Consider the following 70,049-nt stretch of genomic DNA (forward strand, 5'->3'; position numbering starts at 1 on the left):
ACTGTCCTAAATATGTACAATGGGGTTTCCCACGGGAAAATTGCCTCCTTTTTACTGTGTTATGCACCACTGATCTTGATCATTACATTCTTGTCTTCCTTGTATTAGCTTGATGTAGGATTTGTTAGTAAGATCATTGATCCGGACATCATCGAGTTCAATGTTGAATGAATAGTAGAGGTAAGAGGTTGCAAAAATTTAGAAATGTTTTAAATCTACAGTAAGAAAATTTCGATGCTTTTTACAACTAGGGGGTTGACCGTTTGCAATCTATGTGAATTTTGAGTTCACAAAGTTCAAAAAGTCAATCCATGCTACATCATCGAACCTACATATCCCTCAAAGTTTAGATAGCACAAGTGATCTAGGCCGAAGAGCGTAGGTGAAAAACCGAGGCGAGAGTGGATGTGGAAAAATCTCAAGACTTTTCGTTGTTAGTCGTAGAAGAGCTATTATTCGGCATTCTCAATAGACGTCCTTCAGAATGAGCTTGCTCTGCCACTTTTTTCAACATCAAAGCTCTTCTGGCATCCGACCCGATCGCACCGCCCTCAGGAATTGATTGATTCACAGGTTTTTGCTCCTGTTCGCGCATTCGAATTTCTCGTTTCCTGATTCTTTCTTCCTCCATTGCTGCTCGATCAAGATCACGTTGATGATTATAATATAATGATCCACCTAAAGCAGCTAGTACAGTAAGACCTTGAAAGACTACACGATATCTTAACCACAGGTTAAATTCGCTCGCGTTTCCGGATCTTAGGGCACGACCAGCCCCGAGTAATGCAATTGTGGTTGCTCCCGCACCTGCGAATTGTCGTTATTGGTAAGAATCAGAGCTGCTACTGTTACGAAATCGAGACACAGGTCGAAAGCTGAAGTATTGACTAACCCAATGGAACAAGAGGTTGATCCTGTAGACAGACCGATTACCCGCATGTTGTATTGGTTTGATTGGACAATTGTGATCGGAAGGTAGACACGATCAAATCCACGAAAAACACATTAAGCATTCTAACGAGTGAGTCTTGGAGGATAAAGTTGGATCACTAGCCTTAAATTTTTGGGAGAATCTGGTCCAAGTACTCAACGATTCTTCTTGCTCAGGTATGTAAGCTGATAGTGGTGAATCTGACGACATCCTTTAATATTTTCCACTCTTTCGTCTCTTGAGAATGTTGAATAAGTTCAATGTTTTCGAAAAAAGTGATTGAGGAAGCGATTGAGGAAGTAGTCATTCAGAAATAAGCATTGTCTTTGAATTTATCCAGGTCCCACGTCGACCCGACCCAGTCGGATTCATGACCGGATCGGGTCGACGTGGGACTTGGATGAGCTTGATCCTGTTTGATCACTCAGCATTCAGTGATACATGCCCTACAAAGTGAAAAGCAATTGCTGAATTTTTGGAAAGGAAATCACAATATAAGTAGAAACTTTTGGAGGAGTTGAATGAAGCCAAAGTCTGATAAGAAATAGACTTGGCTACGCCTTTCTCCATTTTCTCCCTTCCGTTTTCCAGATAAGAGTGGCCTCCTCTCATAGTTGCAGACTTTGATAATTCAACCATTGGTATGTGCATTGATGCATATATGACTAACTTGCAGTCAGGGTATCAAGATTTATGAGCTATTTAAATCTTATTCCAATCTTACAAGAAGTATACCCAAGAGGTATGATAGCATGCATAAAACCGGATCAAGCATCACAGGACATACAATGTTATATGCATCAATGCACATATCAATGCTTGAATTATCAAGTAGCTGATTAGTTGAAATATACTTGTATCTCTGTTTCATCTATCCTATCATTTTTCACTTTGATTATGCAATTGATAAAATCCTGGATTTTCATTCCAAAGAGGGTCCAAAATCCATGATAGTCTATGTGAAAGGTAAGCAGGTATCCTTATGGCGGGCACATTGATTGCTGTCTACAAATCCACCCATGAATGAAGGGTTGTGTAAGATTAGACGCTTGGATCTTCTTTCTCAAACAAATATTAATTTGAATTCCAACAAATCAGTATCCTACAATAACATAACACCTAATCAAATTCCACTAAATGCACATAAACCAACACCAAGCTGCTGAACTAGATTTAATACATACAACACCAAAAAAAAACAAGAACAAAAAATGATGCAATCCTTTGTTCTAGAGAAAAAAAACATGCATGCAAGTCAATCATTCAAAGAAATAAACCTTCAGAAACATTAGTAGATTCTTTCTTGTTTCCTAATCCCCATCTTTTAACCAAAAACCTTGTTAAAAACTTGAAAAGCTCGGAATATGCTCCCCTAAAATTTGTAAAAAAAAGTCAGTTCATGAAGTTAGTCTTCAACTTTGATGTACTTTGTTTTTTGTCTATAAGGTAAAGATTACTAACCTAGTGTAAACTGAATGATCTGAGTCTGTGAACATCCTAAACTCATAATTGCCTACTCCAGAATTGATGAGCCGATCAATAAGTGATGCTGAATTCATAAAATGAACTATCAAAATAGAAGATAATTTTGAGTTTTCATCCTTTAAATTCATCAAGTATGAGAGTCAATATAAATACATACCATTATCATCTGCACTTCCATGCGCAAGTGCAAGGCTGACATTATGAAACCCATTCATCTTTGTCACAGCTGAAGTTTCATACCCTTGTTTATTGAGCTCAGGAGTTGACATGTAACGTTCAGTATAGATACTATCGTAAAATTTCCAATCTGTTACAGGAGCGACAGCGAGACCGAGAGAGAAATCTGACGAATGCTGTTCCAGTGTCTAGAGACAAGAGCGATCCCAATCTTCAGTCTCTGAGTAGTAGATGAAGAGATATACAGATTTGAGCTACTCACTTTACATGTCAAGTATCCGCCATCTATCGATTATAGGAACACACGAGACGTCAGCCACTTAAGCCTACCGAACGAAATCAAGCATGATAATTCAACACAATACTCACAGCTCCATCCCCAGACTCCAATCCTAGCTTCATCAACATAGTTTAAAGAACCATATGACCTGCCCAGAAGTGTATCTGTTAGTACCTCCTAGCTCTCATAAAGAAAAGAAAGATCCACACCTCGCCGCCGCAGCAACATCATGAGCCTCAAAAGACCCTAATTGATTCCTGACAGGTACTCGATATGATCTACCTTTCATACCGGTACCCCTTCCATCCACCAAGACCACAATGTAATTCAATTTGGAGATTAAGAAATAATGCCAATCGATCGCATATTTGACATCCACGACCTGTTTCGGTTTGAAGTTTTACATAAACAGTTGATCTTCTCTAAGTGATAAACCAAATTTGATGAGATAGCCTACCTGAGAATTTGGTCCTCCATATCTATCAGGAAAAAGAAAACTCAGCAGCTGCCTAGAGGTCTAGACAATATCATCACTCACACTTTGATCAATACGGGGTACTTTGTCGAGCCGCTTTTATCCATCCCAGCAGGTCTCAGCTCCTTCACATTCATCACTGAACAATTAAAACAAAGATCGAGATGATGTTCAGATGCGCTTTATTTGTCTTTCTAATCAAACTAAAAACCAAACCGTACAGTCGCCAACTGAATTCTTGATCGTCTTGTAATCTATCTCAGGCATGTCCATTGATTTCAATCGATGCTTTAGGTACTTATTAGCCTCGAATTTCTCATCTTCTACGTTTCCTAAACCAAATCCCCATGGACAAAACAAATCAAGAGTTTGAGATCTTCATGTCAGATAAAAGTGAAAGAAAGAAAAGGCTTACCAGAAAACAATGAATCGATATCAGAGAGTTTCTGCCATGGAACTTCAGGTCCATCGTAATTTAATAAAGAATATCCACCAAACGGACTGAAATTCACACCATAGTATCCAACACCTGTTGTCAATTGTTTGGGTCCCTTTGGCTTTCTCTCTTTTTGGATTTGCGTCAATTCTGTGCTAGTGGGTAATCTGACTGAATACAAATGCCTTTCAATACTTGGCTTGGCTGCGATGAAGTATCTACGACGTTACTCGATCAATAATAGAAACAAAAGATTGGTAAGGTCTAGGAAAGTGAACGTACATCAGGCGACGAGAGAGATCAATGGCTTGGATTGATCCATCGATCTCCCATTGGCCAGAAGTCAAAAATATGGGTTCAGATGCATTTGGGGGTGAGAAATAAGCCACATGTCGATATCCATCTTGATCGACTCGTATGTCCAAGTAGCCTGGTGATAGATCAGTTGGGTGTTTTTGTTGATTGGTTGGATCTCGATGAGAATTGATGTCGATTGAAACAATGGAGCGATCCTTATAGGAAGAAGTTGAGTTCAGCAAAAGACACTTGAGTTAACTATATTTAAGCTTAGTTATAGCTCACCGGTTCAGCCCATCCACCATCACGTTTAACAAAATCAATGTCTATTGCCACTTTTCCAATCAATACGCCTTCAGGCCAACTCCCGCCTCTACCAGGAACTGCGTAAGGTTGTTCCACAAATTGGAAATAGCCGGTTTTCTCTCTGCTACCAATCCGATCTGTTTCTCTAACGACTAGCTCGGTATCACTAACCCAAGCAACTTGACTAACGATCCTATCCCGATCAGGAAAAGGATGATCCATTTTCAGCCAACTAGTAGATCCATCCACTCTTCCAATGCTATCAAATTTCCTCAAATCAAAAACTTTTAAACCTGGCAAAGGATTAGGGAAACCAGGTTTAGGATACTTCATAGGTTTTCTTGTTGGATAAGGTTCGGTGTTTCCGGAAAAGGATGTAGGATTATAAACTGTTAAGCCGTAATTAGGTACCAAAGCTTCATCTAGGACTAAGTAAGTCAATTTGGTAGAATCAGGTGACCACCATATGGCTGATGACCCTTCAAAGACTTCTTCTTCATACACCCAATCACAAAGCCCATTGAAAAGTGTTGGAGTACCAGTGTGAGTTAATCGTAAAGGTGCCGATGAAGGTGATGATAGCAAGTAAATATCATTTTGGTGTACGTAGGCTATTGAATGACCAGATGGTGACCATGTTGCGAGGGAGACATTGGTGTGTGCGCCTAATCTGTTTTGAAACCGGATCAAAAATTGAGGTTCAGTTGCGAAATGCGATGAAGAGATATAAGCAGTGATGTACGTGGTAGGCGAATGCTCTCTTTATGGCGAATATGACAGTCATAGATTAGCTTACGCATTAGGGTGTAAGATCTGGATAGTTTTGGTATGAGTATCGAAGATCCAGTAATTCGCAAATGTTGAATATCTCCATTGCTATTGTGACAATGTATTGAAATAAGACCAATAGAGATCATCAGTTTTGGATTGGACATCAAGGATAAGATTGAAATATAAAGGACTGACCTTGATGATATCAGACTTGAGCATCACATATCTCAAGTCAGAGGAGACCGTGAAAGATTTATAATTGATTGACTTTCCATTAGGCTATAGGAGCCATAAAAATACGTAAATAAGAGGTTTAAAGAGGATAATAATCAAAAAGCGACGGACAGTGCGTATATCACTTTGGGAAAGTAACAATTTTGTTGTCTTCGATTTGAGATCGTGAAGTTCAATACCATGTGCTGTGATATCTGAGTAAACTCCATCTCCAGCTACATTCAAAAACAAGTACCGAATTTAGTAATGAGGAATGCGAGAGAAAAGTTGGAGCAGTCTACCTTCTCTTAACCAGCTGATTGACTTTCGCTCAGCGTTATAGATTCCAGAGACAGTATCTTGAAAAGTGAATGATGTTTTCTTTTTATGAGGTGGTGGTTCTTGAATTGATGAAAATGAAGCTGAGAAGATAATAATCAGGATAATAGTTGAGATTGTGATTGTGATTAAGATTAAAGGTATTCGAAGTGGTCTAGTTGTATGCTGATGTTTGAATCTTGAAAGACATGCTGAGAATGGATGAAACCCATCTGATTTGGACGTTGCAGTCGGTCTTGTAAATGTTGATGCTGAAGGTGATGATAATAATGGTTCAAGCTGATCATCTGGATCAATATCTAAGACTGTGTTTGAGTTAGTTTGATGATTAGTTGATTGATTGTTGTTCATTTTGTTAGTATCCTCAGTCAGTTTCGTGTCTTCGTCCTATATTGTATTAAGTATTGCTGATGTTGTTGTGGTTGTTGGTCAGAGAGCTGTTCGAAGCCGAATCTCAAATTATGGGATGACCCCTATCCGGAAAGCCCGGATATCTCTGCCAGCCTTCGGACCAGGCTCTAGCTCCGAGGCTCGGTCTCACTCTCTCGCTCACGGGTCACGAGCTCGATCCTGCTGCCCTCGAAGCCCCCGGGATGTCAAAACCTCCCAAAACCTGGTGAGGTCCCCGCGGTCTTTCTCAGACGTCATGCTGAGCTGAGTTTTTTTTTAAAAAGAGTGATCTTTGAATTTCTAGACTGATCTACACGCACCTTGTTATGAAATGAATAGAATAGCGGAGCTGTTGAACAAATGTCCCTTCCTTAAACCCTCTCGCTCGCCGACTGGGTCTTCAATGAAAAAATATCACTTTGTATGTACTACAAGTTTCACGCTTTGTGAAGAGCTTAACTCCACAGTATACATTCAAGCTTGTTGGCATCCATAGGAGTAGTATAACGTATAAACTTTTTATTGATGGTACTTTCGTGACAAAGAGATATGAGGAAATATGAGAAACAAGAAGCAGAAGTGTATCTAATATCCGTGTATAACAAGAGACGGCTACTAAACCTGAATTGAATCAATCCCTTGTATCCATTAAGAACCATCAAAAGAACATGAACCCAAAATTAAGCGCGTGTTATCCAGTTTATCATTCATGATAAGTTTTTTTTTAATTCGAATCCCGAATTTCACTCCTACTTGTACCCATCTCTTCTATCATACTTCTTAGATGAGAATGTCTTGGAACAAAGTCAACCTCGAAGGGCAAAGGCCTTGAGTTTGCAGAGTCGGTGAAGGCTGAAAAATTAGAAGAAATCATTTGTTACCGTTCATCGATTTGTCAAGAATGCGGAATACAGATGTAGAGAAAACGAAAGAGAGGGACATACCACGAGAATCAAGTGGGATATCGTTTCCGTCAGCACTTCTTTTTCTTCGTATTTCAAATGCGCAAAGCAAGTTTGCCGTATTTATAAATACACTGTTATCGGCTACGATTTGTCCTGGGCAGCGTCTTGTATGTTGGATAAACAAGGAAAAAATCAGCAGTCGAACGCTAGAGAAGCTGAAGACACAATGATCAAATAAAACAGGATGTTTTTTACCTTCGACCAAAGCCGTAGGCGAAGTGACGTATATCAGACCTCAGCGACACTTCTCCTGTCTTTTCATCGACGTTCAGCCAACGCGAAGGTTTGAACTCGTCGGGTTCAGGATAAACAGACGGATCGCGGTTTATAGACCTATTTAAGATTTGCAAGGAGCTCATCGATTTCAACTTACAGCTCTGAGGAAAATTCAAAACCATAATGACAATGACCTACCAGTGGTTGCCGAGGATCCAGGAGCCAGCCGGAATGAAGTGTCCCTTGTGATGGTCATCTTTGATGGCTGCATGCATAAAACCTGAAGTAACCTTTGAATATCAACTTCCCAATGCTCATTACAGATCCAAATATATCAAAGTAGATCATGGGCGTTTACCTGCTGCGCTGACAGGTCTCCATCTGAAGCTTTCATTGTAAAATGCGGTCACGCATGGGAGCTCTGGATGATCACTGAAGGTGGGGACTGTACAAAGATAGTTAGACCAAGTCTCTCGTTTTTTTTATGGGGAAGTAGGAGATTATCTTACGCCGATCTCGGCCGACTACGCGGTCCAGCTCCTCTTGGACCTTCTTGACCTCTTCGGGAAAGCACGCGGCCGCGAAAACTACTATCGATAGTGCAGCTACATTTTCCGAATCAGCCATGTCGGCAATTGAGAAGACAAAAAGATCACTGAAGTACCTGATGTGGTATCTGACCCGGCACCAAAGAGTGAACCTATTTTGGTGGATCATGGTGAGGATGAGATTTGAGTCGCATAATATGATGCGGAGAGTAGACCGTGAATGATGACCCAAGGAATTGTATTTACCTGCTAGATATGCTAGCTCATCATCCGAGAGTGCCAGATCCCTTTTCGAAGGGATATTCAAATACCATTGTGAAAGGATAGGATGGCGGTCACAATCTGTTATCCCAGAAAACGGAAGATCTGGGAGATATTGAAAGTCCAACGAACTTCACTCACTTCTGTTTATCAAGTAAGTGGGATACCACGCAGGTATCCCGTTCACCGCGACTTTTACGTACGTTTTGGATCTGGGAGCGAAATAGCGAGAGTTCTTCTTGATGCCAGCGTCGACCGGTAGAGGTCCAAAATGGCACGAACTTTAGCCAGGGGTGGCGGTCAAGGGTAAAGGTACCTGGTCTGGCTGCCCAAGTGAAGCGTTTGAGGCATAGATTCACTTGTCTCACTTCAGGATCATCGTACGTGGTTTGTGATGCTTTTCCATAAGCAATTTTGAGAATGACTGAGGCCGCATATCTGTTCGGGAGCCAGGATTGAGCTGGTTTGATTGTGAATTCTCGTCAACACCTTGTACTTACGTCGTTAAAGCATCCTCAAAGTTGGCGCGACGATCGAGGATATCCAGGATAACTTGACGAGCCGCTTTTTCTTGGACTATTTGATATCTAATGTACAGAAGAGATAAACAATTTGTTGGCCGTTTCCAGGTTCATGAGTGGATCGTTGTACAGGTTAGGAAGATAGATAGAAACCCCGTTCCGAAGAACCGGAACGTGAGTCGCGGAGGTAAAGTATCAAGGGAAAAAAACCAACGATGCTGCCGCGCGGCCGTCAAGTTGAGAGTGCAATGCCCTAGATCACAGCGCGTCTCACACAATATGAGCTACAGGAGCTAGGGTGTGCTGAGCTCTGAAATGGATATCCTCAAGAACTCAACTTGCGAAATTTCAACCAGCGCTCCCCGTATTCCAAACTCAGCGTTCTCATTCCGCCAGACATCACGGCTCCTGACATCTCTACAAGTGCGCAATATTTCCAAATTTCAGCTCTGGTTGTGGTCTATCTTATCAACAATAAGGAAGTGTGAGGTGAACCAAAGTGGAACGTGTAAAATTGCTCACCTAATCTCGGACGACTGGCGTAAATTGCACCTTTATGCTCTAGTAGTTCTATTGCATCCTTGACTGTCCCCACGATGATCAATGGCGTACTTCCCATCATTACTTTTGAGACGGGTCCATATTTGCGTGTGATCCTTTCCATCTCCCTCCAAGGGCTTTGAAGAATGGCGAAGTTCCCCAAAAAGTCAGACTGGGAATCTAATGTCCTGTGAGAAGAGAATGAAAAATGAAATTATCCACGAGCTTACTATGGACCGAATCGATAACCAATATAAGGCAGCGACCTTGGGCCTGGAGGCAAAGGCATCTTGCGCCTCGACCATCTTGAAGAAATTGTTGTAACTGCGATCGATAAAGCTACGGCAAAGCATACTAACTTAAGTAGGATAGTATCTTGAATGGCAGCATGAAGACTGCCCGCAGTATCTGACAGCAACTCAATCGTCATGATCTTGTTTGAGTTCTGAGCAAGCGAAGATATGGTTTTGAGTGAGGCAAGTAGACAACGTTGTCAAACTGATTGTAAATCGATGTCGTGGTCCTGTTGAGCAATCAGCGACTCAAGGAAGTCCACATTCAATCGAAACAAATAAATTTTAAGGCGACTGATCCGACTCAATCAAAGCCTTGGGTCGAAGACGATGAAGATTATGACAACACCTAGAATGATAATTGAGAGTGGGTTGGAAAATGACACGATTTTGACTTGACTTCAGAAGGCGAGAAAGACAAATGAAAACAGGTTCAGTGCGTGGGGAAATTCCTCGGCTGATCAAATCGCGAGTTTCAAGCAGACAGAAAATTGAAATATGAAGAAATCCCTGCTTATTTATATTTGAAAGACTAACGGGGACATGAAGATTTGTTCTGTTTTTTTTTCTTTCACTTATGAAGTGGGGAATCCTTTTTGTTTCGATTGCCCATTTATCAGCGGCTTGTGTGACTCGCTATATACAAATTCACAATTGATACAAGTTCAATCCATGTTGTCTCCAGCGCCTAAATTCCTACGAAAAACTGGATGAGGAGCGCGGAGTTGAGATGGCCCAAAAGAAAACCTCAGCTGAACAAGAGATCTGGAACTCACCAGTGGCCCGACCGAATATAAATGATCAGAGGTTCCTTAGAATTGTACCCCTCTTCCACCCCAAGGCAATCAACCATCCGGCCAAGCAAGCGGGCGGGTGGATTATCGTCTGACAATGTACACCCTCAAGGATCTTCTCTATATCTTCAATTGCAATAGACACTTGATATAGCTTCTATTGTAATATAGATATTTAACATATCATCAGAGTCACTAGCAGAGCGCAAACTCCGATCAAATCAAGTCTCAATTGAGTGTGTCAACATGTTCGAGACAATTTTAAATCAGTCAAAGTTTCCAAGACGACTTCATATCAATCAAACATTTCAATTTTTCAGCCAAGGCACAAGGAAAGCAATCAGCCGTGCAGCGAAGAGGTTGGCGGATGTATGTACACAATTTACTTTGAGATCAATGACTTTCTAATGTACAGTACACAACTCATGATTGTTAAGTACTAGATGACTGGATAGCACCCTGGATAGCCTCCACTTGATGAACTCAGTCTCGGCCTTTTCTAAGGCTTGTGACTCCGGTAGAGACTACATATCAAGCTCAAAGGTGAAGATCTGCCGATCAATTCTGCACATGGTTCATAGCGGTACAGCCATCGTGCTCTGAGTTCAGATCAAAAGCCGGTTGATATCATAAAGTATCAACCGGCCTTCCTTGAGGTATTTTCCAGGTGATAAGCATCTTTAAATTGTTCTCTGCAACCCTCAAACCACATGTGGCTGAGGGGAACGGTGGAGGATCCAACCTGGGGAGAGAGGGAGACTACAAGAGAGACTACCAGAGAGACTTTAGAAATAAATGCTGTATCAAAATGCATTTTCATTCAAAAATGAAATAACATCCTTTGCCACATTCCTCCACATTCTCAATATTTCCTCAAGCCCTAAGCCTAAGCCCAAACCCCTAACCCCCCTAACCAGGCCTAACCAATCGCTTTTTATCAATTTTCTCATGTTTATGTCAACGATTTCAAGTTTTTATCCTCATGTTTTCATCACTGTTATCCTGTTTTTGACATTGTTCTTGCATTGATTATCTCTATGTGCATCTTTGACCCTTGTTACTGTATCTTTGATCTTCATTTTTGTATTTTTATCGTTGTTTTGACATTTCTTATCGTTGTTCTGGTATATTTTATCATTGTTCTTGTTTGTTTTTGTATTGCGTCTCTCTTCTTGATTTTGATTAGTACCTTTTTGTGATTCTTTTTCATTTTTTTATTTATCGTTCTCATTTTTCCCGTGAATGATTTTTTTGCAAGAAGACTCTATGATCAGCTACTGTGATCACACGGTGACAATTTTATCCTCATATGGGCCTAGATCGGTGCAATCATCAAAGAGTTTTGTTGAATGACATAAAAATTGATTGAAGTGTTGATTTGCGAGCTATACATCATCGTACAGGACCGTAAAAGGCCAGATAAACAAAGCCAAACGCCTCACAGCGCCTTTTTTTCTCAATTTTTGAAGTCTCTTGGATAGTCTCCCGCCAGGTTGGATCCTCCAACTTACCGTGGCTGAGAGGCCTGACTGAGGCGTACTTGTACCGCGCAGCAGAACATATTGAAAGTATATATGTATGTACAATCCTCAGTTGTCGCATCTTATCATTTTCTAAGACAATAATCTTCAAAGGCTTTGATGATGTTTGCTGAAGTCAAGGAATGTCGAGGCGAAGGACATAGACCACGAAACTAAGAGTCTCCTCTGATGAGCTCCCGTTTCGCGGGCCCATAGGGCTTCGTATGTATATGAGGAAATTCTTCTCAACTAAAGTCTTATCCCAAGATTCGAGCAGAATGTAGAAATCCGGTAGCATGGGGCGAGGGCTCGCGATGGGCTTACATATTTGTATGCATGGTTAAGCTTAACTGGGGAGAACTGGGGCTTAATTAAACCACGCCGACTTCAAAGCTGGTTTGACGCCGGTTTTTTCAAACCGGATTCCTTCAGAAGATGTACAGCTGCTATACTGAGGTACAGACTGGTACAGAGCTGTACCACTTCTACTGCCTTCAGAGTTTTTCTAGGTTTTTCTGCAGCCGGGGTTTTGTTTTGCTTCTGACGCCGGCTTTTGATTTGGATAAAGATGTTTGAAGTTTGGACAAAAATAACTGAAGCCGCTGCCTACCTTTAAGAATTAGGAGCCGCGAGTAGATAGAAACAATCATGAGGTTTGCAATTGGTTTGCTTCTTCACAATGGAAACCTCAAAACAGAGCATGCTATCACAATAATTGGTGATTTCTAGTAGTGTCAAAGAAGTCGATGAACGATGAGTCAAAGACAGAGATATGCCGTATTTTGATGTATATCATGTTTCTTGTGATTGGTCCAAGCTTTGTTCAATCGTCCAACATTGCAAATGGAAACATTTTCAATAGCCCTTCATCTCAGACAAGTAGAAACTCTCAATGTTTACTACAACTACCGAAATTGAGTATGTAGAACATGAATTTCTCTAGTCACCTTCTCAGAAACAAGAATTAGGATTGATCAGCGGTGAAAACAATCCAAAAACTTTCAAAAGGAATAACGCCGAGTCTGTCAAAACCCGGCGTCAGAAATAGTTTGAAGAGGTTTGAAGGCTGTAGAAGTGGTACAGCTCTGTACCTCAGTATAGCAGCTGTACATCTTCTAAAGGAATCCGGTTTGAAAAAACCGGCGTCAAACCAGCTTTGAAGTCGGCGTGGTTTATCAATCGCCTTAAACTTAGTATCCGATCACATTGGATTTTGACTCGATATGTGGACATCTTGAGCTGGCTTGTGGACCCGGATCGGGTCTGCTATTTAAAGTTATCTGCTTACAACTTTCAGGGAGTGACCTTCTTTACCTTCAGTCTATTCATTCGATGTTTAATGATAATAACGATAACACAATGGCACTTGTATGTCAAAGATGCAAGCATGTCAGTACATTCTCGTTCTTTCCTAGAGCTAGAAGATCCAGTTGACTAATCTGCCTTTCTTCTGAAATTGATAGCCACTTCGCATGGACGAATCATTTGCGGATTTGAGCCCATCAGCTTATGACATGATATCTTGTAAGTTGAATCCTTACCAAATCATCCATGTAGAGTTAGGGAGACCCATTAATCCCAAATTCGACCAACTTTAGCTCTTTCTGATCGAAGTGCGGTGTTTCATCAGCATTTGAACTCAGATGGCGTTCATAATCGGCAGCCTCTCACATCACCTCATCGTTTCTCTCAATCTTCTGCCTCTGCCGCCAATCGAAGGGGAAGACCTAATTCACATTTAATTTCACTCACCCCACCAAGACCAGGAAGCGCTGCACTCTTAAACCAAAATCGTGCTGGTGCTCATCATCCATCCCAAGGGCTCAATCTCGGCTCGAGTCCTTCCAACCCTGGCTCGAATATTACATCGCCGCAGAAATTACTTGGTCCATCTGAAAGCTTTGTAGTGCTCTCAGAAAGTACCTTGGGCGCTGCCCGAGCTCAAGAAGTGACTAATACCAGCCAGGGAGACGCATCAGAAAACGCGAGCTCAAGTCAGACAACTAGTCCTGTCCACCCACCCACCAATTCACGTTCGCCTCAACATCAGATTGAAAGGCTTTTGAAACTTTGCAGCCTACTTCCGTCTTCGAATGCCTCCGGAATGGAACATCCTCTTTGTGCGGAGTGTACGGACATTCTCCTAGAGCTGATGACTAATCAACTACAAGATGCGAAGTCGGATCGGGACCGCTATGCGGTTTTCGAACGTGATCTAAATCGTGAAAGGACTACGTCTGGCGATGCGTACGAGAGTTCTGAAAAGATTCGGGAGGAGATTGATAAAGTCGGTGAACAACGATTTCGTGACTTTACAATGCCAAAGATAGGAAATCTGATGTCATACGTGGATCAAAGTTGAGAATCAGGGAGAAACAAGCAAACGACAAATTGATCAACAGTATGAGCGAACACGCAAAAGTTCAAGCTGAGTTGAAAGAAATTGAAGAAGAAGAGGCCGAACTGGAGAGAGAGGAGCAAGAGTGAGGACAACCGTGAGACTTGGCTTCAGTTTGTGAAGGCATACTGACTATTTCCAAGTAGATTCTGGCAAGACTTCAATCAGTATGAGCTGGATTTACTCGAACTGAAGTCGAAGTGTGATTCAGTAGCCTCGAGATGCCAGCAAGATCAAATCGAGTTGGATCAATTAAGGCACACTAATGTCTTTAGTGAGCCTTTGATGTTTTTCTGTGCTCCAGTGTAGATGTTCTCCTTTCGCTGATTTCTTTTCTTTCCAGAGGACGCCTTCTGCATCGGATGTGAGGGTGGGGTGGGAACCATCAACGGCTTGAGACTGGGGAGATTGCCAGAGATAACAGTGAGTGGTCACAAGTTGCATTTGTGGATGCGATGAGAATCTTCACCTAAAGGCCAATCGTCGGTAACTTACAGGTGGAATGGGTAGAAATAAACGCGGCTTGGGGACACACCACTCTCCTTCTGCAGACTTTGTGTCGAAGGTTCAATATGACTCTGGATGGGTAAGTATTGACTGTGTTACAGGCTTTGTTTGACAATTGACTTTGTGACTCATTGGTTTAGGTATCGACTGATTCCTTTGGGTTCTTTCTCGCGGATTGAAAAAACTAAGGGCGACAAAACCAATCTCGAGCTGTGAGTCAAAAGACGGGGAGTTTGCATTTCATCTGTCTGTCTTGACCTTGCGTTTTTGGGGATGCCGTTAGATTTGGCTCAGACGATTTTGCGTTGGCGAGGATGTTACATAATAGAAGGTTCGATAACGCAATGGTAGACTTTCTGGAGTGTTTGAGACAGGTGTTAGAAGTGGCAGTGAGACGGAATCCAAGGAACAAGATCCCTTTTCGGTACGTAATACTTATGATCTCAATTGTCAATCTCATCACTAACTAGAGTTTATTTTGATAGGATTCATAAAGACAAGATTGGAGAAGTGTCCATCAAACTATCTTTTTCGTCGGAAGAGGCCTGGACAACGGCCCTGAGGCATGTATTGTTTACACTGAAGGTGCTAAACGGATCCCTCGATTCGACGCAATAGTGTAATGATTTCAATAACAATCAGTACGAATTAATAACTTCTCAATCCGCATTATCAACTGTAAGTGTGATGTCATTTTAAAAACTCGCGTGTAAAGCATCTAATAATTAGAAATGGCTATGTGTAAAAGTTGTTGTATTTTATATATATATCAAAGTCTCATTCTTTTTCAATCTATCTTTTTACTCATGGAATATCATGTTATCATCGTATAGCCACACCTGTTGATAAAATTTATGCACTTGCGTAGAAATTCAACTCTTGTCTCAGGCTCAGGTAACGGCCATGGCCCTACAGTACATTGTTGAATCAACATTGTCAATTATAAGGATCCACAAGAGCTTGGATGGGATCCCTCATCACCAGTCAAGGCTTACCTTTAGCAGTGATTTCAAGTATGTCTTGTTTGTAAGTGTTATGTGGAGCCAACACAATAATGTGGGTAATAAGAATCTGCCATCACATAAATGACAAGGATTCAATAGGGCACTTGAGGCCCCAAGGGGGCTGGGAAAAGTCTTCTGGATGTCAAAGATGCCTCCATGGACCTGCTTGAATTTGATCAGGTGAGAGAGCCTTTATTTTAACATATTGTCATTGCCAAAACATACACCATTTTGCCATAGAACAGCTATGCAAAAGGAACTATAGAGATTCATGCAAAAACCCATACAGTCAAAGTTACACAGATGTATACCCATGCATGACTCATCTAATAGGTTTTATTTTAGTTTAAAAAATGTATTTGTTTGTCTGCAAAACAATGAAATACAGACTTATCAAAGCATGAAAAGACAGCTTTGGTCCAATGGTGCTTTTTGCAAGGATGAATTTTTACAGAAAAGTTGACAATCTTTATACTACAATGGTCCATCAACTTCCATCTTCTTGGTGGAAAGTAGGAAACACTAAGGATTGCTTGGATCAATGAAAATGTGTTGGTTTGTATTTGAAGGTGCTGCATAAATTCTTCCACTTACCCCAAGCACTCTGTTCAGTGCCTCAACACCTTTCCACTTGTCAGATGATATGGTTATTCCTTTGTAATAGCCTTGTAGATCTGCATTGAGAAGGAGGTTTATGACTTCAAGCAAGATCATAAAGACAGAGGCTACATAGTAAGACATAGATAAGACAAAGAGAAACAAGAATGAATGTTGTAAACCCGTTTTGCTTCACAGCAGCACAACTGAGCATCATACCAGATGTTCCACCACTGACCATGAGCACCAATCAGTCCACACACCTTGTAACCAAGTTGATTTGGTGTAGCTTGAAAGTGATGGATATGAGGAGCACTTGAAGTTATCAATTTTTTGACCCTTGGATTTAGGTCAAGGTGATAACATGAGTTATCATGTATGAACACTTTTGAGAAAGCTAAATTAAAAACTCTGAACTTGGTGAAAGCGCGTAGAACAAGGCTGGCTTCTGACTGTGATAATTCATATTCAGAATTGTCTTCTTTGGAAACATTGCTTGGTTCCAGATCATAGTTATGAATCAAACCATAAGAGTGATCTTCTTCATCAACCACATCATCATCCTCCTAAAATATGGTTTGTTCCGTCATCACTGTCTTTGGTGGCAGTGAAGCTGTTATGACTCTATCTGTGGAAGGCCTGTCGTGCATGTCACATGTTGTAGACTATATTGTACATACATCACTAGCTCATCAGTGTCCTTTTCCTTCATACAACAATCTTATAATAAGACTAGACGGTATCCAGATTCCTCACTCCTGCTACCAAAGACCCAACCCAAAGCCTTAACACAAGCATTGTTGGGTTGAAGTAGTCAAAGTTTTTTCCAGATGGTGCAGTTGGTTTAGTTGGACCTTTCCCAAATCCAATCGTGCCCAGCCCCTCTTTTACAGTAAGAGCCACTTTGTGACAATAGCAATGGATCTGATTCCTACTTGAATCCCAGTGACATGGATTGTTGGCATTCAGAAACATTTTCCGGACTTCTAGGGCTAGTACTAGATTGCTTGAGCCTGAATTGGTAGTATGAGCTACCTGACCATGTGAAATAGGATACAAATAAGCTGGACTCAAAGATTTAAACAATGACAAATAGATAAGAGGTGACTTATCTTTTTGTGGAGGCGGTATTTTATCAGAAAAAGGATAACTGGTTGTGCCACTAGAGCCCCATAGTGATTCCAACAAGATAATTTTATAGTCAAATGGGCCATCACTGCATCTGCCAGAAAAGTTCTTGACGTCAAGATCTTAATGTACTACAAAGGGGCCCCTTTGTAGTGGGTGTCATGCTCAACGTCAAGAACCGCTCTGGTGGATGCAGTGCATGTGGAAACAGAAGTTGGAATCAACATACAACACAGCCACCGCAATGAACACTTGCTTGCCACCTTTTGTGGTCCAAACATTATGGATTACACATATTTTAAAAGGAAGATTCTTACATAGAAAGCCAGTGTGAGTACAACTAAAGACCTACAGATAACATAAATGTGCTTCCCTGAAGTGTACCAATAAGTTTGTGGTGAAGCTCTTCAAAATATTCCATGGCTTTTTAAGCTGAACATGAAGCTGACCACAGCTTAGCCAATGGATTACACAGCAGGAACACAGCCTGGACATATTTGTCACCCATACATCTCCAGGAGATACAATTCCACAGTAGCCATAGCACCAAGAGCATGTTGAGTAAGGTGACTGACAACTTTGGCATGCTGAGGAAGCCATTGAGTTTTCCATTCTTGCCACCTTGAGCTTCCTCAGCCAAGAAAACTCTGCTATCTTCTCTAGAAAAGTTGGTGGGAGGTTGTCACCAGCAGCTTCAATCACATTTCCGCATTTTTTAGTGCTTTTTACCAAGACCTTCATTGTGATGTCCAATAAAATGGTGATGACTCTTGATACCTTCAGGGTAGAATTTGCTGCACTATGAGCATTTACATCACCTAGGCTCTTCAGCTGGTTTCTAAGCAATTTGACATTGAACATTTGATTCCCAGTCATCTTACAATGATTACAAAGTTTTCATTGAAATTTCATTACCAGCCTTGGTCTGAGATGGAAATCCTTGGACAAGTAAGCTGTGTATGATGATAGATGACCTGAGGCTTTGCATCTTGTTCTTGGTTCTTTTGATCTGGCTTCTTGACCTCAATGTCAGATGTTTGATTGGAATCAATGTTATTGAGAACTTCATAGTCCTACAATCACATGTCACATGTAGAGAAAACACTGCGTGGACTTGACTATGAAATGAAGCTCAAGGTCTAGACAAACTTACTTGTTTCTTCTTGACCCTTTTGACCTTCTTTGATGTAGCACCTTGAGACTTAGAGACTTTTCCCACTTTGCAAACTTGTTTTTAATCAGTGTGTGAGGGAACACTACCAAATGATTCATCTGCTATGGACTCATCATCTTCCTTGCCTTCATCATTGTCTTCAAGATCAAGATATTCTTTGTTTTCATAATTCTCATCATCAGGGTTGTCATCTTCAACTACAATGACTTTTGTGATAGTTGCCTTTCAAGATCTATTAGTAGCATTGGAACTCCCTTGACTTGATGAATTTGTCAGGGAATTAGACTGATATTGAGAAGAAGATCCATGAGCTCTCTTTGGTTTATTGCCTTGAGACATGTTTATATATAATTTAGCTGATATATTAGAATGATGAGATGATGATTAGGCTGAGATAGAGAAATAAATATTGGAAGGTGTAGCACAAATGAAGTCAGACAAGAAGACCTAGACCAGCAGGATAAATGAAGCATATAAAAGGATAGATACATACCAACTCTTCACCCCAATCAATGAGGATTTTTTTCATGTATGCATTGGATGATACATCTAGCCATCAGGCGGGAAATGGTACTTCATTACAGGTGGACGGAGGATATAGATGATTCCAACCTGCTGATACAATTGTTGATTCAACCGCACAGTGTGCACAGTCTAGCACACTTTCATTGCCAGTGCGCTACAAAAGTACACTTTTAGTGCAAATGCACTACAAGAAACAGGCTATATATACAGTAACTAAGGCCCCTGTGCTGGGTTCTGGCGCAATGGGGATTCCTTATCCACAGTGCTAGCACACAGCACATCAGGGGTTGATCAAGAGCCTACCTTGCCGCAGACCAGCAACATCTTCCTCTCCCCAGACACATGTCGTACAACTCATAACCCAACAAGGGTTATACAAAGCTTGGAGGGGATATTCTACTCATAATATAGCTAGTAGAAAATGCCTATGGACTGCCCTTTTAAACCAAATCAATCAGAAAGATGCCTTTTGATTTGAGTGCTGATAAAGAACCAAATAAAATGTATCTTATTGTTTTAAAAAAACTCAAAGCACAAATTTCAAATGAAAAGCAACTATTTTAATTATCTATCAACACTTTTAGTGTTATTCCAGTCTGATAAAAAAGAGAGAAAAGTGCAATATCTTTTGGATATTGGTCCCAAAAGACTTGATAAGTCACAGAGCTACACTGATAAACCAAAATTCTCTTTAAAATTGTAATGAAGGATTTATCTAAGTGACCAGGTACATATGAACCAATATCTGTAATACTTCACTCCTCACTGATTAATTCATTTGATAAACTTTTCTGCCAATTAATATGATCTTTCTCTTTGTTATTATAACCTTCTTGAAGTATCAAACTAAATATTTATACCCTAAAAACCATTTTCCAACTTCAATTTGAAAGAATAGAAAGAAACTAATGTGATGATAGTTGATAAAAAATTGAAATCCTATAAAGAATGAATAAAAATACAAACTTTGCACTAAAACCTCAAACTGTAATGATATAATGAAATTTTCATTTTTCTCAATTGACCCTATAGATTGATCACCACAGTGTGATGTAACTTAATACACTTAAGTTATGTAGCTTATGGTCTTATGGCCAAAGGTAGTATTGGCCTAGTTTTTTAAATAAAGAAAATGAAACATAAAATAAGTGATTGCAAAGATGAAAGATAAAGTATGAAAATAGAGAAATGCAAATACAAGACTTTTTATGAATGTGTTGGAGGTCTGTATGCCCATTGTCAATGCTGCACTGCACATGCTGACCCTGAACTTAATTCATACAATTCAATTGATCTGTTTAAATTGGACTCAATCTAGCAATCTGGATAGAGCCTTCCCAGAAGCAAAATACAAGATATTGTGCCAGTGTCTTTGATATCATTGAATTGAACTCCTCTTTGAACATGATCAACAGAGATTGACCATATCTCCTTCTGATGACACAAGAAATGATACTGGTCTGATGTATAAAGGACAGACTTGCTGGATTAGCACTAGCTCAGCATCCACAAGTGACAATGAGGATGGGGCCAGCACTGCCAACATAGATACCTTGGGTTGAGAGATCTGAGGCATCATCAGAAGCAAATCCTTGTGCAGACCTTGTCCAAGGTTTCCATCCAAATCATTCTTTTGCACTGAGAATCATTGCGGATCAAAAACTTGAGAAGCTTCTGGCCAAGGTTTGGCACCCAAGGATACCTTGGATTGCAAAATCCAAGAGATATGTTGGTGGTGCAGGCGCAATTGCAAGCATGCCTATATAGTCTAAGCTGTGTGCTGCAGTTGTGCCACATCAGTGTAGACTCTCAGGCTACAGCACATAGTGTAGAAAATGTGTACATAATATACACATCCACATGAACTCCTTGCCAGCACAAGCATCTAAAATTACAGCCAATTTGACAATCATTGTTTTTCCACTGTGCAAAACCATTTGATACTGACAAATCATATTCTGACTAAGTTTTTTTTGGCCAGTAAGCAGATACACGTCAAACAATGAGGCAGAATTTCCCACAAGCAGTTATCTTCATCCTTCTCCACTTGCAAGTTTTGACCAATCTGCCTCAAGCTTCAAGCTACTAACCCCAATAATCCAGCTGTGTAAAACAATGACCAAGGCCCAATGATCACCAAGAGTCCAATCAAGAGTGACTTGACTGATCATTATCATGACTCACACAACCCATATGGTTTTGTGCTATGGCTGTGACACAGCCAATTGTGCCTGCTGCTTTTCAGGAAGCAGACAGTACGTGCCCTGACACACTAGAACCTACTTAATAAGAGTCATAAAAGCCTTGCAGGCACCCCGGCTGCCTGGTCTACCCTGTTGCCTGTCATTTCTTTTGTTGGACATTCAAAAACATTGACTTCTGAGTAGACTCCAATAGCTCTTTTCAAGCTCTTCCCAGGCCAAATAGGTTTTGTATACAATTTTGTACATGTAAACACACAATACAAGCCAGAATCTTTCCCCTTTGCTCCTTTTCAGCTCTTATAATTAATTCAGGGTGTGCCCTGGTTGGCCCTGATTGCATTCTGGATCTCTCTGTGTCTGTCTAGGGTGCAAGAATTCATATTAGAAACTAAACAATTTGTATCTTTCAATTCATACATACAGGACATAGACTGAAGAAAATAGTCACGGAACAAGAGTTAGAAAGTTGACGATCCGCAAATCCAACATAGCATTAGCTTACAAAGTTATCAACCTAACAAGCTAGGTGCCCCACCTCCTTTGTTGAACTGGGGGACAAGTGGTTAGCAAATAGCGGGTATCTTAAAAAGATAAATCCTCAACAAACATTCAAGACAATATCATCCTCCTAAATAGGTTTTGGATAAGATAACTAAGTCAGATGCCAATGTTAATGCATATTAGAGTGGTGTCAAGATTGGTAAACAATCAATGACAAGACATACACACCTAAACTTACCTTTCCTTCCACCTTAGATTGGGGATGAGTCTGTGGGGTTAGGATGTCACTGTTACTCGATTCCCTGCATTTGTAGATTATCTAGAGAAAAGTCGCAAGTGGTGAACACCCCCAACAGAACACACAATCCCTAGGATTCCTACTTTCCACCTTAGATTGGGGATGAGTAAGCAAATTATATTGTCACTGTTATTCTCAAAAAAAAGAAGACAAAAGAAGATAGCTATCAAATTGTGTAATGATCAAAAGACTCTTCTCACTCTTGTTACCGACTAGATGACTACTTTTCTGGTGTACTAGTCCTATGTATTTACATAATTTCTTGTTCAGATAGTGTAACATGCAATTAAGCAAAAATATACTTTAAAAAAACCCCAGGGCTGGTTCACAGCCTTAGAGCATCCACAATGGTCCACCTATTGTGGGGGCTCTCACTCATTTGGGGGGTTGACACACAAAAAAGCTCTGCAGCAGTTCTCACAAAGTACGGGGTGGGACATCAAGAGCCCATAAATTTTGATTGAGAGTCTTCAGATCTGGGAGGTTTATAGGGGCTCTTGACATCATATATAACCACCAGAAATACATGACTGCGTGTACCCAAAGACACAAAGGTACCATCAATCTCCACATATGAGCATATGTGATATCTGAAGGGGTAACTCATGTGATATGCCTATACAGTTGGATACCGGTAAGTTGGGTGCAAATGGTCAGGGTCTCAGCAAATTTTTACACTGCTTCCGCCCCTCCTGTATTGCCAACTTCCTTCTCCCCTCAGAGTGCTCACAATACTCATAGAGCTGTTTCCTCCTGCTTACTATTGCCCTGACTCTGCTCACCATAATCTATTTTTCTCAGAAATTTTTCTCACCTGTCCGCCGTCCCTTTTATTCATGAACCTGAGGTAACATTCTGAAGATGGGTTGATTTTAATTTCCTTCCTTTCTTCCTACCTTCCACATAATATTAGTAGCAGTGCGCGGAAGTTCCACTTTGTAAGGTAGTATGTGAGTGTAATTGGGGATGCCTAGCCCACCATACAGAGCTCCCCATCTACAAGGCCTGGTTGTCCTAACCCTCCTTAGCCTGGCTAGGGGGGCAGCCCCAAGAAACCTAAAGACTTTCAGTTGAGAGAGTTTTCAGGTTTGCATAGGACAAAACTTAGCTTGCATGAAATACATACAAATGCATATTTGACATGTTCTCTCGCTCATTGACATCCAAACCCTCAGAAAGTATGTAAGTGCGGAAAAATATGGACAGCACACTGTCTCAACAGTTTGACTCTGATTGTGTCAATGTCAGAGTACACAAGCATACCCAAGCATTAAATCGAGGTTTTCCTCCTGAATTTGAGTGCTCCACTGGGCACGCGCTCTTGTCTTGACCCCCGACATCCACATAGTGCGACCAAGGGTCTGATTTCGACCCCTCACAATACGAGGACCGTTGCGGATGCTCTCAAGTTGGACCAGTTTTGCTGGATGCAATCATTCTCATATCCGCTGTATGCCGGATGTCTGTATCAGGCTGTACAGCGCGGACACCGGTGGCTACCGACGGAGACCGGCAGAGACCGGCCAAATGCGCTCCATCTTTTCGGGATCTCTCATTCCCGCTGCCTGATCTGAGCGGCGAAACTCCCGGTGAGATTTGTAAGTGTGATTTGGTTTTTGTGAGGCACCAGTGTTCGGCCTCAATCAGCACGTGCCCGGTCAGCGAGCCGAGGTCAATGGACAGACGACATTAATGCTGAATCAACGTTAGCGTCTCTCGGGGGATAGGGGGCGCGGTAGGCTCTCGTTCTCCATCTGAAATGCTACGTAAAAAAGGAGGTGAACGAGACAACACAGCATTGAAATTCGGCCCGGCTCATGATGTCAGTCGTCTCCAATTGTCGTTTTGATTCAAACACTGAAGTGCAATTACATACGGTTCTGCAGCATTTTTACACTATGTGAAGCAAGACACCGAGCCCGGATTTGAAGCCGTCCGTGACAGGTTTTTTAAAGCACAGGCTTTACTTTCTTCAAATGGCTTCCAATAGCTTCAAATTCGACCAACTTTTTACATAATTTGATTTTCTATACAAATATCCAACAGCACCTCAGACTGTACATACATTTAAAATCACCCAATTGTCCTTTCTCATGCTATAAGTCGATGAGATAATACAAAACATGAACCAACCGAAGTTTTGTATAACCTATAGCGTTTGTTTCTGCGATCCCACGTCTGTCTTCACAGGTCTTCACCAACCAACAAAAAAACATAACGGTCGATCAAAGCAAATCAAGCAGCTACACGCCTTGAAGTTGCAACAAGCGTTCCGCTGTTTTTCGCTGTTTTTGTTCTATTCAAATTCGTCACGCTTATCATCATCTATCTCACTTGATCGGACATTGTTATAAATACCGACCTTGTGCGCTTTTGTTAGCCCACTGCAATTATAGTTTCTGCATCACTTCCTTCGGATATAAGCATTACGACAACGTTTCTCTCTCAACTTCTCACATTCTTCCCTATTAGCCCGATATCATCCGTGATCCAGAGTTAAGGTTCATTTGCTCTCTTGGACTCGGTTTACATCCAGCCAAGGATTCAAGGGTTTTTTATATAGAAAGAATCCCTTGCATTGGAGCGCTCAATTTCGGCTATTTCCAGCTCTCTCCTTTAATCTTTAATCCTCTCTATAATCTCGAACCATCAGACTTTCAAGTCGAAACTCACTCAGGACCGATGGGTAGACGTAAGATAGAAATCGCACCTATCCTTGATGACCGCAATCGGTCTGTAACCTTCTTAAAGCGTAAAAATGGACTCATGAAAAAAGCCTATGAGCTTGGGGTATTATGTGGTGCTGAGGTTGCAGTCATTGTTTTCGCTGGAAATGGAAGGTTATACGAGTTGAGTGTTCTCGGATTGCACACTTCTCACCTCAATTTATCTTCATTTCTATTTTTGTTCATAAGCTATAAAAATATGTTACCCGTCTGCAATTGGATGCGGAGTCGGCCGATGGTAGATGTCCAATTTCTTGAACCTTGACGCCCATCCTACAAATATAGTTAACTTCACATTCGTTTCGTGATGATCAGCTTTGGATCATCGTAAAAGACTCAGAACCTAAGGCTAAAGGCACTTCTCGCAACACTCCCACATGAACGTTTCTTTTTTCTGTCATCGTTATATATGTAATACTAAATTTATCGAAACTTCTTAAAGTAACATATGGCAGTTAGATCATCAGTAGATGGTATCTTACACACGTTTCTAATTTCTTTGAAAGAGAATTTTTCACGCCATCATTGGCTGTTCGCCAAAGTCAAATGAAGCTGATCGAACTCAACTTTTGATGTTGCTAATCTAGATATTCGAGCGGTGACCTCAACGCAACTCTGCTTAGATATACCTCTGTACGTTTAAATTTATGCTCCTTCGAGTTCTGGTGTGGGCCTCCCATGTTTTCCAAATCGATTGATAAGCCTTTTACTTTTTAGTATGACGGTCCGCCACACGAACATCGAGGTCTGAGTGACTATGAAGGTGCAAAGGTCAAGATGATATTCCAGGAATCGGCCGGCGGTAGTCGGCTAGATGATGATGATGACGACGACGACGATGCCAATTTGGATGATCCTGACACGATTCCAAAGCGAGAAAGTCCTTCAAATGAGGACAAAAAGCATGGTGCTACCTCCAATGCCATGCCCCCAGGTGTAAGCTTGTCTAGTGTTCTGTCATAAATATCTCCGCCCGGTTTTATGAAAGCTGACTCGATCATATTTTCAGTCTACCTTCGCACCGAATGCTTCTCTACCTTCTTGGTCTTATCTGGAACCCCCTATAAACGCTAGAGCTTCAACTTCGACTGCTCCATTTGACCCACGAGCACTTTCCCCTGCCGACAATCGACACATCTCTTCACCAGCATCATCCCATCCATCTAATTCACAATTTCAATGCTTTCCGCGTTCATCCGAATCCTCGCCGGCGCCCATGCCTTTCATCCACTACGATTCCAACACCGCTCGGTCATCACATGAACCATTCCATATGCATGGTACAGTACCGGACAATTCTGGTGCACATCCTTCACAAGGTGCGGATCGGGGTTCATTGGTTAGTCGAAGAAAGCTCCTCACGCGTAATCCTACTTATGGTCCAGGATTTATCCCGGGCGCTACGAACGGTGGTCCACCGAGACATTCACCGTATCCTCCAGTCATGTCTGCGGAAGGATCATGGAATATGAGGCACTCCGGCTTCTCTCAAGATCCCACATCTACCCATCAATCGGGCTCATTGGATGGGCATGTTCGTTCCTCGCATTCGGCCACGGGACCCGGGATGGACCACCTGAGGTAGAAATGCTTTTGCTTATCTGAACAGTCACATCCTGAAGTTTTTCTGAACAAACTCCGTCCCTCAGATCCGAACCTTTCCCAGGATCACGCCCAGAAAAAGCGTCGGGAAGTACTGGCTCAACAGGAGATCACAGCTCGAGTACCGCGTCCTACCATCGCCGACATCAAGACGTTGAATGTCAAAGTCCAGGTGTTTTAGAGGCAGCTTCTGGTGAACATTCCGACCGTCCACAAAGCCGCGTTTCCCAGCAGATGCATATGGGACATCCACAATATGATCCACGTCACCGGGATGAGGCATCTACTATGTTTGATAACAATCAACCAGGCTCGAGTCAATACCTGACCCAACCAAGTGCTTTTGTTTCAACGGTCGGAGCACTCTTGGAAGATTATCAGCTAAATCATAGGTCTGGGGGTGAGGGTGAATTAAATAGGCAACCCAATCGTCAATTCACTTGGCCCAGCACTACTTCATCCGGAGTCCCAAACCAGAGTCATCAACAGAACATGCAGTGGTCTAGTTCCTCGTCTTAAATAGCAGTCCATCATCGACATACAGCATTTTGTTTCTTTTTCTTGAAGGCTGGCTTACAACAAGACTATCATATGAATAGTAGAACAGACATCCTATTTTCCTTTCATCTCTGCAAGATCTCTTGCATAGAAATAGAACTATAACCCTAGCGAATCATCATCATTTTCTTTCGTTCTTATCTTGCATCATACCATTCTTGATAATGACTCCTTCCCGAACATTATTCTTGAGTCATCAGTAAAAAAAATTGTACTTGGACGTACGTCACGTACAAAAACTGAAGACTGTGAAGCTCAAACCGCGTTTTAGCTAACAAAATTGACTTTGGGAGTTAACATAGTATTGTTGAATTGTTGAATTGTTGTACTTGCCGTAAATCGTCATGCAAATTGATCTGTGTAACTCGAGGCAACTCGACGCAGATCTGTTCAATCCCGCTGTACTAAAACATGCTAAGAGCAGTCTAGTATGCGACCATCCCTTCGAAACAAAGTATTGTTAAGGTGCTATCACGGTTAACTTCTGATAGTCCACGGACGATCTCCCTGCATTCATTCCAGTTTGGCTTTGTTGGTTTTGCCTTGAGAATCATATGCAAGAATAACTTGACTTTTAAAACCGAGTGTCAACCCCTGCAGAACCAACATGAAGCCTTTGCAGGTATCAGGCACATTATACCTCTATGATATTCTTGTTGTTGCATCGGCTCCCTAGCCTAACTAAGTCCCTCTTGGACGAACGAGAGATTGGCTCCGCGAAGACTCGATTTGTCTCCGGCTTGATTTTTCTTTTTTAAGTGCTTTTGATTTCACATATCGCACTAACTAACTAGTATGTTTAAAGTAAATCTGAAAATTTTACAACTTCTTCTACGCTTTCTTATGTGATGGACTACTAAGCCTTCAGACCAGACACATTGCTGTCAAAGGAAAAGGAAAAATAAAATAAAAAGACTAATAAAAGAATGAAACATAGCACATAGAATCAGAAAAAAAACATTTTGGGTTCAATCATCTAAATATGTCTTGAGGTGAGGGAATCTTCCCGTTGCTTGAAATTGAATATAGTACGCTAGAAATGGATAAAATTTGGGTGTGTCTAGTACATAATGTAGCTGAGTTTGTATTGATTTTTATTTTTTCTTCTTTCAATTTCTCCCGGAATGCTTGCCGTTGTTTTGTTCACTTCCTGCAATAGATCAAGAAATGTGCCGATGTCGAATGCTGTTTTGTTACATATGTAGCCTGTTACACCACCTATGTTACACACATGTATGTAACTCATGCAACTGTGGATTGATTCTTGAATCAGGCATTTTAATTTTTTTTGGGAACATCAAGATGAAAGAAATCGAACTTATGCAAGACTTGGACATTTGAGTATCACAACCAAATCAATCATCAATCAATCAAATCACCGTTTCTCAAAACATGAACCAATCATTCAGATTGATCTTGAATTCATTAAATCAAATTCAAATTCGTTCAATTCAAACAACATCAAGTTTATTCTTACCAAGTAAATTACCTAAAATTCAAAAATTGAACGAATCAGATCTGATTGAAGAATTCGTCAGAGGTTCTGGTCCAGGTGGTCAATGTATCAACAGTTTAAGTTTTTCTCAAAACATGCTCATGGATGATTCTTGTATATTAAAGAAAACCAATTTGTTGATCTCATTTCTTGTCTTCTTATGATTTTAGAATTAAGTATTTCAGTTTCATTAATTCATAAACCTACGGGGATTCGAGTCCAATGTCATGCTCAGAGATCTCGTGAATCGAATCGTAAAGAAGCAAGAAAGATTTTAAGTGAAAAGGTTCTTATTTATCTAGTCTTGAAAACTGATTAATCAAGATTTCAAAACTTGTCTTACACTAATTTATCTCTTTGAATGATTAAATCAATTCATCCTTTCTAGGTAGATTTATTCCTTAATCCAGGTAAAAGCAAATTGGAATTCAAGTGGCAAAAAGCGCGCGATAAAAAACGAGCAAAGATACGACAACGTAAAAGGCGTGAGAACGAAGATGATGGAGACGGAGATGAGACTTCCTCTAAGCCTTCAATCAAGGAGGAGAAAACAGATACAATTAAAGGATCCTGACATTAGAATACCTTGAGGTTTATGTGGAAAGCTGGTTGTGTTTTGTTTGATCATTAGTCTCATTTAGGTCTTGAGATCAATTTTCAAGGTAGATTTTGATTGTATTTATAACTAGAATTGTATATCTATAAAGCAATCGAGATAAAGTTAGATCAATGATATACAACTGTTGGCCTTGATGAATGATACCAAAAAAACACCTGAGACTCCAAGACAATATCAATTTCCTGGAGAAACCTTTTGAATGATTGCCTTGAATTATGTCAAAAGCGAATGATGATTCAATTGTAATAATTGGATTTCCTTTCATCTCCTCTGATATTGTCTTTTAGATGATGACTTCTTAGTTGGTTTTGCTGCCGATCTAGCCTGAGCTTGAGCCATTGAATCTTTGGCAACTTTCCCCATAAACTCACGCCACCATTTACCAGTCACACAAACATGAGCATCAACCGGTTCATTTGAAATCGCATCTTCAATTCTTTTCCTTAACCCTCCTTGTAAATCTACAACTTCTAAAGCTTTCTTGATCTTAAAGACTGTGACGATTCCTATTGATTTTTCTCTTGCTAATGATCCTAAAACTTCTTTTTTAAATTTACTCATCGTTAAATAAACGGGTGGTGGTTCAGGTGTTGTTCTTAGCCAAAGCGGACGAGGTGGTTGGTTTGGAGTAAAAGGTTCGACTGGATATAGAGTTGAGATATGGTCATCGTAGAGCCTTCTTCGTGAGATTGGTCCTTTTTCTTCAAGGATATCGATTAGTTTCCTTTTGACTAGACTGAGATCTACTTTAGTTGCTGATGAGGTAGGAGATGAAGTATTTGAAGTTTGAGTGTTGCTTGAAGTCGTAGAAGTAAAGAAACGATTGCAGAAATTCGACCCGAATGGTTTTTGAAGTCGATTGATAACAGGTATTACACGATTCATCCTGAAGGAAGATTCAATCTAAATCCATACATTGTAAATATTGTTCAAAGTCAGATTGATTCGTTTATGTGGGTTTTTGGTGAGAAAGGTTGGGAACGTGCAATGAGTGACTTACTTTGATTTGAACAAGGAATGGTTGATTTAAGAAATAACAAGATTGTTCTTGCTGTGAACTTGATCGGTGTTGGTGGGTTTTGACTCGAAATATTTGACCGTTGGCTGTCAAACCCATTTATACCCATACACTTGGGTCGATGAAATTGTAAATGTAACCGTCAATACCCATACCCATACCCTTGCAGAGATTCATTACTTGTTCAAAGCCATAATAATTCATAAAAATCTAGTTTCCAATAGGAAAAGGTAGATCTGGGCTATTTGAGGTGGATAGGCTAATTATGGTGTTTAAATCCTGAGAATAACAAAGCTTCAATGGGGTTTTGAAGTTAGAAATGACGGACATAGGAGAATATTCAGTCAATCAGCATCTGGAATTTGAAAATGATCTCACTTATAGATTTTTATTCATTTGTGCAGTTAGACTGATCATGATAACTAGATCAGTGCATACAAGTCAAGGCAAGGTGTAAGGAAATGACAAAGCGAAATTTTGTGAAAGTCAAAGTCAGACCACAAATGGTGTTGTAAAAGGGTATGACATGTACATCAGAAAAGGTATTCCTTCAGAGCAGTTATTGGTGTACAAAGGAAATAAACAACTCAAATGAATAAAGGATTGCAATAAAAATGATAAGGCAGTCAATTCATGGAACCCTTTATAGAAGGACCATTTCCAGCCAGTAAGGTTATGGAAGAGGTTTAGAATTAGATCCTTAAAGAAAGTGATCATAACACAACTAAACCCTAACCAAGTTAATCATAAGTTTGGCTGGGATAGCCCTACAAAAATCCTGACAGAAGTTCTGCAGCTCTCACATAGTACTAAACCGTCCAAGGTGTTGTTGTGGATTGTTTGCTCGAAAACACCTTCTTCCCACCCTCAATCTTTCATGTAAGCCACCTTTGGGTCTGCAAGTTTATTTATGTTTTTTTGGCAGACCTCAAGAGTGGACTTAGCTGAGTTGTATAAAATTTTGACTTGAAGTGAGTCAGCTGGTACAAATAATTGGATCTAAACATCAGCTGAAAAGAATGGACCCATTCCAAGCCTACTCACAGATATGACCTTAACTCTATATACAATCCTTGAGTATTAGATATGATCTTGAGATGTGTCAGTTTGAGTAATCCCTTCAAAGAAGAAAGCTGCATAGTATTTTCTCACACAAAAGGAATCAAAGAATCTTGCTCTTGGATGGTTTTGTCAGTGCTCACTGAATACATACCCTTGGTAACATGATTTGAGATGAGACTTTCTTTGATTGCTTATGGAATTTGAGGTTTGCATTTTCACCTGGTGATACATTCTGTGCTTCTGGGAAGATAACACAAAAACCACATTCTCAAGACCAAGAACAAGAGGGCCCACATTAAAATCCAATAAGCGGTCACTTGCAAGTAAGCTTAATTCTTGCAAGGAACACTAACATTTAAGTAAACCCAATTGTTGAATCATTTTTGAACATATCTAGAGCCAAATGATGGCTGCAATGATTACAAAGAAGGTGTATTTACTCAAATTAATATTAGAAACAGTGAATGGGATGACTCTCAGGGGGCCTCCTCTTTGTTCAGATATTGGTGGCACTTCAAGCCTTGTTTCATTCACCGCAATAGCCACAGTAGAATACAGCCCAATGGATCTGGACCTCAAAGAGAATATGCAGGATGCTCCATGGTTTCTGACAAACCAAGAAGTTTATGCTCCAGGACCAAACAATAGAATCTTGATTTACATGTCAGTTCCACCTACACAGTCTTATAATTATTGCCCTACACCAGCTCCTGATCCTAGCACTGATTTAGAGCCAAATTCTCCTTCAAGTACTCCCTGGAAAGTGTGTGGTTGAGTTTCTGGTTGTATCACCCTGTGGATAATAACATATAAATGTATCTGTTACACATAGTTTTCAAGATGCCAATGGGTTTTTGATCAAATTGAAAGGTGGCATGAGAAGAGTTGGAAAGCTTTTCCAAAATTTAAGGTTCTGAGAATTTCCAACAAAATCTATTCCATATATGCTGTTCCATAACAAACTGTATCTAGATTCTAAAGCCCTAAGAGCATCCACAGCTGTGTGGCGTAAACCATGTTGTACGGAGATTTAGGGCAAAATCATACACAGCTGATGCCCTGATTTTTCACTGTAGCTAAGGGAATTTCCTCCATGCCAGCCAGAATAGAAGAGATTTGTTCTATTTTGGCTCACTCCCTAAATTCATCTGTACCCTGCTTCTCCCATAAACTCCCACTTGTACAACCAGACTCTGTGCAAGTCATCTACATCAATGATCAACTAAACCATAACACACCTCCCCATTTATGCTACAAGTGGTACTGTAGGGAAACACGGCTTCTCATCTTTCTAATTTCATACCTCAAACACCTCCCTAAATGATCTGCGTGACCCTTTGTACAATACAATTTTATGGCACAGCTGTGGATGCTCTAACATCTCACACTTGTCTCAAAGTCAGATGAACCATTTCCACAACAACATTTCATATACACCACAGGGTAGGGCTGTGACCCGGCCCTGAGTGAGACAGGGCTGCCTCGGGGCCGAGCCCGGACTTGGGTAGACCCGAGTACCTTCAAAATATGCGCAGGGCCGACCAGGGCGCGCCAGAGTGGCAATGCAGGGCATTATAGAAGTCCAATCAAGGTTTAGGTCTGTCAGAATACAATCTTCCCACCCTGTATACAAATTTTGGTGAGATATAGCTGGCGGAAACATGGCCGGCGCCTTGGCCGGGTCGGGCGCCGGAGCTGCCTGACGCCTCTGCAGGGCCAATTTTACCATCTTTCAGCAAGGTGTGAAAGCCCCTGGGCGCGTACTGTCAGCTCTGTGAGAGCTGTCGGGCAGAGTCGGCCGGCCGGGTCCGGGTCCGGGTCAGAACCCTACCACAGGGCAAGTGGCACATTCTAAAACTAGGATTGATAGTGTTAGGACCCAGGAATGCGCCTACAGAGGTATCTGATGTAAATTCCGACGTTTTGTTGGCGGACTTTTAGGGCACTAAACGACACATTCACAGCACCTACAGTAGTGCAAAATGTGCGTGACATTAAAGGCTTTCGTTTAAGCTAGCTTTCAACCTCATAGCACCAATACTTCCTGAGAGAATGGGATGTAACGGTCAAAAAGAGCCTTAAAATCGAACGTCGGAATCAGGCCTTGGAGGCACAAAAAAAAATTGCGCCAATCGATTTTGCGCAAAAGTGAGGGGAGTTGAGAGGCTGGGAGTAGGCTCATTTGATAGCCCTAGTCCATGCGCATCTTTTGAAGTGCTCTGGACCTTGAGACAAGGAGTGGTGTGTTGTGTAGAGCCCAAAAACTGAAAAACAGGTTTCATCAGATACCTCTGTAGGCACATTCCTGGGTCCTATAGTGTTACAGACACGTACCACTATTTTGATGGGGAAAAAATGTGCCTGTCACATAGCAGTCACCAAAAAGCAAGCTGTATTGAAGAGTACTGGACCCATCAATTGACAGCTCATCCAAGCAAAGACTGGCAAGGTTAAACATATTGCATCACTACTGGATGCCTGCCCTTGGCTCCAGGTATTGCATCATTCAAGTCTTGACCAACCTTCATACCATCCTTGACTATGATTTTTGGTCTTTTTGAACCCACGAAAACCTGGTGAAAGTGCCTGACTGTCTCATGGTTACCCACAATTTTTTTACCAGAACAGCTTTGCCTTGGTTCTCACAAACAAAATCTTGGGCACATTCCCAGAACAATCCAAGGCCAAGGAAGTTCACCCCTGCTGTAGCTGTATCCTAGTGAAAGACACACACACACACATCTACACACAACAATTGACAAAAACAACATGAACAATTACCTAAGCTTAACTAATCTCCTCTTCCAACACAGCCACCTCTACTCTCAAAGATGGGTGTATGACTAAAACCCCGGGTTTGGCCTGAGCATAGCAAGACTTTCAAGCACATCTGCCTGAATCCCCATTGTGAGGGCTCAAAACGTCATGAAACCTCACAAAAAAATGAGAAGAGCTTTGCCAAGGTCTTCTGTGTCTCCTCATGCCACTTTTAGCATGTCAACAGTTGTGGATTGTGAGGAAATTGGACTCCAAGGTCAAGTAATTTTGGACGGGTCAAGGACTCAAGCATGCTTGTAGGCCCTGTATTGAAATAGGAGCCAGGTTTACAAGGATTCAACAACTTGACTGTGTCACTTTGCTCAAGTAAATTGGTGCTAATAATGGCAGGAGCGTGTGTACAAGGCTTATGGGATGCTCTTTTCAATGGTTTGTGAGGTTACACAATGTCTGGAGCCCTCACATTGGAATTTCAAGCCAAAGTATTTGAAAATCATGCTGTGCTCAGGCCAAACCCGGGGCTCATAAGAGCATCCATTGAGAGCGGCCGCTTCGGAAGGGGCTTAGCTAACCTTAACAATTACATAGCCACAGAAGTGTCGAGTAACGAGTTTTGATGCTTCGACTTGCACTGTGACATTTATTTGAAAGCATTCAAACATTTTAATCATCAACTTTTCAAAGAAACAAACACGACAGAAGAGAAAACTATCATTGAAAGGAAAAGGAAATCATGCAAAGATCAATATCAGTGAATCATAGACTACCACAAGTGAAAAATAAAACGATTCATATTCAAAAACAATCAAATCATCGATTCATCTTAAATCAATTTAATAAAATCGGTTTACTCTTTTCAATCTTTTCAGCTTTATTGATTGGATTTTATTATTGGATTGATCCAATCAAGGTAAGTTCATTTAATATTTTGGATTATTCAATTTCCAGAAAACTTCTCAAACTAATCATTCTTTATTGATATTTTTCATTTAGTCTCGATGGTATATCTTTGATCCAAGTCAAATCCATCAACTCGCTCAAGAAGCAATTGAGCTTTACCCGAATTCGACCAGTGGTGTGATTCATCATATAGCCACTACTCTTCAAACTCAACATTCATCTCGTCATATAACGGTCGATCCATTCCCCTTAGGAGCTTTTAGTTCAGAATCTGAACATCCTGATTGGCTTTTCAATAATGCAGGTGGAGCCATGGGATCGATGTATGTCTTACACGCTTCGATCACTGAGTATTTGATTATCTTTGGAACTTCGGTCGGTACTGAAGGTCATACTGGGAGACATACTGCAGATGATTACTTTCATATTATTGAAGGTGAACAATGGATCATGAAAGCTAATTCATTAAAAGCTGAGAAATATTTTAAAGGATCTGTGAATTATCTTCCAAGAGGTGAAGTTAGACAATATAAGATGCCAGAAGGATGTTGGGCATTAGAACTTGCACAAGGTAAATGGTTTTGTTGATTGGATTTTGGTTCTTTTAAGATATTAACGCGTCTTTGGGATTTCATTTTTTAGGTTGGATTCCACCGATGATGCCTTTTGGATTTGCCGATGGTTTCTTTTCGACTCTTGACTTTATCACACTCTGGCATACTACCCGTATAACGGGTCGTGAGATGTTGAGAAACTTGATGGTTGGAAAGATTTAAAAAGGATTCGTATCACAATATATCTGGAAAAAAGACCAATCTTAAGGTGAATTCATCTTGATCCAAATGATTCATTCAATTGTGACATTTTTTGATTTTTTTTCTTGTTCTAGAAGACAAAAAGATTCAAAAGAAAATATGTTCGTTCAAGGATTCAAGTTTGAATGATATATCTTTACCAATTCTTGCATAAATATGGATGAGTAATTAAGGGTTAGATTTGAGGAAGCACGTTCGTTGAGATGGATTCGTCTACTGGAGACTGTCATGGATTTAACACAAACTTGATCATCTATTCAATCAGCCATAGCATATCTGATATCTTTAATATCCTACAATTCACTCGTCATAGTCATGCTCACTTGAACTTGTAGATCTTTAATTTTGAATGTTGTTGTTTTCAGAGTCCCTCTTGATTTCTTGCATTATATTTTGCTTGCTACAAAAAGAATGCGTGGGAATGGAAAGCACGATATCATATCATAGTTAATGTTCATCTATCATCTTATAGTGCGTTGTGGGCCATTCTTTCTTGTTGCCCGTCTACAGGCATATCTTCACAAGGTCAAGTTTTGTGTTTCATTTCATCTTGGTCTACCTCGGCAAAAATTGCATGACCTTGATCAGCGCTGAATAAATTGAAGGTGAGGAGTAGATATCGCGCTATCCAGACTGTTCGATCCTTAGTGGGCTTTCGGGGCCAAGTGGCAGGCCGAAACCCCGTAGCAATCGCCCTTGTTCGCTGTCGTGACCTGATTTGACTGGTGTCACCCGTCAAGGACAAGGTACAATTGAGTCACTCTGCGCATAATACGAATTCATTACAAATCATTTTGATGAATATCTCGAGTTTGCTTGATCAGTGGATATTTGAGTGAATCCGATTTTAGCGGATGATCAGTTGGTCTTTCCAGTTTTACTCATTCAACTTTAACTTACTCAATTCATTATCAACTTGAACTTCAATTTCATCATTTTACTGATCAACTTTATTCTATTCTATAATAACATCAACTTATATTCGAACAGAATTCAAATTTGCATACAAGGTTTTCTATTTCAATTTTCAACTTGAACTGATCAGATAGATAAGAACAGGATAGAAGCACTATTGGATTATTCACTTCATTCACTTTTACACTCATGAACACTCATCCTACTCTCACATTCCATCCAAGTTCATCTTTACATTCTCATTCGATTCATCATCATCATCATCAAGTTGTAAGTGATCAAACCTCTTGCTTTGGTTGATGTTTTTATGAAAATATTGAAAGTGGTGATACGATTTGATTTTTTTTTTTTTGGAATTTAGGAAATCGATGAAGGTCAAGAGAATGGAATGAACTCTAATGTTCATCTTTCATCCAATCCGATGGCTTATCATAACTTTGATGAAATGATTAGTCAAGTGATTGAAACTAACTTGAATCAACATTTTCAATCGGTTGATCATCTCAAAGTGAATGCTAAGCCATTGGTCGAACGTGATCCGAATTGGCTTATTGAACCTGAGTTTAAGTTGAAGACATCCCAAGAACTTCCCAATGAAAGTTTAACACCTAATTCGATGACCACTACTCCTACTACTACTAATTCAACTTCAAAACAATCTATCAATTTACTTACTATTATTGATCAACCAACTATTCTTTCAAAACCTCAAGTTCATCAAATTCCAAAATTCATTAGAGCTTCATCTGATTCAGCTCATCTTAAAGCTATCAAGCCTGATCAATCAGTTTGTAGTGATCGAGAAATTAACTTTAATTCAATCTCAACTCCATTACATCCTCAAAACGATCCTAGGTCTCAACTTACTCAATGGCGTGAGGAAGCAATTGAATATGTTAGAAAGAGAGAAGAGATTTTAGCTTGGATTAATGGTTTGCCTGGATCGTTTGGTCTGGATGAAATTCATCAGGCTATTGATTGGGAAGTTGTGAAGGATGAAGATGTGGTTGAGGGGATTGTGAAGGATGGTTTGGATGATCAACTGGTTCATTTATTGGCATCTGATCTTGATGGTCTCAAGATTGAAAAATTAGAACCAATCCATCAAACTTCTTTATAGATTATTGATTCACTCTTGTTTTTTTTCGGATTAAAGGATTAAAATTATCGGATTTCATGGTTAGACTTGAAACACACTGCTTTATCTTTCTTCATACCTGTAGATTCTTGACTCTTTTTCCCTTTTATTCACGATTGAAGTTTTTTTTAAAGGGTTCGAATTCTTAAGTTTGATTTTGGTTCTTCTTTTTATTTGATCTGAAACTTTTTTTTTCTCAATTCTTTTACTTTTGATCATCTTGTTTGATTCTTTTTCTTCTTCTTAGAAATCTTATGTTTTTCTCTAAACCGCATCGCATTAGTACCTCTAGTTCTTTCGATTTTCTTTATACATTCATTTTAAGTATGTCTGGATTTTTTTCTTTGGATTTACAAGATGTCAGTTTTCTTACATCTTTCGCTTTTTTCTTTCTCTTTCTCTTTTTGTTTGGATTCTTTGAAGTTTTTTTTTGAATTATTCTTTTTTTTCTTACTTTCGTCTTGTATTGTATTGAAATATCATTTGAACTAAAGATATGTTCTTGAACCTTTTTTTTGGGGGTAGGAGATTTTTACACCGACCCGTTTACACCGAATGAGTCTGTGTAAAAACGGGTCAGTGTAAAATTCAAACAGGGGGGGGGTTCTTAGAAATTTACACATGTTTTTTTTTTTTTTTTTCGGTGTTCAAAAAAGTGATGTGGAAAATTCTGTGTAAAAATCTCTTGGCCGGTGGTAACATGTAATTTTACATTGAAAGTTTTACACGTGTTACGCCTGTGTAAAAAAAGGCGGTGTAAATATCTCGGGCCCTGACCCGAGTTGTAATTTTACACTGGGTGGCTTACACCGAAAATTCATGTGTAAGGTCGGGTCGGTGCAAAAATGCCCTTTGGCCAAGCTGACATGCAATTTTACACGCACGTCTTACACCCACCACATACCTCCAACGCATATCCTTGAATGTCGAATACCACACAACAAACATCAGTTCCGTATATATATACCTGATCGAAACCGATATCAAAGGAAGAATGCCCAAACCGAAACGCAACGATACCCTTATACCTCGTTACTTTCTCACGTATCCATCAACATAGAGTTTCCGCATCGGAAATTGGCAACCTCCACTTTGGGATTTGTCTCCCGGAATTCATCACGAACATTTAAATCGTCAATTGCCCTCGTTGACGACCATCCCTAGATTTTGTCAATTCCTCAAAAGCCACCGCTATTTCGTTGGCTTATGAGGTCTTTCTCGACGCTTTCGGCCATTCCGTTGTCGACTTTTGAAGGAATTCTTATCGTTCTTAACGCTTTCGGAAATTATCATTCATATCTATCAAGTGCTCATCATGGGTCATACACTTTCCCTTCCATCGCCCGTCTCTTCGGAACATCCGGGAGAAAAGCGAGAGTTGTTGACTTCACATATCCCATCAGAAGTCCTTTCTATTAGAGGTTCATCGAGAAACCTGTCTACTAGCCTACCTAGCTCTCCATTTAGCATTATCACCGTTACTTCCGACTGCTCTTTGTCTGATACCTTAGAATCTAGTCCGTTACAATCAAGCCCATTATCTAGACGACTTATCAGTTATCCTACAATGAACCGAATGTCTGAACATTTATCCAGAGATAATAACAACTTGGAATATAATTCCGACTCCGACAACGTCGACGAAGTATCTCATCGAAGTGAAACCCCTCAAGTCGAAGAAGTCAGGCCGCGGCAATTGCAGCTTCCAATCCAGAAGAACAGATTTGTGACATGGATCGATCACGGCAGTGAGCTCGATGAACAGCACTATCCTTTATATCCAAACGGCAATACTGTGTTTGTGAAGAGAGCAGAAGATCAAATCACCAACTTTTCCACGGGCATGGCGACGATTGCGTGGACTGGATTTTTTTACTTTTATTCTTTTTCCTTTGGTTTTGTGGCTTATAAAGTTGTTGTCTACAAACCCCAAATACATGTTGGCTATAAAAGTGTTGACTACAAACCGCAAATACATGTTTTCTGCGCGGTTATCTGATGTTTTCATCTCTCAAGTCTGCGTAAACGGTTCGGTGCAAAATTCATTTTAGGCATACCTAAAATTATTTTTGCACGTGAGTTGCTTACACAGACTTTTACGGTGTAAAGTTTTCATGTGCAAAAATGAGATTTGGTTGCCTTGTCTTGAATTTTACGCTGTTTTTTTTTACACTGAACCATCCGGTGTAAAATATTCAATGTAAAAATAAATGTCCCTTCCGGCGAGAAGATTTTTGCACAGTCTTTTCCACACAACTTTTTTTAACACCGAGAAAAAAAAAACAAAACATGTGTAAATTTCTAAGAACCCCCCCCCCTGTTTGAATTTTACACTGACCCGCTTTTGCACAGAATGATTCGGTGTAAACGGGTCGGTGTAAAATTCCCCCTCCCCTTTTTTTTGGGGAATATGGAATCTGGTTGTCGGGTTTGTCTTATGATCTTGAGCGTTTTTTTATTGAAAGAGCGTTTATCTTAGATCCAAACTAAGCTTACATGGTTGTAAGGGATCTAGCAAGTGGGGATTGTTTATCGAATGAGATCAAGTGGAGTTGAGAAATGGTTTCTACGATCTTTCTTGAGAGCTCCTGCCAATACGATGCTTGATTATCACACATCAGTAGCTGGAACAAAAGTTACCACATTATAATAGAGTGTCAAGTATGTGGTAAATTTATCTTTGACACGCTAAAGAGCCTTCTCTAGCCTTCTGTCGAAAAAGGTCGAGTGATAGTCTGGGTAAATATTTTTAAAGGGACCATATTTAATATTTAAATCAAGACTTTCAACAACTTGAAGCCTAGTCGATCCTACACCCGAAGCTCAAAGCTCAGCTTAAGCCTCAAAGTTGTGGAAGAATAGATGTACCTTATTCACATGTGAATTTACTTAACCTCAACAAAGCTAAGTATTAGAGTGGGAAGAAGCGAAACTTGGTGACCGTAGAAAGGTTTGGAGAATTTTTAAAGTTTTACTTCAACAGAGCCTTTGCTGTTGGAAGGCTGACGTAGGAAAGCAGTTAAGAATGTAATGAGGTATACATGAATATATCTTCAGCTTTACTCGTCCATGATGATCTCCATGCTGAAACCTCGAAGAAGTTTTGCTTAAACAGAGACGAATGATCCTGATATTGTGAAGGGTTTTGATGGTGATGATGAGGAGATGTAGTGAGCCTACCTTAGACCTAGTAAGAGGATTTGGCACATATTCAAACAAATGTTTTTAATGAGAAAAAGGATGCGATCTGGTTTGAAATTCAAGGTAGCCCTGCTAACAAGAATATTGGTGAACAGGTGAGGCTGTTGGTATGCAAACAATGAACTTTGCGTACAAATGAGCTTTTCTTGGGTATCTCTGACTTTGTGATCTTTAGCGCATATATTTGTAGCTCGATACGCATCAAGCTGATCTGCGTACATGTATTTCGCTATTATCGTCGATCACATTCTCAAAGTAACTTGGTGTGTCACTCTATGTTGGAAATTCTTGTGCTTGATTTCACCCGGTCTACTATCAAGTCACAATTTCATACACCTCTGATGGATAAAACAAGTTATAGATGCTCATGTCTTGAAATGAGGTGAAACTTTTCAAAGGACATATACTGTTAGGTCTGTTTGACCATAAGACAGATATATCATCATGGGGACATTCCAATACATGGACTCATAGTAGGAGCCAGACGTTGGCCTAGCAGTTGGTACGTTGGCTATCAGCTAGAGAAAGGCGCACTTCCAAAGAGCCCAAGGAGCACGAACTGTGTGCGGAGAAAGAATGATCAAATTGTTTTTCCTTATGAGCCTTCAGCCTTGTTCCTTTCTTCATGAAGTAGCAGATTCTATTCAGGTTAATTTGACGATTCTAGAGTTGACGACTTTGCCACTTTACGCCCTGATGACTTTTTAGAGCATCTTACTCAGTGATTATTTTTAAGCGCTATATTTGTGCAAGGCAAGAGAACTAGAGGTAGAGAATTATCTGGAGTATGTGATGAGGAACATTAATTGAAGTTCAATTGCTACATGGAAAGATAGATCATACTGATCAGAATCTTCAGGCACACCGATACGATGCTGATATCCCTGATGGGTATTCATCATCATGCCTTTGATAATTGCTAGCAGACATCAGAGCTTTTGGGTCGTCTAGCAATGGCATGCTTGACAACACGCATACAAATCACTAAACCCCAAGCCTCCAGGCTCCCCAAGCTCAAAGATATCAGGGCGATATCATATGAAGACTATCAGTAAACTCATTGAGAATATTATCGTCCTTTTTTAGTCACATGCATGCTTGACAACCAACAAATTGAATGCTATATATGATAGTCAATTTGACTGAGAGTGACTAGTGCCAAGGGAGGTTCTAGGTGAGAAAGTGAAAGAAAGGTGAATGGAGAAATGCTGTATTTGAAGTTTGATCTAGTTTGAAATTTGAAATTAAAACTTAAACGGTTGTGAATCTTGTAAAGGTTGGGTGTTTTGTTTAATTTTTTAATTTCCCCTTTTTTTTTTCTTTTCTTTTCCTGGTCTGTCTCCTCAAGCCAAAGCGCTGCCCTGTTTGCCTGATTTCTTGAATACTTATCTTTATCAGTCGTCCTGATCGAGTGTTCGATTGTGCCTTGAAAGTTTCTCTTCTCTCATTTATAGAGTCATCACTTTCTTTCAAAATCGTCTTCCCAATCAAATTCGATACCATACCATTCCTTTCGTTCTGAATCTTTCCATTCTCTACAACCTCATTTAAACTTTTCAATCGATATCATTATCTTATCTTCAAATGTCTCACTATCCCTCCTCTTTCTCTCACTCTGATGCTCATCGACATCAGAAACGAGACTCTTCAATTTGTCAAGCTTATCTTGCACCCGCTGCTAGCGATGTGATTGAAGCATATGCGCAAACCACCTTAAAGTGGGACCCAAAGTGTCTTACTACTTACGACTGTTAGTTTCTTTCATCACTCCTTTCTCCTACCAAGCTGACTCAATCACTTCTGTTCCCATTCATCATAGCACTCGACATATATCTTCAATCAGTCGATGCTGCTCAACCGATCCATCTCTGGAAGTCTGTCACTACCTCCGATGGTCAACTTACCACCTCCTTCATTCCCTCCTGGTGGAACAGTACCAACGCTGCTACCCTCCAGCTCGTCATCACTGGTGCCGATCAACCAGCTTGGGCCGGTTCGGGATCTGGTCCCACTTTCTTTGCCGAGTTCAACGGCACAACTCCCGACTCTGTCCCCGATGCTGAGAAAGCTAAGACTCAGCTAGGTGGTCCCAGTGTCGAAGTCATCAACAAGGCACACTCTCGTGGACTTGCTGGTGGATCGATTGTAGCCGCTGTCTTGGTACCTCTACTCGCAGTTGCAGGTCTCATCGCGGCTTACATCGTTGTCTCTCGTCGTCGAAGTGGAACCGCAAGCAAGCGATGGAGTCAGTACGTCGACCAACGAATGTCGACTGCCCCCAATGCTGCCAACTGGGAGGCGGGCAGATTACCAAGCGACCCCGTCATTCCTCGTCCCGTCAGCGCTCGTGTTGCATCAATGTACCGTCATTCTGCTTCGCTCCCTTCGCGTGCATCTATCGTCGCCAACACGCCATCTCGTCTCAGTCACGCCTTCAGCCCGGAGATGTCTCAGCATCGCAAGTCTACCGTTTCTTTTGCCGACAGCCCACTTCCACACCGAAGTCCAAAGTCATCTCTCAGCATCCAGACTAGCCCTGTCTTGCCGAATAGTACCCCGGTCGAGCTTCTCTTGAGTCCTACACAAGAGCGCGGTCCTTCGGCCTTGGGACGAGTTGGTGTCAATGCAAAGGTTTACACGAAGTCCACTGCCTCTACCTCCAGCGCTAATCGTAGCACCAGTAACTTGAGATTCGAAGTAGGCAACGATGGCAAATCACCCGGACCTGCAGAGCCTGTATGTTTGTATCTATCTACCTCGTAACCTGTCCTTTTGTTGAATGTTTCCTTTTTCTTCGTCTACAGATGCCTACATTTTCTTTCAACCCGGCCGTCTCGTCTGGTGAGGCTACCACTCCTGCAATGTCGTCCAACAATCCTTACTTGAAATCCTCTCAATCTCAAGGCTCACAAGGATCTTGCGAGAGTACTGGTATGTCGGCTGGCATGAGACGACTCTCGAACCTCTCCGCTTTGAGTCCGGACGAAGCCCTTCGTCAATATAGCATCAAAAGCAAGCAAGGCAACTCCGCTGGATCTGGCGGTATGAGAGTTCTTTACTCGCCCCACGCCGAGGACACAGCTAGTCAAGCTCCCCATTCCGCCAAGAGCTCTTCCTCTGAGGGTAGCCATTAATCGACCACAGATGTAGAGTGCAATTCAAACTCCGGGTTCACTTGCTGAATCAATCAATCACTCGTCATCCTCGCCGAGGCCATGCGTCATCTCATTCCTTTCTACTCGATCGAAGCGTCTTATTTCATCCTTGTCTATGTTGTCCTGTTTAGGTTTTTTTTATAAATACGCAAAACACTTGCTTACTTGCTGATCGAGTTTGATTAGCCCTCATCATGTTTTTCTTATCAATATCTCTTTATTAGTTTTAGTTTTCGAGGTTTTTGACGACCTGTTGACAGACCGTGTAATCTCAGATTCCCAATTATATTCATGTGGTCCGAACGTTTTGTCCACAGCATTTAAGATTTTATACAATGTCCAAGGGTTTCTAGGCATCTTACTTGCATGCTTTATGGAGCGTTTGATAACCCCCTAGTCTTCTGTAATGGATTGGAATTGTATTTTCTTGCATTTGCTGGCCCACTGGTTTTTTCGTTGTGCTCCCAATCTCTTGGTATATCTGATCTGCTGTGCTTTCATGCATTCGAGGCAATCAATGCTTTTTGGCTTCTTTCTCTGAAGTGTTTTGAGGCTTGGCTCTCATTCTAGCTGAGTATGTATCTGGTCATAAAACTTGGTGTTCGAACTGTCTCCCACGATTATGCCGCTCATCCAAATCACAGAAAGGGTTAGAAGAGGCAACACCACAGCACATTTTGCCCTCGTTGATCTTGTCACCGACTGCATCCTAAAGGTTGATGTTGACAAGATGAGAGAACTATTCCAAACTCAGCTGGCATTGTTATTGTTGCGTATCTTTAATGTCAATTTCCTTGCTAACTTCTGTTGATGCAGTGTTTGTGAGCTTGCTGGCCTTGTCAGCAGTGCACTTGGATCCTTGCTTGTGGTGTCATCAAAAATTTGACAGACAGGGTGGTAAATTTATCGGCAACTGGCTCAAGGTGTTGTGGATTTCTGGGCATCACATTGCCAGATGTTGCATGAGGTCTTCAATTAGGATTCTTACTGTGCTTTGTAAACATTTGTCTTCTTTTGTACTCCTCAACTTGATCAGTTTATTATTATTTGAAATGGATCAAATCACATTATAAACATCTAGAGTACAATCAACTTTGATTTCTCCAGTTAGGATGGAAAATCAAGACACTAACTAGGTGGACTTGTATTTTCATTTTGATATCACTCTATTTGCTACAATCTTTACTCTTTTGGTTGTCTTAGGTTGGAGATCTCTTTTAAATTCTTTGCCTTTACCAAACAAAAATATTATCACTTTTTTAGCTCTATTCATTTACTTCGTCAATGGTCAGTCCAAAACAAACCTTCTGATCTTCTCATTATCCATAAAGCAAGTCTTGAAACTAATGATTTTCTTCTTCTTTTATATTTGATTCTTATGAGATTATTGTCAAGTTTAGAGTCAACAATGATGATAGAAAGGAGGATTGTAAATATATGTACATCAAACAGTTGCGCACATCCTATGCACTTCAAGTCTTGATTGGGACATGTGATACTTTTCCAACTGGATTTGGACAAGATGGGAAGATGTCATTTGTGCAAGTGAAGCGGCTCATGAATTGCACAACCCTTTGAATATTCTGACATCTGGTGGCTCATTGGAACTGTGTGAAGGCTGTCTCTGCCATCCTGTGTGCTAGAATGAGGTACCTTGTAAAAATTTGTTTGATTGTTCAAAGCAACCAGCAACAAAATTTTGCCAGTGCAAAATTTATGTTGTTGAGCTCTGTCTTGTCAAAAGCCTCTGGAGAACAATCTCAAAGATAACAATGAGATGAGTTCCTTGATCATTATCCTTATGGTCACAGTAACATAACCCATTCTGATCTCAATAAATATCTTTTATGACCTGTAGACCATCTTCTCTTGTTTCCTGTTTACCTCTGTGCATACTAAAGAAGCAAGTGATGGACCACTTAGTATCAAGAAAGGCCTTTGTAGGTCTGCTATTCTCAGTCTTTAGCTTACTATTACCATGACTTGTAGGCAGAACTTACACCAGGGTGTAAACATCCTTGGCCCTTGGTGGTCCCCAGCCAATTCCAAAATTTTGGTGACCAGCACTGCCAACATATTTACCTCAGATTTTTCAATCCGAGGTATCCTCAGATGCCAAACCTTGGACAGAAGCTTGCCAAGGTTTTGATTCAAGGTAATTCTCAGTGCCAAGGAATACCACGGATGGAAACCTTGAACAAGGTCTGTCCAAAGATTTGCCTCCAATGATGCCTTGGATTTCTTGACCTGAGGAATCTATGTTGCAGTGCGGAACCAACAAGAAACATGCTGGTCACCAAAAGATGTTTCTGTTTCAGGAACTGTGTCACCCTTGCGTCAGGAACACTTTGTTCTCAGAAACCAGAGCAGTTCCGTGTCTAACACAAGTAAATTGGTGTTTTTGACATCACTTGAAAATAGTGTCAAACACCCACTGCAAACAGTTTTGATCAGTCACTACACCACAAGGACACCTTTTTGCGGGTGGATGTCCCAACCATCCTGCAACAAGACATTGTGCTGGCATCTCAGGTCAGGGCATCACTGAGATTTCCTTAGAGTGTGACATCCTCAGTCCATCCCTTGGATGCTGTGGCAATGTCCCAGTCAAGGACCGAGCATGACATCCTGAGCTGGGGCATACCCCGTGTGTCCAACAGACTGGCGGCCTCAAGATGCCAGTCAGATATATACATGGCATCCAGATCCAAGGTAGCCCCAAGGCATGGTTAAGTACATCCTTTGGCTGTTGGCAGACCAAGTGTCTGCAGCACACCACCAAAAAAGACTCATTGTTATTGCTTGGTCTTTGGCTCCTCTCCTCTAAAACCACTGAATCCATTTGTCCCACCGCAAATGTAAGCTTTGAATCCTTTTAGCACTGGCTTTTATTATGTCTTCAAAGTTACAACAATTGACTTTTCTTTGATATCACTTTTTCTTCAAGAGTACACAATTTTACCTTCAAGACTTGTCTTTGTTCAACATGCAATCACACAATACAAGTACAAATATTTTAGATACTTGTTAGTGCTTTGCAACCTGAATCAATCATTTCTCCCTCTCTGATATTTGTGTATCTTCAGATTTTGAAAGAAAGAAATCAGGCAATTCTTTCAATTATTGGTGCCTCCTATGTAAAGGCAGAACAATGAAAGAAAGGACCTGTCATAAGGACTTGGCCAATCACAAGGCTATGGTTGCTAGTCATGAGGCATCCATAGCTCTTGAGATTGAGAATAAACAACAATGAGAGGCCAAAAATGAGATCAATGATACACAATTTGCAGGTTTTGGAGGCAATGAACAAAATGATGACAGGTTATCGGAAGAAAACATACAGGTTGTATATTAAGAAGCAGTGATGAAGCTTCTAACCAAACCTTACAGCAATTCTGAACAATCGGGAACCTCTGAGAACAACCAAGAACATATCAATCTTGACAATTTTGACTTGGATACGCTGTGGTGCGCAGATCATGGTATCAATCAAAAAAAATCAAAATTTGAATTATTGATAATCATTATTTAGCAGGAGTTATTATTCCATATTAATTACATCATAACTTCACAATCTAACATATATTAAATCAATTTTATTATTTGTTTAATTTTATTGTTATCAATTTTTATTTTTATTTCATTTTAAAAGTCAAAAACCAATTTTTTTATTATAGTACACATAGTTTTAGATTTGATATTCAATGTTTCATGGTGTAATTCAAACAACTCATAAGAAAGATATACAAACAAACAAATCTCAAGACAGAAGCTCTTTTTATATATTAAAACCATATTTTATCTTTGAAACACTTATTTAAATTTTAGTTTTAGTTTTATTTATATTCATTTAAACAAACAAAAGAAAAAACTGAGAAAAAATAGAAACATTTATTAGAAGACAGTTTTAGATCAAGTACAAATTAATATTGATGTGATGTGAATCAAAAGAAAGGAGAAACGAGTGAAAATGAAAACTTAAATACATATGATTAGTGGTGTTTAGAGATCATGTTGGTTAGTTTAGTAGTTTTGAGGATGATATTGTAAATGAAAGGTGGATGAGATGACTTACAGACTGATGAAGAGAAGAGTGTTGAAAGGAAAGAGTGAGATTGAGATCAATCAAGCGAAAACACGGAGAGTAGCCGTATCAGTCTTGCTGGGAGACAACGGGAGACAACGGCTGTACAGCTTTCTGTACAGCGTGTCTTGATCAATCTGCCTGAAGCAGTACCCCTGCGTTTGTCTGACTCGCAATTGACTCCCATCCAAGCTCACTACTGTTTTCTTCTGTCTTTTGCCATCATGCTTTTCAAAAACATCGCCAACCGCTTGAAATCTATCCTAGCGATATGGTGAAATCTTCAATTTGAAGATTTTGTCAAGTTTTATGAATGGTCTATCGCAACGTTTAATGGAGCAAAAAAAAACTTGATTTGAGTATTTCGATTATTTCAAACCCGATTTTAGTTTTTTGAATACATACAGCCATTCCAATATTTCTTGTTGCTCCGTTTTGAAAAAGAAAAAGTGAAACGCGGTGAAACCTAACTTTTTACTCGATAAAACTTTGAAATTGGCTGTAATTCAAGGAAATACAGCCAATTTTCAGGTTTTAATCAGTTAAAACTTAGGTTTCGAGCTCATAAACTTTTTCTTTTCAAAAATGTGAGCGACAACAAATATCGGAATGGCTGTAGATTGATCGATTAAAAAAGCCAAAAGTATCAAATGATCTCGTCATAATTTCCACATTGTTATGGTGGATGAAATGTCAGTGAACTCGCTGGAAGAGTTCAGCTTGACTTGAAGAGTTCAACATTATCATAACTCCTCCATTGATTATCCATAAAAAGTAGCTATCAGACTTTGCATCCCTGGGATGCATCTTACATTCTTGAGATGCATGTCTGTATAAGCTCTTTTGGTGCTTGTGTCTGCGGGTAGTGGTGTCTCTCAGTGTCTACTCGGTACTGAGTCTCTTGGTTGTCTCTCGGTCGTCTATTGTCTCCCATGAAGACTGATACGCTTATGCTCCCCAAAAACAAGACAGCGAGGTAAAGAGGAAGTGAAGATGTATTATGGGATATGTAGTGGCTGTATCAGTGTGAATTATGGGTTGTTACAGGTCAAAATTTTTGATTTTTGATTTTTGGATTAAGGAAGATGGTTATGAGATCAAACAACCATGATTGATAATCAAGCTGATGAAATCAAATGAAAAGGTAGTTGAATTATTCATTGAAGATCAAACACACATCCTTTCATCATTCATACACAGCACCATGATCTTAGAATTGATTGGTAATCAAAAAGACTCTTTTAATATTAGAAATGAAGATGGATAAGGCATTTATATATGAAGATTGACTGTAAGAAGATGAATCATTATTAGTAAAGGGTTTATAAAGGCTTGGAGACGAAAATATATATGAGTTGAAGAATTTGTAATAGCTGTTTACCATTCAACAAGTCACAAATTGACCATAAGAAGAGCTTGGCAGTAGCAATTAGTCATCTTTGCTGGGTAAATGAGTAAAGAATCACTTGTAGAAGATTTACAGATCACATTACATCATACTACATGTTTTTACTAGCTAAAATGGCTCAAAATGGCGAATTTGGGAAGTGAAGAATATCATTGAATCATTGCATCATAGCTGTTTACCAATTTTTTAGTCATCTTTTTGATTTTTCAGAGCTGTTGACCATTATTATTTGTAAAGTCAGATATATAAGGCTTGGACTTTGTCCCACTTTTGTATTTTTCCTTTTCTTCTTCATCTATGACTAGAGCTTACGCAGGCAAGCCCACTCTAAGACTCACTGGGTAGAAGACTTCCCCTATCCCCTACCTTGGCATAATTGTTAATCCTGTATTCATTTGATCACCTAATCATGTCCCAGCCTATTGAAAGTAGGCTTTAAAACACATCCCAGCAGCCTTTCCCCCATGGTACTCATTCTCAGCCCTGATCCAAGTTCTGTGTCCCTGATTTCTCCAGTTGAGGAACATCAATTGCAACCTTGTCTGCTGAATCTGTTCTTTGAGTCAATGGCCGCAGCAGAATCGGCCCAATAGACACTCCTTACACGCGAAAATTGGTGTCTATGATAACTTTTAAGGAATGGGTTCCATTTAACACTTGTACGTTGGCAGGTTTCTGCCTTTCCCAATGGTAGCGTTGCACAGTAATGAGATGCAACTGTCAGGAGTAGCATGCTTCCTCTTGCTTATTGCTGAGCTTCAACCCACATATGCCAAATCCCGACCGGGGCAGGATGAGGCTTATGCTTCTATCAGATGCCCTTGCATTGTGTTTCCTTATGCGTAATTTTTGACACGATGCTTCCAGCACGGAACCGCGGAACATTCGCCAAATAGACTCTGTCCAACTTCTTAATGAGTCTCCTACCTGATGGCTTTGGACACTGGACTGCTTTTTGAAGCTTCACACGCATGTCGCCACTCCAACTCTTTGGAAAGGAACCAGAGCCCGCACTATCAAGACGTCAAAATTACATAGAACCAATGAGCATCCCCCCCTGAATCCCTCCACCATCAATCTGAATCATCAACTTACCCTCAAAATTCCAAAAATTACGCATGCAGCGTAGTTCCACTCAGAGCATCAATATGTCCACCACCCGCACCCTTGAGTCAACGTTTGTCCCTGGCTTTGGACCTGTCAGCTGGATTACAGATGCCATGGTCGGAAATCCTATCAAAACACAGTTGCTTGGACATATGCTTGTTGATTTCATTCATGGTTCGTTCTCGTGATGTACGCTGCTCCAGTGAAAGACACTAATCGATGTTTAATGTAGAATCTCACGGTAAATCTAGGCCACTCTTGCAATCCGGCCGTTTAAGAAATGAAACATTGGGCAAAGACTACATTTTCTGTATCTACTTGTGGCACAGGCAATCTCCAAAAAATAGAATAGCAGAAGTCTAGGTCTTCGATTTTCTTCATTGGTTTATGAGCCATTTCTATATATCTGTCATCACCGACCCCCACCTTTCCCCCGAGCTAAGTGAGAAAACGCATGTTGTTCCTCTTATTTCCATGCTATGTGCCCCTGTCCTTGGTGCATTGTTTGACACGTACTTTACAACCAATGTATCTACTTTGCTCAGGCGTCACACTTGAACATACACTTTTTGCTTCTACCTAGGTTTATGCTGATTGTGACATAAGTAGAAAGTGACCCACTTAGCCAACAGTTTGACGTCAAGTTGACTGTTGCAATATAGGCCGTCAGCCTGATACTTACGCTTTTAGCTCCTGACGTGGTGTGTCCATAGATATGACAGGCAAAATCGCGTACATGGGACATGCAATCCGCCAGAGGCTTAGCTGCACACTCCCTGTCAAGTGTTTTTAACTATCTACCACTCAGCAGTTGCCGGACATCAGGCGTGGACTGTGCGTACCCAAGTAATCTGATCACAAATGACGCACAGTCCCAGGGACAAACTCGTAATCACAATATGCATCAAAAACGGAACGCTTTCTGATTCAGCAATCCATGGCTCAACCGCATCAATTAAAGGTCAAAGGCATATTCGAAATCTTACCAGACGTGCCGCCTTTTTCTCCTGCCCCCTGCAAGTCTTACCTCTGACCTTTCCTACAGCCTGATCCGCACCCGACCGCGACACGGTTTTTGACTTTATACAGTGGCATTGTTTCAGATAGCACGTTGAATGGGGCCAAAGGAATGGCAATTAAAGTTGTGATGGGGCCTCATGGCGCACTGACTACACTTGAAGAAGGGGCCTACTTAATTCACGGAAACCTGATTGACACCAGACATGGTCATTCACATCTTTTCTACCGTGGTTCTCCTTTATCCCTGGTTGACCACATAATTCACAAGCCAGCTGAAGCTATCGACCAATCGATTGAGAGTAAGGGGACAGGGTCCATTATCTCCGCTGACATGGATAATATCGACTCTGAGCCAGTTCTCCTACTCAGAGTAAGACATTGCAATTATGATACAATTGTAAGTAATATGTCGCTGTCAGCCCTGAGTACTGAACCATAGTACCAAAGGCTGACATGTAAAAATAAGAAAAACCTTAAAAAACAATAATTACAACTCAGACTCAGTTTCAAGAGTCAAAATACATATGAATTAACATATGTAACATATGTAAAAGGTATGTAAAAGACTGTGTAAGTACACGTCTTTTACATGTCCTAAGATTACATACATTTCACAGCTGTAACATGTATGTAACCAAGTAAAAAGGTTAATACCTATATGTAATAAAAACCTAACCTTGGAACCACAAATTGTGCGCATAAGATCTTCAAACTTCAGACTATAAAAACTCTGAATATGCGAAATTTAGAAACATCATCACATTACAATTTAACACTTTTTATTATTCAATAAATCCTCATCACCAACTAGATTATAAGCTTTTCGTAAAGTGAACTTTACTATCTTATTTGTGATTGTTATCTTGATCTTGTGGTTCTCAATCTTGTTTATTGTGTTTGTTCTTGAACACAATATTGTCATAGTTGTTGATTACCATTCGTGGAATCAAACTATTAAGGAAGTAGGATCCTTAAGTGCTGCTTGATCTGATTGGGATTTGATCAGACCAAGAAACTTTAAACCTTCGTAGTACCTCTATTAGTCAGAGTGTAAAGTACTAAACACTATAAAGGAATTTAGTGTTCTTAATCATTTTATTTCTAGTCAGAAAGATAATTGGTTAAGGGAAGTCACTGAAGATTCAGTGCGCATTAACTCAAATCCCTAGAAAAGCCTTTCTTTAAAGGTCCTCTAACTGCAGTCTATACTTGTTTGTTACAAGTATAGGGCCAGAACCTTGTTTTTCCGCTTATAAACTCTGTAGATCATAATCCCTACGAGTTTATACCCTTTTCTTAGTGATTTACTAGCCTAAAAGAAGCTAGTAGCTCACAGTCGCCCACTATACTTAAGTACAACATTGTTAATGGGTCCTATACAGGATTACAACATCGTCACATTCAACGTAGAGTACTTATTTGACGGAGCATTGGCTCAACAGCTAGCTTCTCACAACGCCCTCATTGGCACCAAGATAGATATCACGGGACATGTCATCGACAGGGACAAAGCAAGAGGTATGTGGATCATCAAAGTAAGTTGTACTTCAGTAAAAATTGGCAAGACAAAGCATGACACTAACAAAGGATCTTTCCAGGCTACGTATTACATGATCACAGTGCATTGATGATTAGGACATAGGCTGTTATGTTCATGAAGAAATCTTATATTTTCTTTGTGTACTCCCTTTCTTTATTCCTGAAGTCACCACTGAGCTCACCTGCACTACAGTGCAACATACTTGGATTTGCAAACATAATAGAAGGGCGCTCAGCTCTGGTCAAAACAATATATTGTCCCGAAAAGTATTTTTATAACTTTAAACATGAACACCTGAAAACAATTCCTGATGTCAGTTATTCTTCATTGAATGTCTTTCGTAAGTCTCCTTCAAGATGTTGAAGTATGTATCTCTTACCAAAATTCAACCCTCGGATCGCCATCACCTTACGCGTTGAGAGGGCGTTAATGGTGGCGTTCAAGTTCCCCTCCTCTGCAAGAGTGATTTAGAAACAACATTAGTTGTACTAATCTTACCAATGCAAGACACTATTGCCATACAGATGTTCTTTAAACTTGTACACCTCGATAACGCAACATAGAGTTGTCCATGAGAAAAGACTGGTGCGGACAGATGAATGCCCACTCTTTTGATACTCTGGCCCTGTGCCTTGTTAATTGTAAGACAAAATGCGGTGGTAACTGGAAATTGAATTCTAGGAAATGGAATAGGATTTTCAAGGTCACCCTCATGAACCATTTTCATTCTTGGGATTGCTACAACATCACCCTTATTGGGGCCTGTGATGATCATACATTTGAGAGAGTATTTTGAGGGTTCCATGACCACCAGCCAAGTTCCATTACACAGGCCAGTGCCAAGTCTCAAGTTACGTAATACCATAGTTGGTTGTCCCGTTTTCAAAGTCATTGTATGGTCGGGAAAACCGGGGAAATTGATTGCGTTGAGACATTCGGTGGCGATAGGCTCCGAATAAGTCTGCTTCATCTCGTTGGTTGAGATGCATTGCACCCCGTCACTTGTTAACTGCAAAGTTACGAGTTCATTGATAGCGTCCACTGTTGTGTTTAGTGGCGGAATCAACAGCCTTTGATTATAATATTTGGCCACTGAGTCCCAATTTTCAGTTGCAATGATGCCATGTACATCCCCATGAACCCAATCAATAAGGTTATGAGGCAATGTCAAGTAATTTGACATAATTTCACACTTAATATATTCAATGTTGATTACTTCCAAATTTTTCGATTGAAGTTTACCTTCACCTACTTTCAGTATCCATTCACTGAATGCTCGAGTCTTTCCACCATCATCTTCCAAACATTTCAACCTTAAGTTATCAGTTAACGCAAACTCTGTCACCTTTTCCCAAAGTCTGGATGATGCTATGCACGCATCCCTTTGATCCCACAAAGACCCATGCTTGACGATCAGTAATGTTTGGCGGAAGTCTCCTGAGAAAATTACGCTTATTCCTCCGAATGGAGCTTTATTCTTTAGAATATTTTGTAAAGCCCTATCAACCGCCTCAATTGCATGTCTATGCTGCATAGAAATTTCGTCCCAGATGATTATAGGCGCATTCATAATGGCCCTACTTTTGGTGTCCGCACCGCTGAGTTCACATGTCATATTTTTGTCTACATCAAGTGGTATGTTAAACGTCGAATGAGCTGTTTTGCCGTTTTTCAATAAAATCACCGCCACTCCCGATGAGGTCGCTGCGATAGGAACCAAGCCTTGCCCGTAGAAGTAGTGTAGGATGGTGTTTAATGTGTAAGTTTTCCCTGTACCCCCTCGGCTGTCCAAGAAAGATATGATCTGACGTTGTTCCGTATGTGTGTCCATCACGTAATCAACAAAGACCCTTTGATTGATGTTCAAAGTTGGAAAGCGGCTTTTGAATTGGCTCAGACTCAGTAGTTGACCTGTCAAGCTAGGAACTTCTGGAGAGATATTTGCCAAGAGTTCATGATTCATAGAAGAGACCAGTGCTGGCCCAAAACTGATGCTCATAACAGTTTTCCCCATGTCCAGCAGGGCATCGTCAAGACACTTCAGTGCAAATGCGTACTTAATTTCGTTGGTAACAACTGACTTGAAACCAGCGTCCGTTAAAGTTTGTTCCACATCCTCCGCAAGGTAAGCCTTGAATTTCTCCCATAGGGAATCCGGTGATGCGATGTCTGAGTAGACTAATATTAATGCCATTAAATCCCTCATTTGTCGTGCAGAGGCCCAAAGGGAAGCCTCCAACATAGCATTTTCATGATCACGGTCGGATGCCAACAGGCCTAATCTATTGGCCGCTTCCCAATAAGTTGAGAAGGTAATGCCGTCCACGGTCCAAAGGTCTTGAAAAGAGCGAGGGCCTTTAACATGGCATAACAACAAACGCAAATAGTATTTTTTGCCGTTGGTCACATTAGCAAAATAAATCCTTCCAACTCCATTGGCATATGATGGGTCAGACTGGTTCAAAAATCTCTTATTTGCCCATTCAAAATATTTGACAATATCGACGTATAATGCATCTCTTGCTCTTACTCCGCCCAATCCACGCGTATCTTCGACGCATAATCTAAAATATTCCGTGAGAGCAGACCTAGGCGGTGCTCCAATCTCCATGCGGTGCTGTGCCTCCTGTTCGTCCATGAAATAAAAATATTGCCCACCCTTGAGATGCAGCATCAATCGCACCACAAACGGTGATCAACTGTTCATAGCAAACTGAAATAATTGCCACACGGCTATTGGAGGATATCGTTAGCAATTGTTGAAAAATATAAAACAGACAACTCCTCACCTTTGGGGGCACTTATCCATTGATACTCTTCAAACTCCAAGATTTTGTCTATTAAATCATTGTCGGGGGTTCCTCTCCGGTTCTGAAATCACAAACTCAATCAGAACATAAACCTCAAGGGGAAAGATTACTACACAACGTACATTAATTTGCATTTGAATTTGAGTTTGATTGTGGCCTTTTGTTAAATATTTGTACAGGTATCTTACCAGCCGGGTGCCTAATGGAATCTTGACGTTTATATGGCATTCAAATAACATCAACAAATATTTGTTGTAAGGAACGACGTGAGCATTTGTGAACTTGTGGCCTCCTTTCTTGAACACTTTCCCGTCATCAGGCCTATGATAATTATAATATTGATTATCTGAAATAGATGTTTCTGTATTAAAGGCCTTAGGATAATTTGACTTGCATTTGTTGTCGACCCAGCATGGTAGCTTTTTGCATGGACCATGAAGCATATGCGTAGTGACCAATTTGTGTAATCGAGGCTCGGCGTCTTCATCCGGGAGAACAGCTGTTACCAAAGAGTCCACCTGGTCAGTAGTTTTTGGCCTCGAGGATTCTTCCAGGATACACAGTATATGTGCATGTGGAAGACCTCTTTTTCAAAACTCTACTACCATTAAATGAGAAATTACAACTCCTAGCCTCATGTTTGTCTTCAGTTCTTTGATGAGGGTGTCCAATTTGAGGCAGAAGACCCTTGCAAAAATATCAGGCCTATCTTGAGCTGTACCTCCATATTTCAATTCATTCTGGATCTTGTCCCAATCTGGGTTTGTCGTCATCATAATGAACAGAGACGGATTATCTAACTCTCAAACCAAAGCCATAGCATCATGATAAAGTTGTTCCACGTGCCGAGGGCCCGGCCCAAAGGAATAAGGAAAGATTATTTGTCGGCCAGGGGGATTCAGGTTGTTGTCGTAAGCTTCTTGAAACCCACTGTATGAATTGGCTTGTATTGTTTTTTGATTAGCACAAAACCACCAAGCATTGTTCCGCTCAACACACAGGTACAGGTCTACAATAACATGCTGGGTTAGGCCTCGACCGTGTATGAATGGGGAGAAAAGGTTTTTGCATTCAAATAGCAGCCATGCCGCTCACTGAAGTTCCAAAACGTTATAATCTGCACGCTGACCTGAAGGGAACCGTAATAGTCAATATAACCATCTTTTATTAGCAGGCGAAAGAGCTCACAGTTCTTATTTGTACCCTTAGTTGGTGAGACAAACATCCCATCCCATTGTTGGGACGCAAAAGGTAACATGAGGGGATATCGGATGCTGAAGTATCCTGAGTGTAAGTCCGTCATGTGCTCCAATTTGCCATCTTTATGCCTTAAGACAACGTCCCTTGGAGCGCAGTCTATATCTCCATTTCCATGCACCAGTGCAGCGACATCTGAAGGTCTAGGTTTATTATACGTTTTCATTTCACGATTCCCAGGTGGCAGAGATTTCAACACGACTTGTGCAGTCTCATTGGCGTTGATGATCTCGGTGTTTGCCTTTAAGAAAATGGAGATGGGATTGTATTTGTTGACAATGTCTTGAAGGCGCCGTAATAAGGTGGAATTAATTTTCTTATCTTTATCGGTTGCTTTCTTTTCACGTATTTTTAACTCCTTGTCTCCGCCATCTCTAACTATAAATATCTGCGCGAAACAGGGGTCCGCTGGATCCACTGGTAATAGAGATCCAATATTGTGGTGCAGTTGTCGATGGACTTGGAAACAGTAAGTCCCCTTCTGTCCCGCGACTGAATTGTCTACATGAGACCCCATCGACGCAAAAGAGACCAGATTGTTGTAGACAGAAAGATTGCAATGGAAATTGGCCGAATCTATATTTCAAAGTCAGTTTATGTGACGCCAAGGTTGGGAGGTGAGAAAACGTACGGAGATCTCGTCCCACGTATAAGGACATTAACTCCTCAGGTAAGGTATCTCCTTCAAAGAAAGCTAAAGGTATAGTGACATTGCCCTGCTTGCAACAGTTAGAGAAAATATTACTGTCACGACCGGCCTTGTAATTTGTTTGCTCCTGAGGCCATCACAATGCTCCACAGTGCTGGCAAGTTCTGTTTGCAGGCCCCAGGTTATGTGGAAGTTGGCCTCCAAACTTCTTCAATATTGAAGTTTTGTTGTTTTGATCGACAGACTCAACGGCCAGTCCTTTCTTCTCCGTCGGCATAATAAAGTTTGAAGTAAGAGTGCAGGTATAGTTGACCGGTGGATGAGTACGTTTGAATATGACAGGTATAAAGGCTTTCAGTCTGTGCTGGATTTGGGCAGAGTTTTGATTGGGAGATGAACCAGGAAGCCAATGCAGACAAAAATTCAAGACACCTGTACAGGCTGTTCACTTGGCGGCATAGGCTGCACGTAGGTGGAAGTCTTTCGATGTTATGCTGTACAGCCCAATGGCCCAGGCAACTACAACATACTTATACCTCAGATCAAAGCTGGACCTTTAGCAGGGCATTATACTTTGGACTCTTTTATTTGCCTCATTGTCCAAACCAGATGAGATAGATATTTCCGTCTACAATTCAACATCCGATAATTCAATCAAGGAAGATACCACTTTCACGTATGGTGGAATATCCGGCATATGGAAGAAGTGTGCACAGCAACATCACAAAAATTGGAATGCTGATCAATTTCAAGCAACCTTTTGATGATCATGAGTCTGATCAACCAGCTTCTGATGATCTTGACACCTCCAATCCTTATTCAATAATTCAATTAAGCTGTCACGGGGAATGCTTTCATTATTTACAACAATGGTCAATGTTACAAAGTGGATTTACGTGGATTGATGGCCTACTTTATACTTGCAGCAATTGCCAACGGCGATGTGTGTGTCTTGACCCATGCCCAATACCACCTTCCAGCGAAGCTCTTGACGGTAAGTCACGAAATTGGATTTTACATGTCAAAACATTGACCATCCGCACTACCCAACTGTAGATAATATCTGTGTTGTTTCTATGGAAGTACCTAATCAAGGTGGACAGCCGCAAAGATATAACATCATCGGGAAGCTTTCCTCTCAGGACGGGCTCACAAACAACTGTTTCAAAACGTTTCATGCAAGCATTAATGCTTGCTCCATTCAATTTTAATTAATTTTTTAATATCATTTCAAGGGAGAATGTATTGAGGGACAAATAACATAGCACAGTGTCTTGTCAGTTCATACATGACGGAATGGTGTTACAGGTGCAGGGAAATTGTCTAAACAATACCGCTGCACGATAATTGAAACACACTACTGACGGATTGATGGCATTGAGGGGATGTAGTACTGTCCCATCAACCCATATGGTAAATGGCGCATGGAAACAATAGAAAGGAGTGTAATTAAAGATGAAGGAAAGTATTGACTTGATCATATGAGAATCATGAAACATATGAAGGAGAAGTTCAAGGTTGACAAAGTACAAAAGAGCTAATTGTAATGAGAGCAACTGGAGCCCTTGAAATTGAGAATCGAGAAAGCGAGTAAAAACAGTAGGGGAATGATCTAAGCTTCAGCATCAGACCTGTTGCCTCTTACTCTCTTAACTTGATGTGCAGACCGTAATTACGGTGATGTGATGTGGGACAATGAGTTAGGCAAAGACATCCATTAGGCAAGAACCAGTCTGTTTGAGGTTGCGAGGGGCAGTTTAATTGCTGCATAAACAATGGTTATTTCATAGGAAGAAACACCCATATCAAAGTCGCCAGTGAAAGCTGCCTGCGCAAAGTCGCGTAATTGAAGCCGATGTCCATGCACGGGTAATGAAAGAGACGAACTAAATAATATATGTAGATACCATCACATTTGTTCTAGGATGTAGCTTATATCTGCCCTGGAGAACACGATCTCATCTAAGTATTGAATAGCCACCGGTACATTGGTCCAATTACCATTGAGATGGAGCTCTCTCAGGTACAAAGTTCCAAGACCTATATAAAAGTGTCAGCACAAGAGAGCGATTAAGATTTAGTTGCATGCGGGTTTTCATGCGTACTTTGGTCTGCAGGGTTACAATTAACAATCCTGAAGGTTGTATAAATACAACAAGCTTCCTTGCCAAGACTGCTCACGATGCAAAAAAAGTGCTTCTTGCCGCAATGAACATAATGGATATCTCCGCATGGGGCCAGTATTTTTGTATTACCTCTGGTAGCTGGAAAAACAAAGTCATGACGTGGAAGTTAAGATGAGATGTCCAAGTATAGTATAGTGTACAGTCTCTTACGTGAGTCAAATTGCAAAAGCATAGTTGCACATAGGCAATTGATTTCTTTGCGCAGGATATCTTCTTGTGCTTGGGAGAGCTCCTGCGAACCACTAATACTATCAATTGGTCGAGACATGGGCCAAGTATAAAAGTAGGCAATATTAGTGAAGTAGCGGAGTGGAGTTGTTTGACGATGTCGGGGGCAGAGCAAGGGGGAAAGGATTGGTGGGGGATGTAAAGGTTGAGGTGCGCAAGTGAGGTATCATATAACAAATACAGATATAGACAAACGGCTGCAAGAATACGATGTACACCAATATGTGCAGGCAACTCAGGCAATTGATATATGCGTCAAAAAACTACTATAAAATTGATGGATAAGGTAGGCAGCAGTGAATATTAATAACTGGACATGGTACCAATAAGGAATTGAATGACTGTGGAGAGACTATGAATGATGATGAAAATGTACAAAACCAAGTGACAGACTCAAAGGCAGATGAGCCGTATGGTGACACAATGTTTTAAAAGCAAGGGAAATGATGGAGTGGGAAATGGTAAAAATAGTACCGTTCCGCTTTTACACAATCCGAATGAAAGAACGAAAAGCAATAGATCAAGAGTCACATGAGTTAAGTACAGTAGCGTAACGTGACATTACGGGAATTCATCATATGAAAAGGGAGTGCAATTGATTTAGGAGAACAAAAAATGATTGGGCAAGAGCTTTTGGAAAGCCAAATGGCAATGCTGTCCGGGAGAAGAGAACAAAAGTAAAAGATGTGATTATTGCAGAGGGACAGGTTGTGTGGGTGTGATTCAAAAACAAAGGATGTGATCAGCGAGCTGCTTTTAAAAATTTAAGAGAAATATATACATGGAAAACATAATTGAATAAAGAGCCCAAAAAGTGATAGGGTGAGAGCTTTTGAAAACTCATGACATTATAGGATTTTGTTATATGAAGAGGGAGTGAAATTGATTTAGAAGAACAAAAAATGATTGGGCAAGAGCTTTTGGAAAGCCAAATAGCAACGCTGCCCAGGAGAAGAGAACAAAAATAAAAGATGTGATTATTGCAGAGGAACAGGTTGTGTAGGTGTGATTCAAAAACAAAGGATGTGATCCGCGAACTGCTTTTAAAAATTTAAGAGAAATATATACATGGAAAACGTAATTGAATAAAAAGCCCAAAAAGTGATTGGGTGAGAGCTTTTGAAAAGTCAAGTCGAAATCCTGATTGGCAGTGGAGGACACAAGTAAAGTATGTGAGTATTGCAAAAGTACAGGGGATATTTAAATGAATCAAAAGCAAAGGAAGTGAATGCCGAAGGCCTTTTAAACAGTCAAGAAAAACAATAGATTGACAATGGAGAACAAAAGGAATGGGATAGGGCCAGATCAGGCGGGAGAGGCAATGGAACTTGTATAAATAGAGGGCAGTTGTTTAAGCATAATTGAAACCCCACGCCACCCTCATGACTAAACCTTAGACCGTTAGTCAGATTTGAGCTCTAGATAAATCTGGAATCCTCTCGCCAAAAGGCTGAAACTCTTTTACAAGTTCCAGCACTTTTGGGGGGGGGATTGCAGATTTAGTTTTAGGGAATAAAGTGTAGTAGTTTTTTATCATTATAAGAATCACTACACAGTCCTAGTTCACTTAAACTGCCCTTATTAAATAATAAGAGAATTTATTTTATTGGTCTTATAAGCTAAAAAGCTTCATTTGAAATAACACTTTTGTGTTGAGTTAATTTCTCTGGTGCTGTGAGGGTAGGGTATTCTTTAGAGTACTCTAGGCTCACTATGGGAAGGTAAGTTGGGTTCTTTTTATTTAAAATAGTTGTATTTCAAATATAATTTTGTAAATACAATTTGAAATAAAAATTGAAAAGAAGAAAGGAAATGAGACTGACAGTCTGTTTGGATAAATCCAGACAGACTACAGTTAAATGACTCCTGAGAAGGAGGTTTGAAATACAATAATATAAGGCTGGATCCAAGGCCCTCCTTTAATCTTCAAGGTAACAGATCAAAGAGTGATATGTAGGTCACTAGCCTGGTTATTTATAGTCACCAACTGGTAGTTATTCAGAAGGTCACTAACCTGTGAGTTGTTGTAGGTCACTAACCTGCAGTTGTTCAAAAGGTGACTAACCTGGAGTTCTTTGAGAGGTTACTAACCTGAAAAGTTCTACTTGGGGAAAGTAGAGGATCCAAAGGATGAAGAATGAAATTACTTTATCTTTTAGGCAGGAATCTGCTTTGAAGTGATGAAGTGAATCACTAGTCTTATAAGTATAAGACTTTTGATTATGAAGTGAATCACTAGTCTTATAAGTATAAGACTTTTGATTATGTACTTCAAAGGAACTTTAAAGGTTCTTTAAAAGATATGTGTAATAAAATGCTTGGGGGAAAGTTCTTGAAGGCTGAGAGAGGAGGGGTTTATATACTCTCCTCTCTAAACCTAATTGTAGTGATATTTGATTGTATCATTACTGTGGTTTAGGGTTTAATGATTATTATTAATTATTATTATTATTAGTATTACATAATTACATATACGTGTCATGTAATTTATGTAGTATAAGCATTTTAACTCTTGACACTGAGTTATGAGGTGTAATTGGTGTTTCATTACATGTTACATATGTTTTGAAATGTATATGTATATGTAATTGGTGTTTGTATATGTTTTATTATATGTTACATATGTTTTATAAGCTGTATGTACATGTAATTAGTTTTATAAGTGAAAGTTCTATATTATAAGTTAGTTTTGGGTACATGTATATGTACCCAGGGCTGACAGGTGCCTTATTATCAAGATACTTTTCTCTATGATCAAAGTCCTGGTTATTTTTCTCTGTTATCAGGAGACTTTAACAACAAAGTCCAGTTTGTTAAAGATTCTCAGAAAGAGCAGTCACAGACACCTTCTGTGAAGTCATTATATTTACAGATTATCCTCTTTCAAATCCCTGTATAGCCCTTGTTGTGCTATTAGTATCACAACACTGATACAAATTAAACTACAAGAATACTTTGATTTAAGTAAGAGCGACTCAGATTCACACATATCAAACAAATCAGATACAGGCGACAAAGATGTAGCAACAGAACCAAAGCAAAACTCAACTGTTTTTGATCCAGAATGGTACCAACACTTGAAGCAACCCGCTTCAAAAAGCGGGTGCAGAGCGGTGGCGGGGTAGTCCCGCTACAACTTCTTCAAGGTAGAGCTCCCAACCGAACCACCACCGCTCTCTTTCTGAGATTATGGACAAAGCAGATCAGAATGTTAGCGCAGCGGGTCTTTTATCTGCCCTGCATATCGCTTTCAGAGCGGTATGGAGCAGTTCATGCAAGAGAAACCAATCAACACATCTCCAGATGGCTGTGTAACCCTTTGACATATCCCAACATCCAATCAAACCTCTTACAACACCTTCACCAGCCTCTACCACCATGTCCAAAGGCTCGATCACAACATATCTCAATCACGAACAATGAAGCCCTTCAAAACTTGGCGGAAAATCTTCTCATATCACTTTGTTTTGGCCCAACCTTCACCAAACCAACACTTCCGATATCCCAATACTGTGGAATTTCACTCAAAGTAAGACATCATGCCCTTTTTTCCATTTTATCTTACTATAAGTTGAAAGCCAAACTGACAGCACCCTTTTTCACTTTTTGATTTGAGTGATTCTTGATCACAACAACATATCAGAGCCAATGAAGGGTGCTTACAGACCTCTTCTATTCTATATAAGGTGAGCTTAGGTCTTTCACATCTTTTCCTTCTGGAGCACGCGCACCAATATATTAGTAATCATACTACAATCTATACCAGTGCTTTAAAAACTGACCTACCAACTTTTAACATCTTCCTTTCCATTTTCCATCCCGATTATTGAAAGACCTTATATCAATACTACTATGGCTCCTAATAGTTAAAACCTTGCTCCTCCAACCTCTGGTCCAGTTCTTCGCCCTCGTAGTCCCCCTGCCCCCAGACCTGGCTTTGTGATACAGTCCCCTGATTCAAGATTATCCGTTCATTGTACATCAATTAGTAACAGTGATAGTGACTTACTGTTACGATTCAATAAGCAGTGAATAAGATGAAAGATACCCCAGGTAGTATAACGAGATTGCAGGATGGAGAGAAAAGTACATTGTGGCTCAGCACAAGTAGAAGACTAGGGCTATGACCCAGCCCTGGCCCTGACCGGCCGACTTTGCTGGGCGATATCTGAGAAGCCAACAGTTCACGCCCCGGGGCACCTTAACCTAACATGATGAGACTCAAAAAAGCCCCGAGCGTGTCCCGGGCATTGATGCCCGGCCAGTGCCCGAGCCTTTTTCGTCAAAAGGAAGTGTGATGATCAACAAGATTCAAGTCAGCCAATCGCTCACGCACATCACACGTGAGACTTTGAATCATAATAAGCTTTTAAGTATATCATTGTACATCATATATTTAGACTTCCTTTATAAATAGAATCCCTTTAATAGAACTCGTATATCCATCAACTTTATATTAGTTCCCTTTACAGATTCCTTTATAATCGTCATGCCTGGTTCATCTGCTCCTACCACCCGTTTATCATCACAAATCCTCTGCGCGGCGCATGCTTCAGCTGCAGCCAACGCTTCCGCTGCAAACACCCTGGCTACCAGCAGTATTGCTCCTTCAGATTCTATCTCTGAAGTCAACTCTGATACCACCGCTACTGGGCGCACATCGTGGGTGTGGAAGTATTTTGTTCAGCAAGATAGTGAAGGCACCTTGAAGAACTTTTGCCAAGCAAAGGTTGGCTTTATTGATACCATCACTGCCACCATGAACAAAGAAGATCCAGATTCCCCTATTGCAGTTTGCAACAAGGGAATCACTATTGACCAAAATGCCAGCACAAAATCTATGATCAGACACCTCCATTGTTGCCACGGTAATGAGGCGCCTGTCATTACCGATCAACACACTGTGGCAGCTTATTTTAATGAGGGCAGGATTGCTAAGGTAAGCAGCTTCATTTCTCATCGGTTTTTCTCCTTTTTTTATCATCATCTTATAAATTGATTCTTTGTCTATTCTTTCTATTTTTTGTTTTTTTATTCATTTAGATCAAACCCTTCAATCAAGCCAATTTCAAGGATGCTTTTATCTGATTGGTAGTCAATTGAGAGCTCCCAATCTGTCTTGTCGATGCTCCTGAGTTCCGGGAACTCCTCACCATGATTAACCCTGCCACACCAGCTCTCTTGTCAAAACAAACTGCTATCTCTGACGGTATCATATCAAAGTATCAAACCCTTTGTAGCACTGTCATCAACAAGCTGAAGACTATTCCACATGTCAATATAACTTGTGATGGTTGGACATCTCCCAGCAACACCGCAATGCTTGGTGTAACTGCTCATTGGATTGATCAAAACTTTGAAATGCACAAGATCATACTTGCCTTGAAGCCAATTGATGGATCTCACACCGGATCTAATCTTGCAGCTCTCCTTAAACACATTCTGGACAAGTTCAACCTCTCCACTAATCTTTATTGCATCACTGCCGATAACGCCTCAAACAACACCACTATGGGTCGGCACCTTCAAACCACAATCCCCAGCTTCAATGCTTCCGAGAATCTCCATGGTTGTGTTGCGCATGTCATCAACCTTGTCGCCAAAGCTGGGACAGCTGTCTTTGATAGCAAGAATGATCCTCCTGTAGTCAACGCCCTCAATCCTCAAATACCCAATCAACCTCCTGTTCCTCACTCCACCATCAGTACCATCCTAACTCGTGGCCGCTCTTTCCACAAGCGAATCAAGAACAGTCCTCAACTCAAAGCTGCCTTTGAAAGAGCCACCCAGGGCTGCTCCAAGCTCAAACGCAAAGTTGGTTTGGTCCATGAGGTCTCCACTCGGTGGTCTTCAACTCACGCTTCCCTTGAATGCTTCGTGGAACTTCAGCCAGTAGTCCATTACATATGCAACGGAAATGACTTGCTTGAAGCTTTTTTACTCGATGATGATGAGTGGAAACTTGTTGAGACCCTTTTTCACTTTTTAGCTCCTCTTGCTCATGTCATCAAAGAGATTGAAACTAGAAAGTCTCCAACCTTCTCGACTGTGATGCCTGACTACCAATGGCTCGTTGAACGACTTGAAGCTGTGAGTTTTTCTTTTGTTAATTCTTTCTGCTTTTCATCTTTCACTTATGTAATTTTTTCATTTTAGGCTTAGCACCAGTCCAACTGCAAGGAGTTGAAAGTTTGTATCATGCCGATGCTGAAGAAGATCGTTCACTATCAAGAAGCTGCTCAGAAGAAAGCAGTTTACATATGTGCCGCTATACTTGCCCCTTGCCTCAAACTCACTGCGGTCAAAGCTTTGACCATGGAGTCTCTCGGTTGGATCCACGATGATTTAGTCAAGTATTTCACCGAACAAGCAAGAAAGTTCATACCTGTTTGAGATCCTGACGTCGAGAATGTTGAACCTCAAGAAGACAATATAGGTAGTCAGGAACCTGATCTGCCTTTATTTTTGACCCAAAGTGGGACATCAGGGGTAATTATTGAAATTTCATCCAGACTGGGCATTTTGGCCCTGTTTGTGTCAACCAGGGCCAAACCAGGGCCAGGAAATGTGCATGTGAGAGTTACATTTGAAATTCAACCCTTATAAATTAAATGAATCACACTACACTTTATTAACAAAATCAATACACTACACAACACCACACTACACTTCATTAACAAAATGAAAACACAACACTACACTATTCTTAAAATAGTAACACTACACAACACTCAAAAATGAAAGTAATTACACTACACTAATAAAACAAATCAAACACACTACACTACACTACACTATTAAAATGAAAACACTACACAACACTCAAAAATGAAATTCATTACACTACACTAATAAAACAAATCACACACGCTACAAACTTGAAATTCACTACACAACATCATTAAAATAAAAACACTACACAACACTCAAAAATGAAATTCATTATACGTTCTCATATGAGGCACGCAAGGAGAGAGACTTCAGTCCATGCACACGTACGTAAGAGGAATCTAGATAAATGTCACAACTTGACAGTGCGGTGAAATCATTCCCTCTAAAGGAATGAGTCAACCCCTGCTTACATAATGACAGACGTAATACTTACTCTACTTTGAGCAAGTTGTGATATTGGAAATTAAGAGTCTTGATACAAGTATAAAGAGCTATAGTTTCCCTGTAGAAAACACCTCTGCTTAATTCGTGTGTTTCTCCATACTTCCTCAGATTCCCCTTTTCACTTTATTAGTAACTAATAAAGAATAGTAGACTCTATAGCCTTTTAATTCTTTTCTTAAATTTTTTCTTTTGGAAAGAGTCTCTTGATTAGGAAGTTTAAAGTAAACATTAAGTTTTACCCAAACAAAGATCTGTCAGGAAATAAGGAAACTTAGAAAATATTACACTACCAATTTTGATAACATTCCCTAAATCCATTATCTTTCTGATTTTACTTTCATTTAAACCTCCTTTAAAACTCCATTTAATATACTCGTTTTTACAACCCTTTTTCTTTTCACGCTTTGCAACCCTTCTTTTCTCGCTCCGAACTAATATTCATTATATCATTTTACTCACCTCGTTAACCATCATATACAACGAATAAAACCTTAACAGTAGCATTAATCTAAATCTAAAACATCGGAATTTGTCAAACTGACCAATAAATCGACAATAAGCAAAAAGCCATCAGCTATTAGTAGCAAAGGCCCAGCTGAAAGTGAATCTTCACTGAATGTCACTAGTAATGAAGCAGGCAAAAGCGGCTTAGTAGCAAATATGCTGACGAGTGGAATACCCAACTCCAGCACACAACAACATAGCGATAGTACGCATAAGTTGAATAATGTCATAATCATGTATAAGATAACTGACAAACCTAAATATTTCTTCCGGATATAGGCATGACCAATCCAGAAAGACCTACCACGGAAACATCCATGGAGGCAACAAACAAGACCGGCCAATTGTCTACAGCACTCGCAGGCCCAACAGAAGCAACCCAGAGTTCATCGAGAACATCAAAGAATGTTCCAACGGTGAATCGTCCAACAAGCCCATCCAAAGGCACTACTCTAGGGGAACAATTAGACTCAGAAACAAACTTACCAATTAGTTCTGGTTGTGTGTCCTTATTATCAGGAACACCGGCCAATAATGTACCAGGTACGATAAGAAATTACCAAATTTTGTAATGAACAAGAATAATAATTAACTCATTGACTTACATAGGTTCAAACCAAACTACTCCGTTGTGGAAAGCAAATTCTTCCACAGCTCTCTATTTACATTACCATCATTATCCTCAGTCACAGCCTTCAGGCTCTATTTGAGATGCTACTCAGCAGGAGTGAATTTTTTTGAGTTAACATATTTTAGTTTATTCATTGCATTTATTTATTTCACATCGTTTAAATTACAAGTACATTGAAACCAAAGATGATTGATATAGAAACGGTCCAAAGGAAGTAGTTGTTTTCAATTGATTAAAAAAGGTACCTAGAAGCGAAATAAAGAAAGAAATCAAATGAGTCAGTAGAGGAACAAACAAAGTAAAATAAAGAAAAGCTTACTTACTTGAAGACCCCAAAATCGAAAATGAAAAGAATGTACATTGTTGAATGGATAGTCAAAATCGAAATGAATAAATCTAAGATCTAAAAAACAAATGAATCAAGAAAAGAAAATAAAGAGTTAGTAAATGAGAAAGTAGGAGAAAGAAAGAACTAAAACTTACTTACATAATATGAAACTATGATATCATAGCACAGCTCAAGATCAAAATTGAAAGTCAACAAATAACAAGAACAAATCAAGATGAGAAAGTGGAGAAAATAGGATAGGCAGGAAAAGACATACCATCATGAGTTCATCAAAAAAAAACAGTAGAAATCGAAATCAAATTCATTAACCTATTCATCAAACATTCCTGGAATTGAAATCTATGTCCAAAGCTTTAAAAGAAAGGAGAAGGGGGCTGTGTCAGTAGAAATCAAAGGTCAAAATCGAAATTGAAATTGATTGAACGGGGTACCTACAAGCAAATGAAAGGAACCAAAACAAGATAGAAGATAAGTTAGTATGAAGAACAAACAAAGAAGACAAATGAAATAGAAAGAAACTTACAAAATGATCAAAATCGAAATTGTTATTTAAAGAAGATAATGATGTGTAGGTCCATTAAAAGATGAGATCAAGATCAAGATGGGTAGCTGAGATCGAAATTCAATGAGGTTGATTGATGATGGTTGTAGTTGAAAGGAAAGAATTGAATTGATAGAGATAGATAAATTCGTTTTTGGAGTTTGAAGTCAAAAGAAGGAATGAGGGTAGTGTCAGTACTGAACAAGAAGCAAAGATCAAAAGAAAAGAGATGAAAACTTACTTACATAATGACCAAAATCGAAATTGAAAGATGGAGATCTTGATTGATTGATTTAAATCAAAAAGAAGGCTCAGAATCGAAAGGGAGATGAGAGTGAGGGTGGTAGGAAGAAGTTTGATGCAATGAGGGTATGAAGTCGAAATTGAAATCGATTGGACCGAGAGTAAAATGAATCTAAAAGTTACACAAACAACAAAGGAATCAAATCAGAAAAAAAAGAAAGATTAAATTAGTAGGAAGAATGAACAATAAAGAGAAATGAGTAATAGCAAAATAAATCAAAAGAATTGAAATAATTTACC

General features: G+C 40.2%; 15 protein-coding genes across 15 annotated transcripts; 9 read left to right on the top strand and 6 right to left on the bottom strand.

Annotated features, from left to right (window-relative positions):
• Window positions 1-418: 418 nt before the first annotated feature.
• On the bottom strand, window positions 419-939 carry MELLADRAFT_111235 (uncharacterized protein; the record flags this gene model as incomplete). The annotated part of the gene is made up of 2 exons (XM_007415494.1): window positions 419-758; window positions 893-939. The coding sequence occupies 2 exons, from the start codon at window positions 937-939 to the stop codon at window positions 419-421; spliced, it is 387 nt and encodes a 128-aa protein (XP_007415556.1).
• Window positions 940-2,194: 1,255 nt separating this feature from the next.
• Window positions 2,195-6,061, bottom strand: MELLADRAFT_92694 (dipeptidyl aminopeptidase IV; the record flags this gene model as incomplete). The annotated part of the gene is made up of 16 exons (XM_007415493.1): window positions 2,195-2,303; window positions 2,393-2,498; window positions 2,574-2,781; window positions 2,856-2,878; window positions 2,963-3,021; window positions 3,083-3,255; window positions 3,331-3,352; window positions 3,412-3,487; window positions 3,570-3,680; window positions 3,764-4,002; window positions 4,067-4,296; window positions 4,367-5,057; window positions 5,184-5,263; window positions 5,354-5,437; window positions 5,504-5,607; window positions 5,674-6,061. 16 exons carry the CDS (start codon window positions 6,059-6,061, stop codon window positions 2,195-2,197), a joined length of 2,703 nt encoding a protein of 900 aa, XP_007415555.1.
• Window positions 6,062-6,824: 763 nt separating this feature from the next.
• On the bottom strand, window positions 6,825-9,581 carry MELLADRAFT_123434 (uncharacterized protein; the record flags this gene model as incomplete). The annotated part of the gene is made up of 14 exons (XM_007415492.1): window positions 6,825-6,952; window positions 7,045-7,169; window positions 7,261-7,398; window positions 7,480-7,570; window positions 7,640-7,726; window positions 7,791-7,886; window positions 7,946-7,981; window positions 8,076-8,116; window positions 8,232-8,528; window positions 8,591-8,677; window positions 8,826-8,864; window positions 8,950-9,028; window positions 9,134-9,288; window positions 9,382-9,581. The coding sequence occupies 14 exons, from the start codon at window positions 9,579-9,581 to the stop codon at window positions 6,825-6,827; spliced, it is 1,599 nt and encodes a 532-aa protein (XP_007415554.1).
• A 4,266-nt stretch (window positions 9,582-13,847) lies between these two features.
• MELLADRAFT_39252 (uncharacterized protein) lies at window positions 13,848-15,281 on the top strand (the record flags this gene model as incomplete). Its single annotated transcript, XM_007415465.1, has 8 exons — window positions 13,848-14,045; window positions 14,117-14,241; window positions 14,303-14,430; window positions 14,500-14,579; window positions 14,654-14,742; window positions 14,804-14,875; window positions 14,947-15,087; window positions 15,149-15,281. Coding segments are annotated over 8 exons (966 nt in total), but the record flags the coding sequence as incomplete, so codon positions are not given.
• Window positions 15,282-24,776: 9,495 nt separating this feature from the next.
• Window positions 24,777-24,950, top strand: MELLADRAFT_32043 (uncharacterized protein; the record flags this gene model as incomplete). Its single annotated transcript, XM_007415466.1, has 1 exon — window positions 24,777-24,950. A coding segment is annotated over one exon (174 nt), but the record flags the coding sequence as incomplete, so codon positions are not given.
• Window positions 24,951-28,372: 3,422 nt separating this feature from the next.
• MELLADRAFT_92698 (uncharacterized protein) lies at window positions 28,373-29,049 on the top strand (the record flags this gene model as incomplete). Its single annotated transcript, XM_007415467.1, has 3 exons — window positions 28,373-28,611; window positions 28,653-28,761; window positions 28,864-29,049. 3 exons carry the CDS (start codon window positions 28,373-28,375, stop codon window positions 29,047-29,049), a joined length of 534 nt encoding a protein of 177 aa, XP_007415529.1.
• Window positions 29,050-29,355: 306 nt separating this feature from the next.
• MELLADRAFT_111241 (uncharacterized protein) lies at window positions 29,356-30,221 on the bottom strand (the record flags this gene model as incomplete). Its single annotated transcript, XM_007415491.1, has 2 exons — window positions 29,356-29,735; window positions 30,095-30,221. 2 exons carry the CDS (start codon window positions 30,219-30,221, stop codon window positions 29,356-29,358), a joined length of 507 nt encoding a protein of 168 aa, XP_007415553.1.
• Window positions 30,222-31,580: 1,359 nt separating this feature from the next.
• MELLADRAFT_111242 (uncharacterized protein) lies at window positions 31,581-32,091 on the top strand (the record flags this gene model as incomplete). Its single annotated transcript, XM_007415468.1, has 2 exons — window positions 31,581-31,837; window positions 32,007-32,091. 2 exons carry the CDS (start codon window positions 31,581-31,583, stop codon window positions 32,089-32,091), a joined length of 342 nt encoding a protein of 113 aa, XP_007415530.1.
• Window positions 32,092-34,541: 2,450 nt separating this feature from the next.
• MELLADRAFT_45238 (uncharacterized protein) lies at window positions 34,542-36,103 on the top strand (the record flags this gene model as incomplete). The annotated part of the gene is made up of 4 exons (XM_007415469.1): window positions 34,542-34,862; window positions 34,946-35,423; window positions 35,495-35,674; window positions 35,742-36,103. 3 exons carry the CDS (start codon window positions 34,686-34,688, stop codon window positions 35,626-35,628), a joined length of 789 nt encoding a protein of 262 aa, XP_007415531.1.
• A 328-nt stretch (window positions 36,104-36,431) lies between these two features.
• MELLADRAFT_79083 (uncharacterized protein) lies at window positions 36,432-38,229 on the top strand (the record flags this gene model as incomplete). The annotated part of the gene is made up of 3 exons (XM_007415470.1): window positions 36,432-36,528; window positions 36,658-36,852; window positions 36,944-38,229. The coding sequence occupies 2 exons, from the start codon at window positions 36,772-36,774 to the stop codon at window positions 37,700-37,702; spliced, it is 840 nt and encodes a 279-aa protein (XP_007415532.1).
• Window positions 38,230-42,505: 4,276 nt separating this feature from the next.
• Window positions 42,506-44,962, top strand: MELLADRAFT_67281 (uncharacterized protein; the record flags this gene model as incomplete). The annotated part of the gene is made up of 3 exons (XM_007415471.1): window positions 42,506-42,671; window positions 42,741-43,383; window positions 44,893-44,962. The coding sequence occupies 3 exons, from the start codon at window positions 42,506-42,508 to the stop codon at window positions 44,960-44,962; spliced, it is 879 nt and encodes a 292-aa protein (XP_007415533.1).
• Window positions 44,963-51,612: 6,650 nt separating this feature from the next.
• Window positions 51,613-53,330, top strand: MELLADRAFT_67282 (uncharacterized protein; the record flags this gene model as incomplete). Its single annotated transcript, XM_007415472.1, has 4 exons — window positions 51,613-51,636; window positions 51,721-52,092; window positions 53,078-53,230; window positions 53,316-53,330. The coding sequence occupies 4 exons, from the start codon at window positions 51,613-51,615 to the stop codon at window positions 53,328-53,330; spliced, it is 564 nt and encodes a 187-aa protein (XP_007415534.1).
• Window positions 53,331-57,136: 3,806 nt separating this feature from the next.
• On the bottom strand, window positions 57,137-57,961 carry MELLADRAFT_67283 (uncharacterized protein; the record flags this gene model as incomplete). Its single annotated transcript, XM_007415490.1, has 3 exons — window positions 57,137-57,174; window positions 57,234-57,878; window positions 57,934-57,961. The coding sequence occupies 3 exons, from the start codon at window positions 57,959-57,961 to the stop codon at window positions 57,137-57,139; spliced, it is 711 nt and encodes a 236-aa protein (XP_007415552.1).
• Window positions 57,962-59,668: 1,707 nt separating this feature from the next.
• On the bottom strand, window positions 59,669-60,405 carry MELLADRAFT_67284 (uncharacterized protein; the record flags this gene model as incomplete). The annotated part of the gene is made up of 3 exons (XM_007415489.1): window positions 59,669-59,837; window positions 59,865-59,991; window positions 60,288-60,405. 3 exons carry the CDS (start codon window positions 60,403-60,405, stop codon window positions 59,669-59,671), a joined length of 414 nt encoding a protein of 137 aa, XP_007415551.1.
• Window positions 60,406-68,141: 7,736 nt separating this feature from the next.
• Window positions 68,142-68,557, top strand: MELLADRAFT_111248 (uncharacterized protein; the record flags this gene model as incomplete). Its single annotated transcript, XM_007415473.1, has 2 exons — window positions 68,142-68,190; window positions 68,265-68,557. The coding sequence occupies 2 exons, from the start codon at window positions 68,142-68,144 to the stop codon at window positions 68,555-68,557; spliced, it is 342 nt and encodes a 113-aa protein (XP_007415535.1).
• Window positions 68,558-70,049: the final 1,492 nt, after the last annotated feature.

This window comes from Melampsora larici-populina (assembly GCF_000204055.1).
Source record: "Melampsora larici-populina 98AG31 unplaced genomic scaffold MELLAscaffold_51, whole genome shotgun sequence".
In the NCBI taxonomy this organism is placed as follows: Eukaryota; Fungi; Basidiomycota; class Pucciniomycetes; order Pucciniales; family Melampsoraceae; genus Melampsora; species Melampsora laricis-populina.